This window comes from Pinus tabuliformis, chromosome 1_1, assembly GCF_031772625.1.
Source record: "Pinus tabuliformis cultivar Carrire ecotype Pingquan chromosome 1_1, CPIR1, whole genome shotgun sequence".
In the NCBI taxonomy this organism is placed as follows: domain Eukaryota; kingdom Viridiplantae; phylum Streptophyta; class Pinopsida; order Pinales; family Pinaceae; genus Pinus; species Pinus tabuliformis.
In genome coordinates, this window is record NC_142297.1 from 209,331,139 (window position 1) to 209,403,227 (window position 72,089).

Sequence of the window (72,089 nt, forward strand, 5' to 3'; positions counted from 1 at the left end):
AAAGGATATGATGATGCTCCTTCTACAGAGGCCAAAACCACCTCAGATGAAGGTGGGGATGTGTACTTGGCTTCTTCAAGTACACATGGAGATCATGAGGCATGGTTGATTGACTCAAGTGCATCCTTCCACTTCACTCCCCATAGAGAGTGGTTTTGTGAGTATGAGAAATACGATGGTGGTGATGTCTTCTTAGGGGATGATAGGAAGGCTAGAATCGTTGGTTGCGGAAAAGTAAAGTTGAAGTTGCAAGGTGGAAGGGTTAGAACACTTCCAGGTGTTCTGCATATTCCTACATTAGAAAGAAATCTGATTTCTGTAAGCAAGTTGGATGATGCAGGTGTAAAAACAGTGTTCGAGAAGGATACCTGCAGGATGGTTCGGGGATCACTGGTATTGATGCGGGGAGTTCAGACTGGAACTTTATACAAGCTACAAGTTAGCACTATTATTGATGGGTGCAACAACTCTGTGGTTCCTGAAAGTGGAGCAGAAAATTTAGTGGTCTCTGGAGAGAAGACCATGCTATGGCATCAAAGGCGTGGACATATTAGAGAGAAGGGCCTTTGAATAATTCATGGTAAAGGTATGGTAGAGGGTATGAGTATTAGCTCTCTGGATTTTAATTTCTATGAAAATTATGTATATGGGAAGCAGAATCGAGTGAGTTTCCCCTTTGGTGGTAAGAGAGTGAAACAGATATTAGAGCTTGTGCATAGTGATGTGTTTGGACCCTTGAAGGTTCCACCGCTGGGTAAGTTTGTATACTATGTATCCTTTATAGGTGACTTCTCAAGGAATACATGGATATATTTCCTTAAGAATAAATCTAAAGTGTTTGACAAGTATAAAGAATTTAAGGCTCTGGTGGAAAACCAAACAAAGAAGAAGATAAAGGTGATGAGGATAGATAATGGTGGAGAGTTTTGTAGCAAGGAATTTGAAGAATTCTGTAAGAAGTGTGGTATAGCACGGCATAAGACTACTCCATATACACCTCAGCAAAATGAAGTTGCAGAAAGAATGAATAAGATGTTGATGGAAAGGGAAAGAAGCACGCTCAGTGGTGCTGGGTTAGGATAGGAGTTCTAGGCAGAGGTGGTGGATACTGCATGTTACCTAGTTAACAGGTCACTTTCATCAGCGTTGGAGGATAAGACTCCATAAGAGATATGGACTGGTAAGAAACCCTCTCTTTCACATCTGAGGGTATTTGGATGTGATGCATATGTACATGTTCCAAAGGAGAAATGAACCAAGTTGGATAGTAAATCAGAAAAGTGCATCTTTATTGGGTATAAGGATGGTTTAAAGGGTTATAAGCTTTGGAACCCAACAAGAATGAAGTTTGTGTACAACCGAGATGTGGTGTTTAGAGAGGTGAAAGATGTTATTAAACATGAAGTCCAACCAAAGGAACCTGAGAAGATAGAGTTTGAGCTAAAGGAGGAAGAATCGGACTCTACAGCAGAGGAGGAATCAAAAGATTAAGAGCCACAAACTCCGGGTGTAAGAAGATCAGTTTGAGAAAGAAGGCAGCTAGAAAGGTATAGTCCATCTACTTTCCATTCAAATTTTGCTTTATCTATTACCGGTGATGATCCCAGAACTGTGAAGGAAGCAATAGATTCATAGGATCAAAAACTCTGGAAAGAGGCCATGGTTGTTGAAATGGCATATTTGCACAAAAATGAGGCTTGGGATTTGGTGGAGTTGTCGGCTCGAAGTAAACCCATTGGCAACAAATGGGTGTTCAAGAAGAAGACAAATGCAGAAGGAAAGGTGGAGAAATACAAAGATTGATTGGTAGCAAAAGGTTATTCCTAGGTGCTGAGAATTGATTTTGGTATATTTTTTCTCCTGTTACCAAGGTAACTTCTATTAGGTTACTTTTATCTGTTGTTTTTGCTTTTTATTTTGAGGTAGAACAGATGGATGTGAAGATAGCATTTCTTCACAGGGATCTAGAAGAGGAGATATACATGAAGCAACCTGAAGGCTTTGTGGTGAAGGGTAAGAAAGGACTGGTATGCAAATTAAAGAAGTCTCTGTATGGGTTAAAACAATCACCAAGGATGTGGTATTAGAAATTTGATACATTTATACGGGGACTTGGCTTCACCAGAAGAAAATCAGAACATTGTGTATTTTAAACTAATTGGTGCCCATGTTATTTATCTAGTCTTGTATGTGGATGATATGTTGCTGGTTGGAAATGACAAAGAAATTATCCAGGATTTGAAGACCTAATCCTCCAAATTTGACATGGAAGATCTTGGTGCTGTAAACTATATTTTGGGCATGGAAATTAAAAGAGATCAGGCAAAGAGGAAGCTCTGGTTAAACCAGAGGAAGTATGTCGAGACAATACTGTAGAGGTTTAATATGCAGTATAGCAAACCGGTGAAGGTTCCTATTCCTGTAGGTGTAAATTTATCTACTGAACAGTGTCCCAAGACACAAGAAGAGGAAGAGGATGTGTCTTGTGTTCCATATGCAAGTGTAATCAGTAGCCTGATGTATGAAATGGTTTGTACTAGACCAGACATTGCACATGTAGTGGAAGTATTGAGCAGGTTTATTTCAAAACCAGGAAAGGAGCACTAGACAACAGTGAAGTGGGTTTTCAGGTATTTTCATGGCACTAGTGATTATGGTTTATGCTACCAAGGAAGACCTGGATTGGATAGAGTGTTGGATATTTGTGGCTTTGTTGATGCAGACTGGGCTGGAGATTTGGATTAGAGAAGATCTACAAGTGGGTATGTGTTTAACCTATTTGGAGGTGCAGCTAGTTGGATGAGTAAGAAACAATCTGTAGTGGCACTATCAACTACAAAGGCATAATACATGGCAGCCACTCATGCAAGCAAGGAAGTAACTTGGTTGCAGAGATTGTGTTCAAGTATGGTGTTAGTACAAGGAGCTATAAGGATAGACTGTGACAGCCAAAGTGAAATTTTCTTGGCAAAGAACCCTGCTTATCATTCAAAGACAAAGCACATTGATGTTCAGTATCACTTTGTGAGGGATATTGTAGAAGACAAAAAGGTGTTGCTGGTAAAGGTGGACAATTTGAAGAATACTGCATATGCATTGACAAAATCATTGAGTTCTGAGAAATTCTCTTGGTGTAGAGAAACAATGGGTGTTTTAGGGCTATAAAAATGACTAAGCTCTCCTATGGCCCCCTGCGGAAAGAAAACAACAAGTGGGAGAATGTTGGGTTGTGTTATATTCTTTCCACGACTAACCTACATAGTGATCTGGGGGTTAGAGGGAGGGAAGAGCCCCCCCTTCGTTGTGCTGATTGCACAGTGGGGGGGGGGGGGGGGTAATAGGGGGGGGCAGCAGCCCCCCCTATCCAGGGTGTTTGAGGGGGGTGAGTAGCCCCCCCTCTACGGGGTCCAGGGTAGCACCCCGAGAAAATATTTTTTTGGACCCTATATTAGGTTGGGAAAACCTACCTATGGATTTTGGTCCATGGTTTTGGACGCGATGGTTTTCGGTCCATGGTAGTGGATGCTTTGGAATGTATAAATATGTATTGTAACATTGAAAGGAATATAATGAAAAATCAAGCTAGTAGTCCCGGTTTTGGGATCCAGGGGAAAATCTCTATGTATATGTGTTTTATGTGTTATGCTCTCACATTTTTATTTTATGTGTTTTAGAATTTGTATGCAGGTAATTTCTGTATGGGGTTAAAACCTACAATATTGTAACTTCACAAAATCTATTAACACTTGGGAGAACATGATAGAAAGACTCATGAGACATCAATCTAGAAACTCTAAATCATAACCTAAGAGAATATTATCTATGTCAACAACTACGATATATGCCCATAAGTATACTAACTAAAGTAAGAAACAAAAACATATTAGCATATATTAGCATTGACTCTTCATCTACAACTTTGTTAATCTGTCCAACGATAATTTGAAGGATTGATACTTATATTATAGTATATAAACATTCAATAATCTCACTATTTCATAAAATGACAACAATAAAAATTTTGGCCACATATTTGTAATAATATTCAAATTTATAAGTATTTTATAAATTTTTTGGAAGCTTTTACTAGTTTTTAAAGTAAATCATTTAATCCTATGTAAATTTGGAAAATGATTTTAAAAGAAATGGAAAATGATCATTCATTGGGTCCAAAAAATGAGAATTTAGCAAAAGGGAAAAAAAATAACCCCTATTTTTTCTTAAATTTTCTCTTTGACATAAATGACCAATATTTCTCCAAACTTAGTAGAAAATCAGAAGAGTTGACTAAATAAAGATCTCAACGAAATTCCAAACACTTGTATCGTTGGTTGTGTTTTCCATAAGAAAAATCCTCAAAAGAATTAATAAATAAAAATCCCAGCCCAAATGTTGGTTCCCATACATAATACCTCCCTGCTCCACAAGTATCGAGACCTTTAAGCTATCTCTACAAAAAAAATCCCAACTATTGGGTTTATGAACAAAGGGGCTTCACTCAATGAACATCTAACATATCATGTACGTTTATGACATACTAATCAATACTCTGAATTTGACTACATATTGGAAAATACCTCTAAAAATCACATTATTTAACCCCCTACCAATATGAACCCAATACACCTTTCCAATTTAAAAAAGCCCTACTTTCACTAGATATTGTAGGTATCTATTTTTTCATTAACTGTTTTATACCACTTTATATTTTTTTATTAAGTTTGAGCTTCATCTTTTATATCTACCAATATAAAAATCCTTTACCCCCTATTGTATGCTCAATGTATTATGTCATTTTTTCCTCAATATATATCCCCCAATATGAACACACGTGGTATGGTATTGCTCCTCTAGTGAAGCCCCCGTGTTTATGAGTAACAAAAAAACTTGTACTATTTTCACTTTCTGTTTTGGATAATATATGTGTCTTTATGGATCTAATAATTCTTGTGAAACATCTCCGAAGACAAGGAAGGCTTGTCGTGAAAGAATAATTTCCTTTGGTTTAAATGAACCAAAAAGTAACATCAGAAAAATATTTATGATCCACAAGGCTTACAATCCTTAACCATAATTTTATAAAAAGATTTATGATCCACAAAACTTGCATGCCTAACCATAGTTTCAAGTCATCAACAAGACAATCACCATTCAATTTTCCTAAGACCCTTGCCAAGAATAAGGCTTCCTTCCTAACCACCTTAAGAAAATGGATAGTCCAATAACATGTTTAACATGTGTTTAATGTCCTATGCATAACATACACTCAACCTGTCCTTTTAAAGATCTCCAAGTTAATGCCTTGTAATTTATTTTAGATGGGGCCACATAAACATTCATCCTAACGAGTTGTCTTTAGTAAGACGTTTTGAAGTTTTTCGAGTAGGCTTTTCTGGTCCAATTTCTCTAAAATTCCGCAATAATTTATTGAAATTACAAGTTTGATGGGTAACCCCAGAACAATCGAAATGCCGCAAAGGTCTTTAAGAGTGTTGAATCCATGGATATAGTCAAAAACCAATTTAAATAACACAAATCAAGATTTCACCTTAATTTTTTCCTTGAATTTTGACATCGGAAAATAAAAAAAATTGCACTAAAAACAACTCCAAATTTTAATAGTAACTTTACTTTCCACATAATTATTTTACTTTTAAACTTAATTTTTACTAAAAATAATAATAAAAATAAATAAATCAAAACCAAAATTTACTCAAACTCCATGACCAAAACACTTGTATCATCCTCTTCTTTCATAGATATAAAATTCAACTTCCCTCGATTGATATAAGAAACCATCACCCATTAAGCTGCGTCTTGATGAATCATCTCAACTTATTTTGAACTATTTTGACATAAATTGCCTCTGTCTGGATCAATCATCTCAACTTATTTCGAACTATTTTGACATAAATTGCCCCTATCTTCAATTGCAATCATATTCCTCGCTGGTTAGGATTCTCACATAACAAGCTTATACAACAACCTTCAATTATGAATTTGTTTATGACAAAACATAGCACAATTTCTAAGAAATCAATACCCTTATAACTTATAAGTATCTCCTTGTACGGATGTGATATATTCCTTTTCGAGGTTCCTAATTAACAATTATGATTGGTCAATTTTGGGACGTTGCACAATAAAATCTCCGCCGATTTGAAAATAAGACCTTGGAACGCATCTTCTAGAAATATATGTCATATGTGCCTCGTTCATGCAATATGTCGGCCATCCCTTGCATTTATATAGTCCGTGTAGAGAGTGCTAGACTATGTGTATACTATGGATATATACACACACCACATGTTTGGCTTACAAAACGATCCATACCACATTCCATAAAATAGCGAAGACGGTTACCAGCAATATCAAAAACGGTTGGACATCTGGTGTTTACCGTTACAGACCAAATTCTTCTTGAGCTTTCTCCGCTGCTTTTATACGGTATTTTCTTTAGGCTAGTTGCTTCAAGGAGGGACGAACTACGATTGCTCTGGTGCAGTTAGTACTGCTTTCGTAGGTCGATCCTTCCGCCAAAATCCCAAGGTATGCAAACACTTGATATTTTTCAATTCTCTTATTTTCGCATGGCTAGTACTTTTGTCTAATTCAAGACTTGAAACTTGTATTCTGACGATCGATTTGTAGCAGGTGATTTCCAGCGAAATCGCCATGGCAGCCGCCGAAGAGATACGTACTATGGCTCTTGCACAACAAGAAGCACAAAACGCAACTTCTCCGAGAGCTTTGACGCCTGCACAGTCCCCTTCAAACTTCAACAGCAAGGAACAGATCTTCCAGAAGCAAACCCTAACTGCCTACAAACCCAAGGGCAGCCCTTCGTTAACCAAGTTCGACATTGACGAGCACACTGTGATGAGAACCTTTAACGAATTGAGCGAACATGAGCCAGAGAACAGTATCGTCAGAAGAAGGAGAAGTCTCGGCCTAGGCGCTGTTCGTCCGCCGCGCCTGTCGATCGCTCCGACTCCCGACAAGACTCAGAATTGCAAATTGGCGCCGCTGCCCCCTCTGGCTCCCTCGGTTAGCACACCATCTCCACTCCCTTTCGGGGCGCTCCCGGCGCCCTCTGTGGCTAACGATAGTCCTCACAGTTCGGCTACAAGCCGCTGTAACGTTGCCCCAGAAAAGCGGAGCAGTCTTATTCCGCAAGATTTACTGGCCGAGCGGTCGCCATCGACGCTACGAACTGGTCGACTTCTTGGAAGCAGGCCAAGCACTAACCCTAATTACTTCCTTCTTGTAAAGCCTAGCCGTAACTCTATCGAATGAATTCGCTATGTTATGACCCTGCATTTCTTTAGATTTAAGATATTTTTTCCATGTCTAGCCCATGGACGTTATTGTAAATAATATGTTAATTCGTTTTAGTTATACGCAGACTCTTGTAATTATTCTGTATGTGCAGGAAATCAAAGGGTTTTGTGGTCTTCGCTGTTGTTTTTACATTTAGGGTTTTAGAAGTCGTACAGTAATAATAGATCAGATTTGAACTTGTTAGAAGTTGTATTTTTTCAGGGTTCAAACTTGCAAAATGTTTTGAAAGCTGTGCGTGTGAGTATATGTTGGACTGTGTGAGTGCTTTTCGAATCTGAAATTTTCTCCATCTTCATTTTCATATTGGAACAAAGTGTGCAGTCCAAACGGCTAAGTGGAAATTAAAAGTCACATTAGATTGGCAATTTTTTATAAATATCTTGTTTTATTTAAATTCTATGTGTTGTGTTGTTTTCTTGTGGGAGAGAAATACTTCTTGTTTAGGCGGTGGCTCTCAACATTGAATTTTATAGCGGAACTTTGCTCATAAGCTTGATCATCTCCTTCAATGCATGCCCATGGCCTCCAAGATTAAGTAGGTTCATCTGGCCATAAAATTGACTTATTAATTTTTGTCACAAGCTCGAGACTGAAGTTATGCATTTTCATGATTTATGATCTCTAAAGGCATTTCCAATTGATATTTTGATCTACCATTTGAACTACCATGGATGGATTGTATTGTAATCAAAATTTTGTGTAAGATTTATTGATCTCCCATTTGAACTACCATAGATGGATTGTATTGTAATTAAAACTTTGTGCAAGATTTATTAAAGGAAGTAATATTTTTAAAGGGAACTTACTAAAACTAGTATCCCAAAAACAATATATTTTCAAAAAAAATCTTGTCAAAAAAATATTGATTATTTTATAAAAATGAAGTGGGTGTCTCCCATACTCATGATATTTTAAAAAAATATTCCATATCTCATACTAATGAAATTTAAAAAAAATATCCCATATTATGCCAAATGGGCCAATATGAAAATAATATCAAGTTAAGCCTAATTATTTTCTATGTAGGTGGTAATTAAATGATATATATGTCTTCTTATCCATTCCATAAGGAAATAATTGCCTTAAACTTAATGTGGATATTTTTGTGATAAGTTAGCAATGGCCCCGGTTTTTGGGATGATCCTTGTTGTCTTCTTCAGTGTTTACATTATGACACATGACACTCCAATGCGTTGTCGTCTTTTTAAGTGTTTACATTATAACACTCCAATGTGTTTACATTATAACACTCCAATGCGCAGCTCAGCTGAGTGGTCCATTCTTCTATTGGCTCTCGGGGTATCTCAAAGATAGTTGCTTTTATTGCTTGTAACACGTCATCAACAGTGTAATGATCCTCAAGATATCCCATTCATTCATCCCATGACAGAGCTCTGTCTCTATATACTAGTTCATGGGTAGAACATCTAAGGTATGGCAGAACAAGTGCGCCCACTCAGGTTGTGGCTCTTCCACATAGACCTTTGTCCACTTGGCGAGGTGCGCGCACAGATCATCCCGTCTATCATAGATCATCCCGTCTATCATACTTGTCTGTTAATCGCATCTAAGGCTTCCCAAACCACATGTGCATCATTCGCCTACATTCACGCTAGTCCTCAAAGCTTCCTTGGTGCGTACCCCACCACCTTGCGAGCGTAGTACCCATTTGAAAGCCTTGAAGGATTGTTGTTCTAGCACCTCCCTTTCAAATATGTCCAGGAAGGCATCTACCTTGCTTAACCCATCATACATAGGCAGATACCTTACCTCTATTGATCTGCAGCACAACGATCTCGTCATCATGTTGCAGTTCAACTTGGTTACCTCATGTAACTAGTTTTTCCATCGCTCTATCCCTTCGTCAGAATTTGATGTACAGAAGCTTTCGTGCTTCCATGAGATTCGCTCGTTCGCAGTGGGATTTACCCAGTTTTTCTCTCGCGCGGGTATCTTGTAGATGCAATCCAAGTCATCGTTGCTTTCATAGTCGTGCATGGACTCTATGTAGCGCAATCCTTTTGCAGGGTCCAAAGGTACCACTACGCGCAGAGTCTCTTTCTCAAAAATCATCTTGTGTTTCTTCAGATTTATCACCCCGTTCATGTCAGTGGCCCAATCTATCCCTAAGAGCGTAGGGTAGGGATTGCTGTCATCAACAATCTATATCACTTCAAAATATGCTAGCGCGCTTACTCCTTCAATGTCCACAGTAATTCCTTGCAGTCTTCCCATAGGTAGGATCTTTTTCTGGTTCGCCATTCGCAGTTGGATAGGAGACCATTGCAGCGTAGGCCTTCCCATGCACTCCCATGTTTTCTTCAGTAGAACGTTCTCGTCTGATCCTAGGTCCAGAATCACTTGGTCCATCTCATATTCCCCAACCTGTGCGGTCAATCTCATTTCTCTTCCCATCCTCTTCGCATGCTTTCCAACCTTTCTGACTACGCACGATTCTCCTAGCGTGGTCTCTACACATCTATTTATGTGTTTGTGCAGTCCCTTTACAGCGTTGTTGTCACGCATCAGCTTCATGCATGTTTCCAGGAATGTCGTGAGCATGGAGGGATCCATTTCTGGCTCCCGCCTGTCTTTTCTTCCTGAAGTGGAGGCATTAGCCAAGCTCTTCTTTGCTTCCATGAAGGTTTCCCTAGCATGCTCCAAATAAAACTCAGGCTCTTTCGTCGGAGCCTTGCGAATCTAAGTGCTATCTTTAGGTTGTTTGCCTTTACTATCCCCTGTCGTAATTCCACTTCAGAGCACAATGTTCACAATAGGGTCTTCCTCGCGTGGCTCAGACCTCATCATTTACAGGTTCTAAGTCAGGGGAGGTTGGAGCTCTCCCTTGTTCCTCGCTATCAGTGTGGGACAGTCTTCCATCTCATGATCAAATAATCTACAATGTAGACATGATGGATGCATTGGATTCGTACAATCATGGGGATAATGTCCTGGCCCTCCGCAATGGTAGGATATCAGCTATCTATGACCTCTTCTAGGTCCTCCTCCACCTCGGGCTCGTCCACGCCCCTAAAATTTGGTTCGCGCCACCTGTGCATTCTAGTCAAGGGGTCGCATTTCGGCCTGAACTCTGTAGGTGGGAATCCTATCCTTCATTAGCTCATAACTTCTACAGGTGCACTCATGATGTCCCACTGATTTACAAAAATTACAAAACAACTGTTGTGAATTCTACGTGTACTTCTGCAACAAATGGGAGTTGTCTGTAGCATGCTTTCCACCTATTTGACAAATCACGTACCACAACGCAGGCGCCACGCTAGGTCCTTGTCATGTCCCTGTTCGCGTCTGATCCTAGGTCCAAAATCACTTGGTCCATCTCATATTCCCCAACCTACACGTTCAATCTCATTTCTCTTCCCATCCTCTTCGCATGCTTTCCAACCTTTCTGACTACACACGATTCTCCTAGCGTGGTCTATACACATCTATTTATGTGTTTGTGCAGTCCCTTTACAGCGATGTTGTCACGCATCAGCTTCATGCATGTTTCCAGGAATGTCGTGAGCATGGAGGGATCCATTTCTGGCTCCGGCCTGTCTTTTCTTCTTGAAGTGGAGGCATTAGCCAAGCTCTTCTTTGCTTCCATGAAGGTTTCCCTAGCATGCTCCAAATAAAACTCAGGCTCTTTTGTCGGAGCCTTATGAACCCAAGTGCTATCTTTAGGTTGCTTGCCTTTACTATCCCCTGTCGTAATTCCACTTCAGAGCACAATGTTCACAATAGGGTCTTCCTCGCATGGCTCAGACCTCATCATTTACAGGTTCTAAGTTAGGGGAGGTTGGAGCTCTCCCTTGTTCCTCGCTATTAGTGTGGGACAGTCTTCCATCTCATGATCAAATAATCTACAATGTAGACATGATGGATGCATTGGATTCGTACAATCATGGGGATAATGTCCTGGCCCTCCACAATGGTAGGATATCAGCTATCTATGACCTCTTCTAGGTCCTCCTCCACCTCGGGCTCGTCCGCGCCCCTAAAATTTGGTTCGCGCCACCTGTGCATTCTAGTCAAGGGGTCGCATTTCAGCCTGAACTTTGTAGGTGGGAATCCTATCCTTCATTAGCTCATAACTTCTACAGGTGCTCTCATGATGTCCCATTGATTTACAAAAATTACAAAACAACTGTTGTGAATTCTACGTGTACTTCTCCAACAAATGGCAGTTGTCTGTAGCATGCTTTCCTCCTATTTGACAAATCACGTACCACAACGCAGGCGCCACGCTAGGTCCTACTTGTGCCTCTGGTCTCAATGACATTAGTCCTCCTCCCACGAGGTAATTCGCGAACACCAGGCAGTGGTCCTTGTCATGTCCCTGACCCTTGCATTTAACACACCATACCTCGTCGCGCACCTCTGGGTGAGTTGTCCTGTCCCGTTTCAGACTTTGCATCTCAAAGCACAAGTTCTTCAACTGCGTGTGGATTCGCTGAACTCCCAGGTTAAGATCCTGTATTGGGGTCTCATGCAGTCTCATCGCGATCTCCAAGGCCTCGGCCTGAGTTGTTAGCCTCTGTAGTGATGTTACAAACCATGTGCAATGTTGCCCATTTGTCAAAGTCATAATAGCTTCACGAATTGTACACTTCAGTATCTGATCGAACTCTCAAGGGGTCTCGCATGGTAGCATCACGATCTCCTTGAACCTAATCATCGACTACGCCTATGACTTGGCCTACTAAATTCTTTGTTCAGCACAGTCTGGATATCCGTGATCCTCGCATTCAGGTTGTCATTGGAATGCTTAATGTACCAAGTCAGCGCACAATCCTACAGAGCGTTGACCAACGTTTCTTTCTTTATATTGTCATCCATAAATCCATGTGCTTCCCACACAGATTTTATCACGAACAAAAACTGTTCTGGATCTTCATTTCCTACTCCCTTGAATACCAGCAATTTTAACGTGCTTGCCATATTAACTCGTGGTAGTGGTGGAGGTGGTATGGGCGAAGATGGGGGTGAAGACGATGAAACTGGCGGTGGTGTGGGTGGGGGTGGTATGTGTAGAATCCTCTGCCTCATCATATTGATCGCATTTCTTGGTGAGACCTTTGCGAGCTCTTCTTCGTTTCCTCGCAGAGGTGAAATCAAGGGGCTAGTTTCTAGTTCTATGCTACCTTTGTTTCTCTAAATCCCCTAAACATCAATGTATTTGCATAACCTGCTTTTCACATAGTAGCATTTTAATCCAAGTGTTCAAAGACTTAACGTACTTACCTTGTATTCCTTTAAGGAATCGTCACTCTACCTCGCTATAGCTGACTGAAGTATCTACCGCGAACTCAGTGATGAATCCTCCTATAATTCGATCGAGCCAGTGATCAACAGCACGCACGATTTGATCCTCCGATGCTTCCAATCTACACACCAAGTCTGGAGTCCACACAATAGGACTGTTGAGTTTGCACCTTCCTTGGCTATCTGCAAACTTTGTGATCCACTCGTATAGCTCAGCAGAGAAGGATGAAAAGAAAATTTCATGGATTTATGTGTACAGGTAGCAGTCTAATCACTCTTCTTTTGATAGTCATGGATTCCTGTTCTCCTGCACTGCTAACTTGTGAGTCTTTTTGTCCAACCAGTCTTCAATTCCTTTCTTATTTGGATTCCAGTGATATGACATCAGAAATCTTTATGCAGATCTTGGTCCTAGCAACGGAACCATTTGTTCGCTTGTTATGGCCTGACCGAGGTTCAGAGTTAATTAGCCAAACAAATCCCTGTACTACTAGCCCTTTCGGAAATAGTCTATGGAGCACGGACTGAGGTCTCACCCGCAGTAGTATGGGGGGTGCTGGAACTAGGTTTCTGAACCCTTGAGATGTCTGATGGGTTGATTTGGTCCAACTGTTAGTCCCTTTGCACATGTTACTTTGTACACTTCGCTGGCCTTCGTGGCCTGATATATTCGTCTTCGCGTAACCCTAATCAGGGGTTATGGGGCTTCCGTGCTGCTGGAGCAACGATTTGCCCTATTTCCCTAAGTCACACCTGAGATATTACTTATCTTCTAATACCAGTTAGTTATCTTCGCGTAATCGGATGCCTTATGTTATATTTACTTGTTTAGCACATTCATATGAGTTTGCGTAGTAAATAAACAGTAAAATTGCAATTCATACGCAATAATATAGAAAACGGGAAAAGATACACAGAAATATGGTAAAACTTCTCTTTATTAATTTTTCCAACGATTACAGACTCGACCTACCCTGCACACTCAATTGCAGGGGTTCGCGCACTTAGATACGGACTACTAGGGCTCTGCGCACTCCGCTGCAGAGCCTTCTCCTACTCTACGACCCAAAGACATGACTTACACTTCAACCCAATGCTTCTTCAATCCCTTAGACTCATCTTTCTTCCTTCACCATTCCTCTCTACTTAGAGCCTCGCTTTATTTATATAATCCCATGGTCCACGGACCATGGATAGATCTTTCAAACAGACCTTAGATTACAAAAACAAGGGTGGACAACCCTATGACTCTATTATGACTTCGCACTCCGCGCCCACAATTCACAGAGTCTTTACAATGGATTTAGTAAAACTTGGGATTTAAGCCCCAAAACATGCCTTAGGGGGATTCCACGCCCAACAAGCCCCCAACACAAACATCGTGACTCACCCTCGAGTCACTCTGTCAGTGCAGAGATCTTTGCATGGAGACCCTCCAACTCTGCTCGAATAGTTGCAAGGTCGATATTGCACTGAGTGGCTGCTCGTTGAATCTGCTGTACACATTGTTCTGAGACCATGATGTCAAAATTGCTTCCCTGCATCTATTCATGTGTCCCCTACATTTGTTGATAGTCTCGTGCCTTCTTTTAGCTCCGTTAGGTGTGATGACTGTGCTTCTGTCATCTAGTCAGATAGTCGGGCCACCCGTGTAGGGCTTTAGCCGACTGCCATTCACTTTGCCTGGAAGAGGTTCTCCATTTAGCTTGACCACTTGTACCGACCTCTGTCTCTAACTTCCTTGACAACTTACGGGCCGAGCCAATGCATCTGGAACTTCCCTAGGAATTTATCAAACTTACTATCATATAGCAATACAAGATCGTTTACTTTGAAGGTGCACAACTTAATATGTCAATCATGCGAGAAATTTTTGCACTACTTTTGTACCTACTAATGGAAGCCAGCCAGAAACTGTTCCTATTCAAGCTCCTCCAACTGAGCGAGCCTCTCCTCTATGGCTCCATGGTCCGTCATACCTATGAGTGCTACTATGCGCAAACTAGGCACAATATACTCCATTGGAATGACAGCTTCCACTCCATAGACCAACTGGAAAGGTGTTTGTCCTGTTAGTTTCTTACAAGTTGTTCTATAAGCCCATAGTACTGCAGGTACGCGTAGGTCCCAATCATTCCGCTATGCGTTGCATACTTTGGTCAGTGTATTCTCTAGTATATTGTTGAATGCTTCTACTATCCCACTGGCTTGTGGGTGATACAGTGTGCTTTTCTAATGATACACCTGAAACTCTTATGTTATTGCGCTGATTGTTTCATTCAAGAAATGTGTACCTCAATCGCTCATGAAGATCTTCAAACATCCAAATCATGTCAATACATTTTCGAACAGAAACTTCGAAATTGTGGTGGTCGTGCAATATTTTACTGGTTGCGCTTCTGTCCAACGAGTCAGGTACTCTATCGCAGTGATAATGTATTGCACACCTGTCTTTTCCTAAGGTTTGATAGGGCCTACAAAGTCAATCAACCACTTTTCGAAGGGCTGCAATGTCATTTGTGGATTCAAAGGTATCTCAACCCTCTGCAATGGTTTATTGGTTCTTTGACAGACATCACAGAACTTGCAATGTGCTTTTGAATCTTGAAAAGGGTTGGCCACCACAACCCCACGCGGAGGATCTTTTGCTCGGTTGCTTGCCCCGCATAGTTTCCTCCCGCAGCACCCCCATGTGTGTCCATGAGGATTTGACTCTGTTCAAATTCAGGTACGTATCTTCGTAGTATCTCATCATTGCCCATCTTATATAGGTGCCCTGCGATGACATAAAAATTTTCCGCACGCACCACCAGTTCCTCCTTCTGCTGGATGGAGTACACTTTCAGCGCAGTTCCAGTTGTGAGAAAGTGGATTATGTATTCGAAGTGTCCATTCGCTACGTGCACAACAAAGAGCTATGAGTTAGGTAATCCTTCCTCCAAACTAGTAGGTTCCTCTCCCATCTAAATTCGCAACAAGTGATCCGGTCTCACGTTCAGGCATCTAGGCTTCACAACGACCTCAAAATCATATTCTTGGAACAATAAGAGCTACCTGCATATTCGCCCTCTCAACACAGGCTTATTGACCAATTATTTCAACGCGAAGTGATCTATATACTTCTTGAAGTGGCCCCCTAGCAAATAATGTCGATATTTTTGGAGCGCATACACCATAGCCAATCCCTCATGTTCAGTTGTGGAATAGTTATTTTATGATTTAGACAACTTGTGACTTGCGAACGTGATAGGGTGATCTAAACCCTCTCCACCCTCCTGCGTTAGTACCGTTCCCAGCGCTATACATGATGCATCAACATGGACATGAAACTCCTCATCCCATTTTGAGAAGACCAGGATTAACACAGAGGCCAATTTTTCTTTTAGTACATCCAGGTTCTTCATGCAATCATCATTCCAGCAAAACATGACATCTTTTTTCAACAGTTTCTCCATCGACACAGTGATCTGGGCATAGCTTTTGATGAACTTCCTATAATACCCCGTATGTCCTAGGGTCATGCGCAGTTGTTTGACACTTCGTGGCGCTTCCAAATTCAGAATTACCACAATCTTCACAGGGTATACCATTAGTCCCTGTTTGCAAATCACATGTTCCAACAAATTCCTGAAGGGAACGATGAACATGCACTTCTTAAGGTTTAGCACAATTTGGTGTTGTCGAAAGGTATCCAACATCAAGCGTAAGCTTGCTACATGGTATTTAACCAATCAAATGCAGTCCAATCATCAAGATAAACCTCCAAGAAATTTTGGATATATTCTTTGAATCCTACAACAATTATGCGTGAAAAGATGGTCGGTGCGTTCTTTAACCCAAAGGGCATAACGATGTATTAAAAGCAGCCCCATTTAGTCGTGAAGGTTGTCTTACTCCTATCTTCCTGCATGATTTTGATCTAGTGGTACCCTGAGAATCCATCAGTGAAAGAATATGCTTTGTGGCCCCTGACATTTTCCAGTACTTCATCTGTGACCGGAGTTGGGAATGGGTCATGCACATATGCGTCATTCAATTCTCTGAGGTCCACACATATTCTTATCTTGCCCTTCTACTTCTTTTCCTGCACTACCATAGGGCTTACCCAATCAGATTCTTACACCGACTCAATTATTCCAGCTGCAAGCATCTTGTCTAGTTCTATGCGGACCTTCTCCTTGTACTTTGGATTCAAGCAGTAAGGCCTCTGCTTAATTGGATTCGTGTTGGGTTTTAATGTGATCTTCATTGTCCCCAAATTGCCAACGATTCCCTTTAAGCCTGTGATCTTGGTAGGGAATAGGTCCTAGTACTCGCGGATTAACTCAGCGACCGTATCCACTATCACGTCATCCCAGTAGTCACCCAGCATTACATACTTAGGTTTGGCTTCCGTACCAATGTTCACCTGCTTTGTTCTTACCAATGCGGTTATGTCGGGGTCTTCAATCAGTGGTCCTTGAACCTCGTGATGACCCTCAGTCTATGGGATGTTAACTTTTCACAGATCCTCGTCATCTTCTTCAATGTTTACATTATAACACTCCAACACGCAGCTCAGCCGAGTGGCCCATTCAGGTTGAATAAATTCTATTGGCTCTTGGGGTATCTTAAAGATAGCTTCTTTTACTGCTTGTAGCATGTCATCAACAGTGTAAAGATCCTCAAACGTGAAGGTTAACAAGAACCCTTCACACAAGATATCCCATTCTTTCATCCCATGATAGAGCTCCATCTCTATATACCAATTCATGGGTATAAAATTTAAGGTATGGCAGAATAGGTTCACCCACTCAGGTTGTGGCTCTTCCACATAGACCTTTGTTCACTTGGCGAGATGCGCACATGGATCATCCCATCAATCATACTTGTCTATTAATTTCATTTGAGGTGTACCAAACCACATGCACATCATTCACCTACATTCACGCCAGTCGTCAAAGCTTCCTTGGTGTGTACCCCACCACCTCGCAGGTGTAGCAAATCAAAGGGTTTTGTGGTCTTCGCTATTGTTTTTACATTTAGGGTTTTAGAAGTCGTACACTAATAATAGAACAGATTTGAACTTGTTAGAAGTTGTAGTTTTCAGAGTTCGAACTTGCAAAATGTTTTGAAAGCTGTACGTGTGAGTATATGTTGGACTATGTGAGTGCTTTTCGAATCTGAAATTTTCTCCATCTCAATTTTCACATTGGAACAAAGTGTGTAGTCTAAACGGCTAAGTGGAAATTAAAAGTCACATTAAATTGGCAATTTTTTATAAATATCTAGTTTTATTTAAATTCTATGTGGTGTATTGTTTTCTTGCAGGAGAGAAATACGTTAGGCGGTGGCTCTCAACATTGAATTTTATAACGGAACTTTGCTCATAATCTTGATCATCTCTTTCAATGCATGCCCATGGCCTCCAAGATTAAGTAGGTTCATCTGGCCATAAAATTGACTTATTAATTTTTGTCACAAGCTCGAGACTGAAATTTTCATGATTTATGATCTCTAAAGGCATTTCCAATTGATATTTTGATCTACCATTTGAACTACCATGGATGGATTGTATTGTAAACAAAATTTTGTGCAAGATTTATTGATCTTGCATTTGAACTACCATAGATGGATTGTATTGTAATTAAAATTTTGTGCAAGATTTATTAAAGGAAGTAACATTTTTAAAGGGAACTTACTAAAACTAGTATCCCAATAACAATATATTTTCAAAAAAAATCTTGTCAAAAAAATATTGACTATTTTATAAAAATGAAGTGGGTGTGTCCCATACTCATGATATTTTAAAAGAATATTCCATATCTCATACAAATGAAATTTTAAAAAAATATCACATACTATGCCAAATGGGCCAATATGAAAATAATATCAAGTTAAGCCTAATTATTTTTTATGTAGGTGGTAATTCAATGATATATATGTCTTCTTATCGATTCCATAAGGAAATAATTGCCTTAAACTTAATGTGGATATTTTTGTGATAAGTTAGCAATGACCCTCAGTTTTTGGGATGATCCTTGTCGTCTTCTTCAGTGTTTACATTATAACACTCCAATGCGTTGTCGTCTTCTTAAGTGTTTACATTATAACACTCCAATGTGCAGCTCAGCTGAGTGGTCCACTCCAATACGCAGCTCAACTGAGTGGTCCATTCAGGTTGAATCAATTCTATTAGCTCTCGGGGTATCTCAAAGATAGTTGCTTTTATTGCTTGTAACACGTCATCAACAGTGTAACGATCCTCAAGATATCCCATTCATTCATCCCATGGCAGAGCTCTGTCTCTATATACTAGTTCATGGGTAGAACATCTAAGGTATGGCAGAACAGGTGCGCCCACTCAGGTTGTGGCTCTTCCACATAGACCTTTGTCCACTTGGCAAGGTGCACGCACATATTATCCCGTCTATCATACTTGTATGTTAATCACATCTAAGGCTTCCCAAACCACATGTGCATCATTCGCCTACATTCACGCTAGTCCTCAAAGCTTCCTTGGTGCGTACCCCACCACCTCGCGAGCGTAGTACCCATTTGAAAGCCTTGAAGGATTGTTTTTTTGGCACCTCCCTTTCAAATCTGTCCAGGAAGGCATCTACCTTACCTCTGTTGATCTGCAGCACAACGATCTCGTCATCATGTTGCAGTTCAACTTGGTTACCTCATGTAACTAGTTTTTCCATCGCTCTATCCCTTCGTCAGAATTTGATGTACAGAAGATTTCACGCTCCCATGAGATTCGCTCGCTCACATTGGGATTTACCCAGTTTTTCTCTCGCGCGGGTATCTTGTAGATGTAGTCCAAGTCATCGTTGCTTTCATAGTCGTGCATGGACTCTATGTAGCGCAATCCTTCTGCAGGGTCCAAAGGTACCACTAAGCACAGAGTCTCTTTCTCAAAAATCATCTTGCGTTTCTTCAGATTTATCACCTCGTTCATGTCAGTGGCCCAATCTATCCCTAAGAGCGCAGGGTAGGGATTGTTGTTATCAACAATCTATATGACTTCAAAATATGCTACCGCGCTTACTCCTTCAATGTCCACAGTAATTCCTTGCAGTCTTCCCATAGGTAGGATCTTTTTCTGGTTCACCATTCACAGTTGGATAGGAGACCATTGCAGCGTAGGCCTTCCCATGCACTCCCATGTTTTCTTCAGTAGAATGTTCGCGTCTGATCCTAGGTCCAAAATCACTTGGTCCATCTCATATTCCCCAACCTACACATTCAATCTCATTTCTCTTCCCATCCTCTTCGCATGCTTTCCAACCTTTCTAACTACGCACGATTCTCCTAGCGTGGTCTATACACATCTATTTATGTGTTTTTGCAGTCCCTTTACAGCGTTGTTGTCACGCATCAGCTTCATGCATGTTTCCAGGAATGTCGTGAGCATGGAGGGATCCATTTCTGGCTCTGGACTGTCTTTTCTTCCTGAAGTGGAGGCATTAGCCAAGCTCTTCTTTGCTTCCATGAAGGTTTCCCTAGCATGCTCCAAATAAAACTCAAGCTCTTTTGTCGGAGCATTATGAACCCAAGTGCTATCTTTAGGTTGCTTGCCTTTACTATCCCCTGTTGTAATTCCACTTCAGAGCACAATGTTCACAATAGGGTCTTCCTCGCGTGGCTCAGACCTCATCATTTACAGGTTCTAAGTCAGGGGAGGTTGGAGCTCTCCCTTGTTCCTCGCTATCAGTGTGGGATAGTCTTCCATCTCATGATCAAATAATCTACAATGTAGACATGATGGATGCATTGGATTCGTACAATCATGGGGATAATGTCCTGGCCCTCCACAATGGTAGGATATCAGCTATCTATAACCTCTTCTAGGTCCTCCTCCACCTCGGGCTCGTTCGCGCCCCTAAAATTTGGTTCGCGCCACCTGTGCATTCTAGTCAAGGGGTCGCATTTCAGCCTGAACTTTGTAGGTGGGAATCCTATCCTTCATTAGCTCATAACTTCTACAGGTGCTCTCATGATGTCCCATTGATTTACAGAAATTACAAAACAACTGTTGTGAATTCTACGTGTACTTCTCCAACAAATGGCAGTTGTCTGTAGCATGCTTTCCTCCTATTTGACAAATCACGTACCACAACGCAGGCGCCACGCTAGGTCCTACTTGTGCCTCTGGTCTCAATGACATTAGTCCTCCTCCCACGAGGTAATTCGCGAACACCAGGCAGTGGTCCTTGTCATGTCCCTGACCCTTGCATTTAACACACCATACCTCGTCGCGCACCTCTGGGTGAGTTGTCCTGTCTTGTTTCAGACTTTGCATCTCAAAGCACAAGTTCTTCAACTGCGTGTGGATTCGCTGAACTCCCAGGTTAGGATCCTGTATTGGGGTCTCATGCAGTCTCATCGCGATCTCCAAGGCCTCGGCCTGAGTTGTTAGCCTCTGTAGTGATGTTACAAACCATGTGCAATGTTGCCCATTTGTCAAAGTCATATTAGCTTCACGAATTGTACACTTTAGTATCTGATCGAACTATCAAGGGGTCTCGCATGGTAGCATCACGATCTCCTTGAACCTAATCATCGACTACGCCTCTGACTTGGCCTGCTAAATTCTTTGTTCAGCACAGTCTGGATATCCGTGATCCTCGCATTCAGATTGTCATTAGAATGCTTAATGTACCAGGTCAGTGCACGATCCTACAGAGCGTTGACCAACGTTTCTTTCTTTATATTGTCATCCATAAATCCATGTGCTTCCCACACAGATTTTATCACGAACAAAAACTGGTCTGGATCTTCATTTCCTACTCCCTTGAATACCAGCAATTTTAACGTGCTTGCCATATTAACTCGTGGTAGTGGTGGAGGTGGTATGGGCGAAGATGGGGGTGAAGACGATGAAACTGGCGGTGGTGTGGGTGGGGGTGGTATGCGTAGAATCCTCTGCCTCATCATATTGATCGCATTTCTTGGTGAGACCTTCGCGAGCTCTTCTTCGTTTCCTCACGGAGGTGAAATCAAGGGGCTAGTTTCTAGTTCTACGCTACCTTTGTTTCTCTAAATCCCCTAAACATCAATGTATTTGCATAACTTGTTTTTCACATAGTAGCATTTTAATCCAAGTGTTCAAAGACTTAACGTACTTACCTTGTAGTCCTTTAAGGAATCGTCACTCTACCTTGCTATAGCTGACTGAAGTATCTACCGCGAACTCAGTGATGAATCCTCTTGTAATTCGATCGAGCCAGTGATCAACAGCACGCACGATTTGATCCTCCGATGCTTCCAATCTACACACCAAGTCTGGAGTCCACACAATAGGACTGTTGAGTTTGCACCTTCCTTGGCTATCTACTAACTTTGTGATCCATTCGTATAGCTCAGCAGAGAAGGATGAAAAGAAAATTTCATGGATTTCTGTGTACAGGTAGTAGTCTAATCACTCTTCTTTTGATAGTCATGGATTCCTGTTCTCCTGCACCGCTAACTTGTGATTCTTTTTGTCCAACCAGTCTTCAATTCCTTTCTTAGTTGGATTCCAGTGATATGACATCAGACATCTTTATGCAGATCCTGGTCCGAGCAATGGAACCATTTGTTCGCTTGTTATGGCCTGACCCAGGTTCAAAGATAATTAGCCAAACAAATCCCTGTACTGCTGGCCCTTTCGGCAATAGTCTATGGAGCACGGACTGAGGTCTCACCCGCAGTAGTATGGGGGGTGCTGGAACCAGGTTTCCGAACCCTTGAGATGTCTGATGGGTTGATTTGGTCCAACTTTTAGTCCCTTTGCACATGTTACTTTGTACACTTCTCTGGCCTTCGCGGCCTGATATATTCATCTTCGCGTAACCCTAATCAGGGGTTATGGGGCTTCTGTGTTGTTGGAGCAACGATTTGCCCTGTTTCCCTAATTCACACCTGAGATATTACTTATCTTCTTATACCAGTTAGTTATCTTCGCGTAATCGGATGCCTTATGTTATATTTACTTGTTTAGCACATTCATATGAGTTTGCGCGGTAAATAAACAGTAAAATTGAAATTCATACCCAATAATATATAAAATGGGAAAAGATACACAGAAATATGGTAAAACTTCTCTTTATTAATTTTTCCAATGATTATAGACTCGACCTACCCTGCGCACTCAATTGCAGGGGTTCGCGCACTTAGCTACGGACTACTAGGGCTCTGTGCACTCCGCTGCAGAGCCTTCTCCTACTCTACGACCTAAAGACATGACTTACACTTTAACCCAATGCTTCTTCAATCCCTTAGACTCATCTTTCTACCTTCACCATTCCTCTCTACTTAGAGCCTCGCTTTATTTATACAATCCCATGGTCCACGGACCATGGATAGATCTTTCAAACAGACCTTACATTACAAAAACAAGGGTTGACAACCCTATGACTCTATTATGACTTCGCACTCCGCGCCCACAATTGGCAGAGTCTTTACAATGGATTTAGTAAAACTTGGGCTTTAAGCCCCAAAACATGCCTTAGGGGGATTCCACGCCCAACAATCCCCCAACACAAACATCGTGACTCACCCTCGAGTCACTCTATCAGTGCAGAGATCTTTGCACGGAGACCCTCCAACTCTGCTCGAACAGTTGCAAGGTCGATATTGCACTGAGTGGCTGCTTGTTGAATCTTCTGTACACATTGTTCTGAGACCACGATGTCAAAATTGCTTCCCTGCATCTATTCCTGTGTCCCCTACATTTGTTGATAGTCTCGTGCCTTCTTTTAGCTCCGTTAGGTGTGATGATTGTGCTTCTGTCAGCTAGTCAGATAGTCCAGCCACCCGTGTAGGGCTTTAGCCGACTGCCATTAACTTTGCCTGGAAGAGGTTCTCCATTTAGCTTGACCACCTGTACCGCACCTCCGTCTCTGACTTCTTTAACAACTTACGGGCCCAGCCAATGCATCTGGAACTTCCCTATGAATTTATCAAACTTACTATCATATAGTAATACAAGATCGTTTACTTTGAAGGTGCAAAACGTAATATGTCAATCATGCCAGGAATTTTTGCACTACTTTTGTACCTACTAATGGAAGCCAGCCAGAAACTGTTCCTCTTCAAGCTCCTCCAACTGAGCGAGCCTTTCCTCCATGGCTCCATGGTCCGTCATACCTATGAGCGCTACTATGCGCAAACTAGGCACAATATACTCCATTGGAATGACAGCTTCCACTCCATAGACCAACTGGAAAGGTGTCTATCCTATTAGTTTATTACAAGTTGTTCTATAAGCCCATAGTACTGCAGGTACTCGTAGGTCCCAATCATTCCGCTATGCGTTGCATACTTTGGTCAGTGTAGTCTCTAGTATTTTGTTGAATGCTTCTACTATCCCATTGGCTTGTGGGTGATACAGTGTGCTTTTCTGATGATACACCTAAAACTCTTATGTTAGTGCGCCGATTGTTTCATTCAAGAAATGTGTACCTCAATCACTCATGAAGATATTCAAACATCCAAATCATGTCAATAGATTTTCGAACAGAAACTTCGAAACTGTGGTGGTCGTGCAATATTTTACCGGTTGCGCTTCTGTCCAATGAGTCAGGTACTCTGTCGCAGTGATAATGTATTGCATACCTATCTTTTCCTAAGGTTTGATAGGGCCTACAAAGTCAATCAACCACTTTTCGAAGGGCTGCAATGTCATTTGTGGATTCAAAGGCATCTCAACCCTCCACAATGGTTTATTAGTTCTTTGACCTACATCACAGAACTTGCAGTGTGCTTTTGAATCTTGAAAAGGGTTGGCCACCACAACCCTACGCGGAGGATCTTTTGTGCGGTTGCTTGCCCCGCATAGTGTCCTCCCGCAACACCCCCATGTGTGTCCATGAGGATTTGACTCTATTCAAATTCAGGTATGTATCTTCGTAGTATCTCATCATTGCCCATCTTATATAGGTGCCCTGCGATGACATAAAAATTTTACGCACGCACCACCAGTTCCTTCTTCTGCTGGATGGAGTACACTTTCAGCGCAGTTCCAGTTGTGAGAAAGTGGATTATGTATTCGAAGTGTCCATTCGCTACATGCACAACAAAGAGCTATGAGTTAGGTAATCCTTCCCCCAAAATAGTAGGTTCCTATCCCATCTAAATTCGCAACAAGTAATTCGGTCTCACGTTCAGGCATCTAGGCTTCACAACGACCTCAAAATCATATTCTTGGAACAATAAGAGCTACTTGCATATTCGCCCTCCCAACACAGGCTTATTGACCAATTATTTCAACGTGAAGTGATCTATATACATCTTGAAGTGGCCCCCTAGCAAATATTGTCGATATTTTTGGAGCGCATACACCATAGCCAATCCCTCATGTTCAGTTGTGGAATAATTATTTTATGATTTAGACAACCTGTGACTCGCGAACGTGATAGGGCGATCCAAACCCTCTCCACCCTCCTGCGTTAGTACCGTTCCCAGCGCTATACATGATGCATCAACATGGACATGAAACTCCTCATCCCATTTTGAGAAGACCAAGATTGACACAGAGGCCAATTTTTCTTTTAGTACATCTAGGTTCTTCATGCAATCATCATTCCAGTAGAACGTGACATCTTTTTTCAACAGTTTCTCCATCGACACAGTGATCTGGGCATAGCTTTTGATGAACTTCCCATAATACCCTATATTTCCTAGGGTCGCGCGCAGTTGTTTGACACTTCGCGGTGCTTCCAAATTTAGAATTACCACAATCTTCGCGGGGTCTACCATTAGTCCCTGTTTGCAAATCACATGTTCCAACAAATTCCTGAAGGGAACGATGAACATGCACTTCTTAAGGTTCAGCACAATTTGGTGTTGTCGGAAGGTATCCAACATCAAGCGTAAGCTTGCTACATGGTATTTAACCAATCCAAATACAGTGCAATCATCAAGATAAACCTCCAAGAAATTGTGGATATATTCTTTGAATGCTGCAACAATTATGTGTGAAAAGATGGTCGGTGTGTTCTTTAACCCAAAGGGCATAACAATGTATTGAAAGCAGCCCCATTTAGTCATGAAGGTTGTCTTACTCCTATCTTCCGGCATGATTTTGATCTCGTGGTACCCTGAACCTAACCCCCTTATTTATGTAATGGGATCACGTCATAGTCAAGAGTCAATAAAGCCCATATTAATAATTGTAAGTGGTTAATTCGCAATTAATAACAGAACCACAGTTAGTTGCAAATGGGTCGTAGTATTAGATAGATGGTATTAATAAAACCCACGGTATTGGCCCATGGTATTGCATGTATGAGTCATATATAAAGGATAGAGACTCCCTGCGAGGAGCATCGTGTCTTATTTTGTAGTCGAGCTCTGCTCTATTGGAGGTGCCCCCTCGAAGAGGCAAGTGAACATTACTCTCCGAATAATAAAATCATTGCTATTTTGTGTTCTGGGTATCTTTTCTTCGCATATTCTGTATTTGGGTATCATTTTGCAGGTTAAGAGCATAACAAGTGGTATCAGAGCACTTTCCAGGGCCGGTGGGATCTCCATTTCTTAGCAAAAAAAAATTTTTGGCTAGAGACGTGTTTCGGCATCTTTAAACCACGGGATCTGTCTTTGAGCGCATAAACCTGCGGATTTGGGGAGGCATGCACGCAGGAAATACAAGAGGTGGTCACGTCTGTTGGACTCCCTTGTAACCCCTGTGGGTGCCCTTTCGAGTAGTAGCGCATTAGACAGAACCGCGCACAGATTGTCTTCCACATACCCTTTGGGTATATCGGAAGCCCCCTAGGCTCCCTTGAAACCTCGCCATAGATAAACCGTTGGCCATCTTGCGGCTACAGTACACCGAGAACAGCACTCGGGGAGATTACTCGCCCGTACGATAGGGTAGTCGGGTTGTACGGCTAAGGGTACGGTTGATCCTCCTTAGTTAGAGCCCTCAAACATTGGGTCGAGTACTACTCCCAAACCCTTATGTATATTGTGATCTGTAGCACCTGAGTCTAGGATCTTTCGGGGTGCTTATTGGTGATCTAGCCCATCAGAATCAGGACGATGAGCTAAGCACGGTGGTACCATTCACTTCTTAGTGAAAAAAAAATTTAAGCGGTCCCAATTTTCAACAAACCCGGTTGGTGTATGGTAGAAACTAGATCTCAAGCGATGGCCAATGAAAGGATGGACAAATTTGAAGAATCAATGCACAACCTCCACCTTCAGCTTACTAGACTATGCAACATGGTCGGGAAAATAGTCCCGAAGGGCAAGGAGCCAACCCACGAGGAGGAGTATAATGGCACTGAACACAATGAGGGTGAGTCTAGCCACTCTCCTCACGTCTTGCACACCCACCCACCACCCAGTCAACGACCTCCCAAGTTGGATATGCATAAATTTGATGGCCCTCACCCGTCGGCATGGATAGCACAAATGGAGCAGTATTTCAAACTGAATCGCATCTTCGATGATGAGACTCAGCTTATGTTGGGGAGCATGTACTTGGACAATGAGAGGTGGCAATGGTGGGAATGGCATCAACTTTGCATTGGACCTTTTAAGACTTGGACCAAATTCACCAAAGCTCTTCAAGACCGCTTTGACCAAGAATCATCTTTTTTGGGTCGTCTTACTAAGCTCCGACAGACTGGTACAGTGGATGAATATATTACCGCTTTTGACGCCTTAGCCTTCCACACTTGGGGTCTCTCAGATGTGTTCTACACGGAATGTTTTATCAGCGGTCTTAAAGAAGCTATTAAAGCCCAAGTCCTACTGCACCACCCTCCCACATGGACGGAGGCTTGCAAGGTCGCTCGTAACGTGGAATGTGCATTAGCAGCCCAATACAGTCGCCCAAATTTCTCCGCTAAAGGTCACCCCCCACAGGCTCACAACACGACTCAAACACTTAAGGTCCAAAAGGTGTCACCTGCGGAAATGGTCGAAAGAAGAAAGCAAGGCCTATGTTACTACTGTGATGAAAAATACTCCCCAGGTCATAAATGCAAGGAGCCCAAATTTTTTCAAATTGATGCCACTGACTACAACTCAACAGAGGAAGATCCACCACTGGAGGAACATGAGCCGCTAGAAGAAGACAACCACAAGGACAATGTCTCTGATGAACCAGTTATTTCATTGCATGCTTTGGCAGGGATTTCTTCCCCTCAAACTCTCAAAATCAGAGGTTTTATTAAACATCACCCAGTAGTAGTCTTGATTGATAGTGGAAGTACACATAATTTCATCCATCAAAAAGTCGCAGAAGCAGTGCATTGTTTTGTACGAGCAGTTTCTAACTTCCAAGTTCAAATTGCGGATGGAGGCACAATGAAATGTGAAGGCCGTTGTGAAAATGTCAAACTTCAAATGGGAGATTATTAGTTGAAAACTCACATGTTTGCCATACACATGGGGGGTTGCGACATTGTCCTCGGCGTTGAATGGCTCCGCACTCTTGGGCCAATCACAATGGATTTCCAGGAGTTATATATGAGTTTTAAGCATAACAACTACACACATACCCTTCGTGGATTCCAGGCGGGAGCCCCCTTTGTCATCAGCTCGCATAGGATGGAAAAATTGTTTAAAAAGGGCAATCATGGAGTTGTAGCTCAATTTAATGCCATCCAGGCAGTTGAAACCAAGCCTCTACGAATTTATCCTGAGATGCAACAGATTTTAAATAACCATCTACCGGTCTTTGACAAGCCTCATGAGCTTCCACCCTCGCGAGGGGAACATGATCATAGCATCACCTTGGTTCCAGGGGCCCAACCCCCAAATGTGCGCCCATACAGATATCCGTTCACCCAAAAGAATGAAATAGAAAAAATCATCAAGGAACTTTTGGAAGCAGGTGTCATTCGTCCCAGCATTAGTCCTTATTCATCCCCAGTGGTCATGGTGCTCAAGAAAGATGGGGAGTGGCGGATGTGTCCCGACTTCAGGGCCCTCAATAAGTTGACAGTCAAAGATAAATTTCCCATCCCGGTGGTTGATGATTTGCTGGATGAACTCAATGGTGCTCAATTCTTCACTAAGCTAGATCTTCGCTCAGGCTACCACCAAATTCGCATGAAGGAAGTCGATATCCCCAAGACTGCTTTCCGAACTCATGAAGGCCATTATGAATTCCTGGTCATGCCATTTGGTCTTTGTAATGCCCCCTCTACTTTTCAGAGCCTTATGAACCACATTCTCAAACCATATCTCAGGAAATTTGTCATTGTCTTCTTCGATGACATCCTCATCTATAGTTGCACTTGGATCGCACATCTTCAGCATGTAGATCTACTCTTGCAACTGCTCCGCAAGCATAAATTATTTGTCAATATGTCCAAGTGTTCGTTTGGCATGGCAGAAGTAGAGTATTTGGGCCACATTGTGGGGCATGAAGGTGTCAAGGTGGACCCCAAAAAGATCCAGGCAATGCAGGAATGGCCTCAACCTAAGACCTTGAAGAGCTTGAGAGGATTTTTGGGTCTCACAAGCTATTATCATAAATTTGTCCGCAACTATGGTCGCATAGCGAAGCCCCTCACCCAACTCCTAAAGAAAAATTCATTCTTCTGGAATGAGGAAGCACAACAGGCCTTTAAAGCTTTAAAAAATGCCATGTGTTCCACTCCAGTCTTAGCACTACCTGACTTCACCAAATCTTTTGTCATTGAATGTGATGCTTCGGGTGCAGGTATTGGGGCGTCTTAATGCAGGAAGGGCAACCGTTGGCCTTCACAAGCCAACAACTTAGTGGGAGGAATCTGGGCCAATCTACCTACGAGAAGGAAATGATGGCCATCTTACATGCAGTCGAGACCTGGCGACCTTACTTATTGGGGCGACGTTTCCAAATCCGCACAGATCATCACAGTCTTAAATATTTTTTGGAGCAACGCCTATCCTCCCCACAACAAAATAAATGGCTAGCCAAAATGCTGGGATATGATTATGAGATCATTTACAAGAAATGGAAAGACAATAGTGTAGCATATGCATTATCTCGCCAATTTGAGGAGGAAAGTACTCTGCTAGCAATTTCCCTCCCCATTCCAGAATGGATTGAAGAGGCTTGCAGGGAATGGTTTTCACACCCCGAGCTCTCCCAACTCATTTCTCAATTTCAGGTAGATCCAAATTCCACCAAGGGCTACTCATGGCAGGATGATATTCTTCGCTACAAGGACAGAGTCATAATATCACCAACATCCACCCTCAAAAGTCGCATTTTGGCAGAATTGCACTCATCTCCCATTGCAGGACATTCAGGCTTTCAGAAGACGTATGCTCGCACCAGAAGATCATTTTTTTGGACAGGCATGAAAAAGGACATCCTTACTTTCGTAGCATAATGTGATGTCTGTCAATGCCACAAAGGGGAAACCGTCAACACACCAGGCACATTACAACCATTGCCCATTCCGACATCAATTTGGACGGAGGTTTCTATGGATTTCATTACAGGTCTTCCAAAGTCAGGGAAGAAGTCAGTCATCATGGTGGTTGTGGACTGACTGTCGAAGTATGCTCATTTCTGTGCCCTACCTCACCCATTTACACCAACTTTGGTTGCTCAATCTTTCATGGATCAGATCTTCAAATTGCATGGCATGCCCACTTCTATTATGTCCGACCGCGACCCGATCTTCACCAGTAATTTTTGGCAGGAACTCTTCAGAATACAAGGCACTCAACTAAAACTCAATACTTCCTATCATCCGCAAACAGATGGTCAAACCGAAGCCATCAACAAATGTCTAGAAACCTACCTTAGGTGTTTCACTTCAGAAAAGCAACACCTTTGGGTACAATGGCTACCTCTGGCTGAATGGTGGTATAACACCAACTATCATGCCACCACCAAAATGACTCCTTATGAAGCAGTATATGGTCAACTCCCGCCTTCACTTACTTCGTATCTCAAGGGATGCTCAAAAGTACAAGCAGTGGATCAACTCCTACAACACTGCGCAACCATGCTCGCCCATCTTTGAGAGAATCTTCATCAAGCTCAGAACCGCATGAAGCAACAGGTAGACCAGCATCGCTCAGAGCGCCAATTTCAAGAAGGGGATCAGGTCTTTTTACGGCTCCAACCATATAAGCAAACATCACTCAAAGACAAGGGGTGTCAGAAACTCTCTCCCAAATTCTACGGACCATATCAAGTACTTCAGCGCATTGGAGAAGTGGTCTACAAGTTGGCCTTGCCACCTACTGCAAAAATCCATCCAGTTTTCCATGTCTCATGCCTCAAGAAAGTGATTGGGAACAATTGCAGAATTCAGACCAGTCTACCTGAACTGGATGAAGAAGGGTCCATCTAGCTTCAACCCGAACAGGTCCTAGACACACGAGACAAGCAACTGCGTGGCCGCATGATTAAGGAAGTCCTCGTCCAATGGAAAGACACCTCTCCGGAAGATGCAACTTGGGAACCAGCCACTATTCTTCAGCAGTTTCCGCAGCTTCAGCCTTGAGGACAAGGCTAGTCTTAAGGGGGAGGGCATGTTAGGGTCCCACCCTAATCCCCTTATTTATGTAATGGGATCACGTCATAGTCAAGAGTCAATAAAGCCCATATTAATAATTGTAAGTGGTTAATCCCCAATTAATAACGGAACCATAGTTAGTTGCAAATGGGCCGTAGTATTAGATAGATGGTATTAATAAAACCCACGGTATTGGCCCGTGGTATTGCATGTATGAGTCATATATAAAGGATAGAGACTCCCTGTGAGGAGCATCATGTCTTATTTTGTAGTCGAGCTCTGCTCTATTGGAGGTTGCCCCCTCGAAGAGGCAAGTGAACATTACTCTCTGAATAATAAAATCATTGCTATTCTATGTTCTGGGTATCTTTTCTTTGCATATTATGTATTTGGGTATCATTTTGCAGGTTAAGAGCATAACATGGTACCCTGAGAATCAATCAGTGAAAGAGTATGCTTTGTGGCCCCTGAAATTTTCCAATACTTCATCTGTGACCGAAGTTGGGAATGGGTCATGCACATATGCGTCATTCAATTCTTTGAGGTCCACACATATTCTTATCTTGCCGTTCTACTTCTTTTCCTGCACTACCATAGGGCTTGCCCAATCATATTCTTCCACCAACTTAATTATTCTAGCTGCAAGCATCTTGTCTAGTTCTATGTGGACCTTCTCCTTGTACTTCGGATTCAAGCAGTAAGGCCTCTGCTTAATTGGATTCATGTTGGGTTTTAATGTGATCTTCATTGTCCCCAAATTGCCGACAATTCCCTTTAAGTCTGTGATCTTGGTCGGGAATAGGTCCTACTACTCGCGTATTAACTCAGCGACCTTATCCACTATCACGTCATCCCAGTAGTCACCCAGTGTTGCATACTTAGGTTCGGCTTCCGTACCAATGTTCACCTGCTTTGTTTTTACCAGTGCAGTTGTGTCGGGGTCTTCAATCAGTGGTCCTTGAACCTCGTGATGACCCTCAGTTTATGGGATGTTAACTTTTCACAGATCCTCGTTGTCTTCTTCAGTGTTTACATTATAACACTCCAATGCGCAGCTCAGCTGAGTGGCCCATTCAAGTTGAATCAATTCTATTGACTCCTGGGGTATCTTAAAGATAACTTCTTTTACTGCTTGTAGCATGTCATCAACAGTGTAACTATCCTCAAACGTGAAGGTTAACAGGAACCCTTCACGCAAGATATCCCATTCTTTCATCCCATGATAGAGCTCCATCTCTATATACCAGTTCATGGGTATAAAATTTAAGGTATGGCAGAACATGTTCACCCACTCAGGTTGTGGCTCTTCCACATATACCTTTGTTCACTTGGCGAGATGCGCGCATGGATCATCCCATCAGTCATACTTGTCTATTAATTGCATTTGAGGCATCCCAAACCACATGCACATCATTCACCTATATTCACGCCAGTCGTCAAAGCTTCCTTGGTGTGTACCCCACCACCTCGCAGGTGTAGCATGCCATACCCATTTCAAAAACTTGAAGCATTGCTATTCCGACACCTCCCTTTCGAATATGTTCAGGAAGGCACCTACCTCACTTAACCCATCATACGTAGGAAGATACCTTACCTTTGTTGATATGCAACACAACGATCTCTTCATGATGTTGCAGTTCAGCTTGGTTACCTCATGTAACCAGTCTTTCCATCGCTCTATCTCTTTGTTAGAATCTGATGTATAGGAGCTTTCGCACTCCCATGAGATTTGCCCATCCGCGGTGGGATTTACCCAGTATTTCTCTCACATGGTTATCTTGTATATGCAGTCCAAGTCATTGTTGATTTCATAGTCATGCACAGGCTCTGTGTAGCACGATCCTTCTGCAGGGTCCAAACATACCACTACGCGTAGAGTCTCTTTCTAAAAAATCATCTTGAGTTTCTTTAGATTTATCACCCTGTTCATGTCAGTGGCCCAATCTATCCCTAAGAGTGCAGGGTAGGATTGTTGTCATCAACAATTATATCACTTCAAAATATGCCAGCGCGTTTACTCCTTCAATGTCCACGGTAATTCCCTACAGTCTTCCCATAGGTAGTACCTTTTTCTAGTTCATCATTCGCAGTTAGATAGGAGATGCATAATCAACATACACACAACATGTATGCGCACATGATACATACAAACACCGTCATGCACAACCAATCCATAACCGACCTATACTTGTGATAAACACATCCAACAACACACCATCAACTTCCACATGGCGACATAAACATAACCATGACCAACAACATGCATACACAAAAATTACATAGACCACAAGTATGAGAAACACATATGTCACCAACAAGAATGCATGACCAACACACCTTCCATGCAGTCCAAGGGGTGAACCATGCTCTGATACCACTATGTAACACCCTCATCCCACATTTACCCAAGTTAACCGGTTTGTTGAGGTAAAAAAGTGACGAGGGGCTACTACAATATGATTCAATTCCCCATGTACATTTAAGGAAGTGGAACCAACACAACACAACCAACCTGAACTTTTGCACATGTCATAGAACCTACAGGAGTCAACCAACCCTTCTAGGTGATCAACCCCTAAGACAACTTGAGACTTCACTTCCCTAGAGCCTCAGTCACTCCCATGACATGGGCATGCATGTGATTGGGGCCCTCTAGTCACTCTCATAGCATGGACATGCAAGCGACTAAGGTCGTTTCTAGCTAGTTATGAGCTTGTGACCTCGAATTTTGTGCCACCATTTTAGGGCCAGGAATTAGGCCACTGCCCAGAACTCCATGAAAATTTCAAGAATGAAAAGTAACAACGACACAATAATACAAATGCAAATATTTCAGCAAGGACTTGACTGGACCCCTATTAGCCATGAGAGGCATTTCGTCAAACATGTCATGAATATGCAATCTACAGGTCATAACAACATATTTGAGCATATGGGTCTCATAATTATCTGAGAATCGCTAAGAATCATTTATGCCTTATCACATAACTTTAATTATCATTTATTAGGTCATATATTCAGTGTTCATTCATTTACAAATCAAAACATGATGAAATCCATACATCATTACGGTCATAAAACATACTCATAACCAATATATAAACAACAGAAATAATAGGGATACATCAACCATATATTTCGAATATGAACCAATACGTTTGTCATAAAATACCAAGGAAATGAACTCTTATTAATGGATGCACAAGCCAATTGGGTATGGGACTTCCACAAACCACACAACCATAGATTGGCTGAACCAAAAATTTCTTTAAGCCAATCACCCTGGTGCCATATTCCAATCATGAATGTGGGACTCATAACCAAAACTCAACTAGGGCTTCTCAAGGCTACACCACCTCAACCTCATCAATAGAGCCAGGATTTACTGCAATCCTTACCGAATCACTAGGCTAGAACAAGCATGGATGCCACCAAAGTTTCTCTACCTACACTGTGAGGAATTTTCCTGTCTCCTAGTCTTTAGGCTTTACCACAATTCACAATCTGATTTAGGGATCACTAGGCCATAATCGAGACACCAATCTCTGGGATTTTTCATAGATACCATATTGGGGTACCTAGGCCCAATTGAGACTCCGCCCTCCAGGCTTTACCGTATACCCCATCCTGAGATTCCTAGGCTTGATGGAGAGCAGCTACCTCTAGGATTTACCATGTGTCCCGCCATTCACTGGTTGAGGATTCCTAGGCCCACCGAGGTAACAAAAAATATGGTTTTACTACAACCCATAGTCTAGCTCAGAGGTCACTAGGCCATGTGTTTCTTCTTTTAGAGGTCCACCTGACTCAGTTTTGAATCCATCCAGTAATCTAGCCCAACAAAAAACATGAGAACCCATCACACCATGGCTAACTGGATATGGCAAGGCAAGGCTGAAGAACACTGTCACACCTGGCAAAACCCATGCCCATGACAAAAATAGAACTAAAAACACACATGCATAACCACACATGTCAAAAACTAGCAATGAATTCACACATGAAAATCGATACCTGCAAATCATCTCGTTGTAGCTACTTGATTTTGCTCTTCCTTGCTTGATGTTTACTTCCTCTTGATTTCTTTACTTTCCTTGCTCCAATGCTAAAGTGCTCCACAAAAACTCTAAGTGTCCAAGAATGTGAGAGAGATAGAATAGAGGGAGAGCTCCACATTGAACTCATGAAAGGTTGCTAACTGATCCTCAGAAGCCTTCTTATCAATGAGGCCTTTATTTTCTTCAAATTTCCATTATTTTCCTTCATTTTCCTCCTCACGTGCAACTTGTGACCTTTCACATTCCTTTTATCCTAATTTCCTTTATTTTCATAAATAAAATGCCAATTAATGCCTCATGCCTTTCCAAAGCCTTAGCCTTTATCATTGCCTTTTCGAGTGTCCTTACCCATAATAAACCAAATGAACACCCACTAGGAAGTTTTTTCCCAACATTCAACTTGGAATAAGTGTCCCATAATCGTGTTTATTATTTTTCCATTATTAACTTTTATTACATTGAATTTTCACTAGGGTTGTTACATATTATATATAATTTATGTAGAAAGAAAAAGGAGAATATTATTTTTCAAGCATGGGTTTCATGCTCAAGTCAAATTGTTTTCTAGGTCAAGCATATTCTTCATGCTTCTAGGGTTTTTTGAGTTTAAATATTGTTTTTTCATGAGACAAAGTTACTTTTGGGAAAATTGTAATGTAGATAAAATATTATTTGAGTCTAGAAGAGCCTTTGTGACTGCCAAGACCAAGTCGGCCATAGAAGAAGAAGTTGACCTAGAGATTCCTAATTTGACCGCATGAAAGACTATATAAAGAGAGATACTTCATTCTCATTTACACATCAGGAAAAATTTCAATCTCTAAGCAAGAAAGAAAGAAGAAAAAGTGTGAAGGAAAAATAATAAACACAAGGAAGGAACAAAATTTTTTATTTTTGTCTTGATCCAGTCCAAAAGTGCAAGTTTCTGGGGCAACCATACGAACTGTGGGATCGGAAATTGCAGGGCCAAGTTTCTTATCTAGGTTGCAGGGCCAAAAATATGAATTGCAAGGCCGAAATTCTGAGTTGGAGCAGATTTCACTATTGTTGACTTTGTTGACATTAAGTATCTTGAAGAAGGTTCTAAAGGAGGGTTGAATTGGTGCTTGAGGAGGTCTTGATCTTGGTCTTTGGGTCTTCGATGTCTCTCTTTGATCTGATTATATAAGGAGAAATTATTTCTAGGTTTTCCCCTTGGAGGGATTTTGCCCTAGCTTGGAGCCCATATCTTGTGTTTTTTGTTCTCTTGTGATCTTCATGCATTTTATGTTTTTGGTTATTGCTTCATGAAGAAGATGTAATATAGTAAAAGTCCAACAAATCTCACAAGTAATTATCAATTAAGAGGAATCAACCCTAATCTACAACATTGATTCCTCAACAAATCATGCTCAAACTATTCCCATTACTCATGATATCAAAAGTTTCATCAATATGTCAAATAATCAAGTGTTACAATCAAAGACCAAGCACATCCCCATCAAATATCACTGTCTTACAGAACAAGTAGTTTATTAGAATTTTAAGTTAGAATATATGTCTTCAAAAGAATAGTTTATAGATATCTTTACCAAAGAACCACCTAGAGAATCTTTTGAGTACCTTCGAGAGAGGATAGGCATGACCTTTCATTCTTTTCTCAATAAAAGGAGCAATATCTAACTGCAATTTACAAGGTGCGCTGCAAAATACAAAAGTGTTGTTCATATACAACACAATCACAAAGGGAGCGGTCTCATACTCATAAAAGAAGAAATGTTTCATGTAGAAGAGCACAATCTTGATAGGGGAGCCTAACTTCTGACAAATAAGAAGTAATCAATTAGAATAGGTAATCATTTTGTTGTTAATATCTCAAAAGGGGGGAATATGCATAAAAAACAAGGGAAGTAGTTGCAATCACTAACAAAAGTAGCATACATAAGTATATTTATTGGTAAGAAGATGAGTAAGTTTAGGAGGATCATCCCTTTTCCATTGATGTCAAAGGAGGAGAAGTTGCAGGCATAAGGATAATTGCAGATAGGGGGAGTTATATAATATTATTGCATAATTGACTAAGGGTTGCCATCAATGAAAATGGGGGAGATTGTTGGAATTATCGTTGTCATTAATGTCAAATACATGGGGATACTAAGTGCGCCCAAGATAAACATTAGAAAATGAAGATTGTTGGAAATATTATTTTTGTTCTTTGGATGCCCTAATTGGATACCCTATCTTTGAAGGAACTTTAACTCTAATACCTAGCTCGAATGGGAGCATAAGATATATGGTTGGAAATCTTATTCTGATATATTTCCAACACGATATGGAACTGTCTATAATTCCATAGGAATGAGGAGATATGAAATATTTTTTCAAGAGGACCCAAACAAAGTACAAGCAAGCCCCATTTGGATACCCTATCTTTGAATAAATTTTTACTCCAATTAGCTAGCTCAAATGGGAGCATAGGATCTATCGTTAGACAACTTATTTTGATACTTTTCCAATTGTATATGGAACTCCTTCTAATCCCATAAGAATGAGAAGATACAAAAATATTTTGTCAAGGTGGCCCAACCAAAGTACAAGCAAGCTAATGACAACCTATTTTACAAGCCATCCACATAAATGAACATAAAAAACACTATAAATAAAGTGCATATATAGGTTCATGTTAACATAAATTAAATTGAAGAAGGGATCTGAGGTCACATGAGGAGTTGATGAATAACTTTTTGGGTGATTCTTGGAGTCTAAAGGTGCAAGCAAAAACATGATTTATGGAGTGAACGAGTCATCCTAGAATTTTCACTATATCTTTTGTCTATGATGGTCCAAACCATGAAACTTGGAGGATACAGATGAAATATCTTCATGTACCTCTAATTTAAATTTTATACCTTGATTCACTATAATTTTTGAGTTACAATCAAATGAATTTAGGTTTCTTGAATGCTTTTGAAATTTTCTTCAAATAAGTTAGATTTGTATTTTCTATATCTTTGTTTTTATGATGTTTCAAAATATGAAATTTGGAGAATACAAAGGAGAGATCTCAAGGTGTCAATGGTAGAAATTTCAAATGTTATCTCGCTATAATTCCATAGATATGATTCGAGGAAGTTAGTGTCCCTAAATGCTCATGAAACATGCTTCAAACATGTTAGCTTTTCATTTTTCTTATAAACCTTTTTCTAATATGTTTAAGATTGTGAAATTTAGATGAGATAGAAAAGAGATCTCTAGGTACACGTGGTATAAATTTCATAGCCAAATTTGTAAAATTGGGTATTTGGCATGTTGTGCAATTTCATTCTTGAGAAGAAGAAAAAAGAAACAAGTTTTAGAGTAAGTATATTTGGTGAAGAAAGAAGCAACAAGTAGACTTGGTGAAGGTATAAGCAACTAACATGGTTGGTGAAGACAGAAGCAACAAGCAGACTTGGTGAAACCAAAAGCAACTGAAAAACATTGTGAAAAAACGGGCAAGTAGGTTGGTGCCTACGGAGATTTATAGCAGAGGCGATTAATGTCTCTTGTAGGTTTGTGCCTACAAAGTAGCAGAGGGGATTGGTGTCTACAAAGAAGTAGAGGGGATTTATTTCTCTTGTCTATTGTGTCTATAAACTATCTGGAGGTATTGATGTAATAACAGGTTGGTGTCTACAAAATACTTCAAATAAATAAATTTTGTGGTTTTCTCCCATAAGGTTAACCACCTGTTCAATTCATGGGATTGATGTTTCATGATGTTTGACTGGATTTACAAGAGAAAAAAGAGTCATTATACTAATTCATTCCCACCACTCTTAGTATAGGAATTCCGACAAATGGAGTTGGATGGCTTCATTTGAGGCAAATGGTGGAAAATAAATGACATGGTCAAAACATAGTAATAAAGGTTTTTCTTTCTTATATGCCCGCTTTCCTCTTCCCCTCTAGTGAAATCATAGCCCTTATTGTGTTATCTATTGACATCTAACCATTACATATTATATTCCAACATAATTTTTTACTTAGGTTGAGGTCGTTATTGTAATCCTACCACATGGTCCACATAAGTATATTTACTTCATTTATTTACCTATCCATTCAAAAGTTAGGTCTCGGCCTTGAGATATACTATCCATTTTAGCATGTCTATATCACACACATGACCATTTTTTTTAAGGTCACATGGCTCCTATCATTATGATAATGTCTTTGCATCTTATACATAATCTTATCCAATATATTCCTAGGGTCAAAATTGCCTCTTTTAGCCCCAACCCCCAACTAGAAATTACATTGACCTCGGTGCCACTCGAGATCACAACAAAAATGTTAATGCACCTTCATGACATCCTCTATGTCCAATGCAACATTATCAAGTCCAATACACCTCAACTGCACCTTTATCGTTCCAATAGATTGGATTTAGAGCAATGCTTTTTTTTTTAGTTAAGGAAGTGGGACTAGCCATCTATTTTGAACCAGTGACTTTAGCATCAAAGAGTGTCTTAACAATACACTCAATCATTGTATATTTGAAACATCATGCATGGGCCATTTCAAAACAATGTTACTTTAAGTGATTTCATAATTTTTATATGTAACTTGTTTGTATTACATAAAAACAATTTAATTATATACCACTAGGACCATATCAATTCATGTAGAAGTAGGTTAACTCTATTTTTTGAAAAGATTAGCTTATAATGATGTTTTTAAGATGGATTTGAAAAATATCAGTTTATAATCATATCTGAAAGATGGATTTGTTTAACTTTTTTGTTTTTATAGATGATTTTAATTTTTTGTAAGATAGATTTGTTTAACTTTTTTTATATATATAATTTTATTTCACAAAATTATATGATTTTAATTTTTTATATTTATTATATGTATTTTTGAGTTATTTTTATTATAAAATTTTAAAAATTAATATTTTAGTTATTTTTTATTTACAATAAAATATATAGTAAATTTAATATTATTTATTTATTTTTCTTTAAATTAATATTTTTTTTATAAATAATATTATTTAAAAGTTACTTAAATTTATTATCACATAAAAATATAATAAATAGCCAAAATAATAACTTACAAAATATTATTCAATAGATCATTATTGTAGTTATGGGAGGTATGGCTCTGACGTGGCGGCAGGACGACAGGAGGCACGCGCATCGCCGAATAGCAAAAGATTAGGATAAAACATTTTTATTGTAGCTAACCGCGACATTTGTTGCATCTGTTTCAACCTTCCCGACTAGTCGCCATCTGGCTCTAGCACTCGCGGTCAACTGTCTCTCCGGCGGTCTCGGTGGCGGTTCTTGACATCATGGACAGTATGGATTTCGAGGAGGAGGTAGACTACTCCCAAGACCCATATCACAGGTAGTCTATCTTCCATAGTCCTAACCCTAACCATACCAGCTTTGAATTGCTACCGCTCTCGGTTCTGGTTTACCCTTCCTCTGCGCCGGTTGTCATTCTGCCTAGTTATTCCTCATCCCCTTTACAATTTGGCTCGCTCTCCCTTGAATCTTCGGGCCTTGACTGCCCTCCGCTATCCCCTGGAACCCTAAATCTACTCACGGTTATTTCACCTCCATCACGAACATTCAATCTGATCCCTTTGATCATTCACCCACCTCCATCTTATACTGATCCCCAAATTCCACCTAACCCTAGCTCCCTCCCCTCAGGCAGTTTCGAAACGCTCGTGATTAAGGTCAAAGCAGCGGCTCTGCAAATGCAAGAAGGCACAGATCCGCTACAAGGACACCCATCTGCTCTGCGAACCGGGAAGAGAAAAGTCAAGTGTGTGAAATCTACCTCAAAGGACCTCACTATCATATTTGGAGAGGACATTCCGATGGGAGAGGTAGTGGACAAGGCCAATATGGTACTGGTTGGGCATGTCAGAGGAAGGGCATACTCAGCGGCAAGATTAACAAGCTGGGTCAAGGAAATTTGGGGCAACACTCTCCAAGAGCTACCAGAGGTTCAGAATCTAGCAAGGGGATGGTTCGCGCTGCATTTCTCCAAGGCAGACTACACAGAGCTAGTTCTTGCGAAATATTGGCACATTGAGATGGCGTTGGTCCTTCTCAAACATTGGAATCCATTATTTGATCCAGAACGGGAGAAAATAGGCGCCGACCCCATATGGGTTCGATTACCAGGGTTACCTCTACAGTATTGGTCTGAAGCAGTCTTTGTAAGGATTGGGAATGCCCTTGGTACATATATGGATTACGACAAGACCTATGTGCAGACCAAGAATAGATCGATGGCTAGAATTCTGGTATATTTAGATACGAGGGAGGGACTGGAAGAGAAAATTACTCTTAAATGGAGACATTACACCAGAGTCTAGATCCTGGACTATGAGGGGGTTCCTTTTCGATGTAGGAGGTGCCACAAGGTAGGGCATATCTACAAGGATTGTCCTCTACTCATGAAATCAGCTGACCCCCATAGCTCACCAACTCCTCAAAAGGGAAAAGCAACAGTTAAATAGGCCAGCACCCCAGTATCGGCTCACAAAGCACATGATCGAGGCGAATCCTCCAAATCCGCGGATGAGCAATTCAGAATGCCATCACCTCCACTGACCCATGCCAGAGCTGCTGTTGCTGCAAAGGCCACAAGAAAAGCGGGTACATCTCTCTTTTCTCCCCCTATCTCTAATATTACTTCTGTCTCATTTGCTTGCAGTGCATCATTAGATACTTCATTTGCATTGTATATGTCACCTGCTATTTCCTGTGCGATCTCCTTGCCTCCGCCCCTCATCTCCACCACCTCCCCATCCCTTCCCTCCCCCCCCCCCTCCCCCCTACCATCAGTTATGAACCATCCTGCTTTGCCCCACACATACAACCTTCGCTCTCGCTTCATCCCAAACACTAGCCACCAGACTAGCCTAGGTCTCACCTTCCCTGGGCCGATCACACAAGCGACTCGGGGCCGTAAATCTAATCTCTCAAAAGCTATTCTGAAGGTCGGGGCAAAAGTAGTCTCTGGTAAACAATCCACTCTGGAAGGGGTTCTTAGAGCAATGAACACCCCTGGGAGGGTTCCACCATGAAATGCCTCTCCTTCAATTGCAGAGGCATGGCTAGTGCCTCCAAAAAACTAGCCCTGCGAAGGTTATTTGATATTGAACCTGTGGATATTATCATGCTGCAAGAAACCCTGGGAAACGCTAAGTCCATCAATCAAACCCTAGCAGCCATTAAACCTGGTTGGAAATTCCTCTCTTTGGATGTTGTGAGTAGATCAAGGGGAATAGCCATCGGATATGATCCTCGCTCCATAAATGTATTTCATTGGATTGGACTTATTCTCGGCCGATCTAGGTATGACAATTAGAGTTATCACTGTGTATGGTCCCTGTCAATAGAGAGATGAATTTTGGCAGCATTTTCTTAATACTGAAATCACAGCAGTTGATCAGGTGATTATAGGGGGTGATCTTAACTTTTCCCTAGGATTTGGGGAATCTTGGGGATCACAAGCCCAAGTTGACCCTATGTCAGATTTCTTCAGGGACATTTTGGATCAGCACAACCTTACTGATGTCCCCATGATCCAGCCCTTGACCACTTGGAGAAACCGAAGAGTTGGGTATGCAGCTCTGGCTAGAAGGCTTGATCGCTTCCTAATTAAAGTGCCTTTGCTTCAGCTGCTAAATAGATACAGACAACGGGTTGGGTCTGGAGGGATATCAGACCACTCACCTATCTATTTGGAAATCCTAGGACCTGAAGCCAAGCCAAAGTCTCCTTTCAAATTTAATCATGGTTGGCTCCAAGATCCGGGATATACCAAGTTGATCTTAGACTATTGGACATCCCATCCCATCTCTAGTCACAAATTTGCCACTGAAGGATTCTGCCACAACCTATTACAGCTAAAACATTTATCCATCACTTGGGCAAAGGAGAAAAAATTAAAGGACGATCAGATCATATCAGCTATTGAAACTATACTGAACGAGCTTTTGGATGACAGCAACAAGGGTTTTGCATCTGCAAATGAGAAATCTCATCTTATTGAGCTCGAAAAACAGAGAGATAAGATCCTGAAGGAAAGAGAAAAAACATGGAGACTGAAGAGTAGAGCAATCTGGTTGCAGGCTGCCGATGATAACACAAAGTTTTTTCAGAAATTTGCTAAAGAAAGGAAGATAGCTAATACGATATGGAAAATGCCTCTCCCAGACGGAGGTGTCACTGACACTTTTAAAAAGCTCTCTCTTTTAGGCGCCTCTCACTTTCAGAATCTATACAAATCTCCACAAGAGGCCAATCTAGCTTATATCATCCAAGTGGCAGGTTATTTCCCTAGATTTGTAGGGGAGGAGGAAGCGCAAGATCTAAATTCACCTGTAACTCTCGTGGAACTTGAGGGGACTTTAAAGTGGTTCAAAAAAGACAAAACCCTAGGACCAGATGGGTGGACTATTGAGTTCTATCTGGATTTCTATGATCTTTTGGCACATGACCTTCTCCAGGTTGCGGAGGAATGCTGGACTACAGGAAAACTGTACAATGCCATAAATTCTACCTTCATCGCCCTCATCCCCAAATCAGATTCCCCTTCATCCTTCAATGACTTACGTCCCATCTCACTCTGCAACTACCTCTATAAAATTATTTCCAAGATCATTGCAAATCGTATTAGACCTATACTATCTCATCACATCTTACCTGAACAGTTTGCCTTCCTAGAGGATCGTCAGATCCACGAAGCTAGGCTTTATATCAAAATGCTTCTTATCCACCTGGGATTCTCGCACCTATTCATCACCTGGATCATGGCCTACATCTCCACGCCAACCTTCAGTATCCTTATTAGTGGCTTTGCCTCTCCTTTTTCCGATGCTGAAAGAGGACTTAGACAAGGATGCCCTCTTCCCCCCCTCCTCTTCCTGATTATCATGGAAGGTCTCAGTAGGTTAATCAATCATGAAAAGAAAAGTGGCAGATTATTCAGGCATAAGATTAATGAACAGTGCTACCTCACTCATCTCCTTTTCGTGGATGATGTTCTGATATTTCTAGATGGTAGCATTTGTGACTCGATAGCTTTCGATAAAATCCTAGCCATCTTCTTTAGGGCCACTGGTATGCTAGCAAATCATGTGAAATCCACAGTCACTTTGGCTCACACTTCTGCACACGAATCCAACTTTGCAACACAACATTTCCCTTATAGCACCCATCCTCTTGATCAGGGCTTTAAATACTTAGGTTTCTGGATCAAGCCCCTGAGCCAAAAGATTGCAAATTAGAATTGGTTGGTAATCAAATTAGAGAAAAGAATTACAAACTGGTGCCATCGCTTCTTGTCCACAGCTGGAAGACTAGTTCTTATCAAATCATGGTATTTTGGATGGCATTGGCATGGATTCCCAGATGTACACTGGCTCGTCTCAAACAGATATGTTGCAGATATCTGTGGAATGGTTGTCAGGACAAAAGAGTTTTTGCATGGGTAAGCTGGAACAAGATTGCATTGGCCAAGAAATGGGGAGGATGGGGACTTAAAGATCTAACCTTATTTGCACAAGCCTTGGCTGCAAAAATGGGTTGGACCCTCCTTACCAAACAAAATCTATGGACATCCGTCTCTTATCATAAATATAATTGGCCACACCAAATAATGGACTGGATAAGGATGTTGCAATGGAAAAGGACCAGCATTTCCTCAGTTTAGAAAGCATTCCTCCACTCTGTCCCTCTCATTCGCAATCACCTGGCATGGAGGATATATGCAGGCGCAAAAGTGCGCATTGGCCAGGATCCCTGGACAGGGGGTGGAGGCAGATGCCAACTCCTAAGAGAGCTCATCCTACAATTAAATCAACAAGATATTAGGGTGATTGCTCAAATCGCAGATCAGGAAAATTCTTCTATTTTCGCTCAAGCATGGAAATCAACATCTTAGCTAAACCTTCCACCTCAATGGCATCATTCTTGGAACAATTATACTTCTGCATTGATTGAGTCACACATCAGTATTAAGGAAGGACCGGATGAACTCATGTGGTGCATGGCAGACTCTGGAATCTACTCACCAAAGGATGGTTATCTGAGTCTACTACAAGACAAAAAACCTAAACACATGCAAAGATGGTGGCAAATCATATGGAAACTGAAATCCCCTCCCTAAACCAGACTCTTCTTCTAGTGCATTCTCTGTAACAAAGTACCCATCGGGGACTCACTTACTCACAGATCCATTAATGGACCTCATTGGTGCATTCTGTGTAAACAAAACACAGAATCGACTGAGCACCTGTTCCTAAATTGCGATACAACTAAAAATATATGGAGATCTGTAGCTGCTGAGATTCGTTTCACTGGCGAATGGAAAGGAGACAGTGTCTTAGTAGCTTGGGAAGCCTAGAACAGCTTGCACGCAGGATCAAATCTTCCATGTCTACCTTTGATTATCTGCTAGGCTATTTGGTTGAGACGAAACAAAATGACATTTGAGGACAACGTGATCAGGTGGCAGAGCATTACAACAAAAATTGTTTCCTCTTACCTTGAACTGCCTGAATATACTTCGCCGCGACCGTGCAGACCTCTTGCTCCCGATCCGATCGACCATTCCACTCCATGGGCTTTCTTTGATGGAGCAGCCCAACAACATGGGTGTGGGGGAGGTTTCCTTCTTTACCTCACTGATCATCATTTCTTCAGAGTCAAGTTGGGCTTGGGTGAAGGAACGAATAATTTTTCTGAACTGATCACTCTTCGTCATCTATTACATTTTGCACTTAGCCATGATTGTAGAGATATTCAGATATTTGGAGACTCCAAAACTATTATTAACTGGTTCAACAGTATCACAAGATGCCATGCACACACACTTGTAAACATTCTGGATGAAGTGAAGCATTTCAAATCACATTTTAACTCCATTATTTGTCATCATATTTACAGGGAACATAACGATAGTGCTAACGGCCTTTCCAAGGAGGTCACGTTCCTGCCAAGAGGAAAGTGGATAATTCATGAGCAGAGGGATACTACACAGTACCAATACTATCATAGACCATACATAAATCAGATATATCATCGGGTGGATGGCACCTAAATTTTTTATGACTTCCGGCTACATATGATGATGTATATATCATAGTTTTATTTAGCCAGGTGTATATATTTCAGAACACAATTTTATGAACTTATATCCAGTTTCACCCTGCGTGGTGAATTTTTGTTTTTTGTTACAGTGATTCCCAGAAATAGGATTGTTGATATTCTGGATATACTCCAAAAAGACAAGTAATACATATATTGTCAAGCATATACTATATGTAATTTTTCAATATTAATAAAAAGTTACGATTTTCTTTGGGAAAAAAATAATAAATAGCTATAGTAATTGTACACACTGATTTCACTTGTTTTATTAATATCATAACGCAAATTAAACCCAAAAAATTAATACTTCTGCATCAAATGGAGCTATGACATTTTGTCTCTTATATAGTGTGGAAACCCATAAGGTTTTGTTGTTTAAAATATTGTAATGAGGAACATGTAAGTGGGTGAGTTACAGCGATTGTTCGCTGTTTAAGTGCTAATCACTTTCGTGCAATGAGCATCTGTCATTCAGTGGCGGTGTGTGACGGTGTCCTTTTTAACCTTCAGGGACAGCTCTACATCCGGTGAGCATCTATTTGACTGATGTCCATTCCATTATTTTTTTCATTGGTACAGAGATCAGCGATGACCACTTTTGTCATTTCAATGGATGTATTTTAGCTCTCCTCCATATGCATTGCATCGCTGTGCAGGTTGACAGCTTTTGCCAAAGCACTTTTGTTGTAGATGCTATTTGGAGTGCATGTCAACCTGCGGGCAATGCACAGTTGAATTTGCAAATACAATGTGTTTAGATTTCACACAAAGAAAAGAAAGACAAGGTTGAAGGATCTGTGTGTTTCCTATAAATATCTGCTTTAGAATCTTTAATGCAATGGAGACTTAACCTTTCCAAAACATAAAGATTCAAAGGTATCTTTTATACACTGGTAAATCTTAATCAAATTATTGATTACAAAATGGAGTTGTCTATAATGTGATTTTTTGGAAATTCCGGTGACTGAACCCGGCGGAAGAAATTGAGGTTAAATCTTGATTTGTTGGAGTTAAAAGGGTTTTTTTAACCGCATATTTGGACTCAGCACCCTGAAAAACCCCTGGGAAGCCTTGATTGTGCAAAAACTAGCTATCAAACTTGCCGTTCCAATAAATTGCTACCCAGTTTTGACCAGAAAAACTCACTCAAAAAACTTCCAAAAAATCTCATTACAGACAACTGATTACCAAATTCCGAACTAAAAACTCTTTCACTTAAATAACGCAAACAAATCTAAATCAGGTTAATTGCGGACTAGACTTGCCTGGCGGATAGACTTGGCACGCTTCTTGAATGGCCCCCTTTACAACTGGCCTGAACAGATACGGTTGGCTTTGTTATTGGTCGGCCACTACCTAACGAGAAAACGCGTGCAAACACGACTGACAGTGAAGGCGCAGGAACATTTTATTTTATTGGAAGCGCGCTTTAGAGGGTTTACATACCCTCGCTTATTAATCATTTATTGCAATCTTCTACTGAATTTCAGAAGGGTTGAATGTTTATACAGAGCTCTGCAAACCATCTCCTCTTTTCACTGCAACTTCCCTGCGATTTGTCAGAGCTTTTCTGATCATATCTTCCATTGCAATTGCGTCCATAGCATCGACCATCCTTCTAATCACCCCATACCGAATTCTATTTTCTATCTACCAGTTGACAATGGCCGCATCCTCTTCCACCGCTGCTCAGCCTAACAACAATCAGTGGTTTGATGTGTTTATAAACCATCGCGGCCCTGATGTCAAGGAAACCTTCGCGAGGTCTCTCTACCTTCGCCTTCTATCACTTGGATTGAAAGCCTTTCTTGATAAACAGGAGATGCAGCCGGGATACAATTTTTCTTCTCAAATAGAACACGCTATTAGAACCGCATCGGTTCATATAGCGATCTTCTCTCCCAGATACGCTGAATCTAGCTGGTGCCTAAATGAACTCCTATTGATGTTGGAGTCAAAGGCTCCCATTATTCCGGTGTTTTACCAGGTCACACCAGCAGAGGTTCGGTGGACGCAGGGCAACGACGGAAATTATGCTCGAGCCCTACAACAGCTAGCAAAGAAGAAATCTAAGGATCCTCAAACCCATAAAATGAAACGGCGATACGACGCCAGCACTATTGAAAACTGGAGAAATGCTCTTTCTCGTGTAGCAGACAATAGCGGTTTCGAGCTGGAGGTGCTCAATGGGTAAGACCTCAAACGTTCCCTCTCCATATGTTAGTATCTTATGTCGGATAAATGTAGGTAGACTTTTGTTTCTCACAAATGCAGTCTATTTTTCTTTTCAATGACTAGTGACGAATTGGAGCTGGACCTGCTCGATAAGCTTGTTCAATGTCTGTCGAAAATGGTTAAAAGGGCAGAATTGGTCGTGGCAAAATATCCAACAGGTTTGGATGAGAAGCTGAAAGATTTTGAAGATACAGTCCTATTGCAGCAACAGCAGAGTGGGAAACCTCAGATCTTGGGGATCGTGGGGTTAGGTGGCGTAGGAAAGACAACTTTAGCAAAAGAATTCTTCAATAGGAAGAATTCAGACTATCAAAAAACCTGCTTTGTATCTGACATTAGAGATAATGCAGTTAAAGGCTCTTTAACTTCGTTACAGAGGAAACTTTTAAAGGACTTGTCTCAATATGACAGGCCAATAGACAGTGTTGATGAAGGTAAAGGTATACTCATAGAGCCTCTCAAATCTTCTAACGCCTTAATAATCTTAGACGATGTGAATCAGGTCGATGCACTTTTGCCAGTTCAAAATCATGATCTCCGCTCAGGTAGCTTAATATTGATTACATCTAGAGATAAACATGTTCTGAGGAGCTCCAGAGTTGAAAATTCATCAATATATAGGCTAACTGGGCTTAAAAAGAAACACTCCCTAGAGCTCTTCTGCTCCCATGCCTTCAGCCAACTCTCTCCACTTCCAGGATTTGAAGGTCTGGTAGATAAGTTCTTAGAAGCTTGTAATGGGTTACCGTTATCTTTGAAAGTATTTGGGGCTCTTCTTTATGGAAGAGACAGATCAGACTGGGAAGATGAATTGGGGAGTCTTCAACAAATACTTCCCACTGAGATAAAGGAAAGGCTTAAAACCAGCTATGACTCCCTCAATAAAGAAGAGAAACAAATATTCTTAGACATTGTATGTTTTTTTATAGGACAAAACAGAGATACCGCCATCAGAATCTGGGACGGATCGGGCTGGAGGGGAAGGCGGGGGTTTCAAACTCTAGAGAACAGGAGCCTTGTAGAAGTGGACAGTTTAAATAAGATACATATGCATGACCAAGTTAGAGATATGGGCAGAGATATTGCAGAGGATTCAAGATTGCCGCGTCGTCTTTGGCATTGGACAGAAAACGTCATCGATGATTTGTTGCAGCGATCATCAGTAAGTAGTCGATCCATTCATTAGCTTATAGATTATTCAATAGTAGCCTTGGTTAAATTTTGAAAAATAGAAATCTGAGTTCATTGTTTTAGTTCATTGATTTTGCAAGAGTGAACAGTTCCGAACTTCTCTTTTCCAAAAATGGACAGGGAATAACCGTGCGCGGAATTAGGATGGTTCTTAATGACTATGTCGATGATGTATATAGCGCTGCTTGTATAAGAAGGTTGCAACTTCTTGACATTGAAGATGATGTCTTGGAACGCATTTTGAGAAGAGTAGAGTTCCCAAATCTCATATGGCTCCACTGGAACAAGTGTCCCAGCTCCTCCTTGCCTTCTTCGATTCCATTGAAAAATTTAAGGGTTCTACAAGTGTCTGGTTACCAATTAGAAACATTGTGGCAAGATGAATCACAGGTAAAATTTGTTTCCTCACCTTTTGCATGTTTATTTTCCATATTAATATCACACTACATTGTTATTGTTTTTAATTTAAAGTTCTAGGTTGAAGTCCAGAGATTAGACAATGTAGATTTTTATAAATGATTTTTTCAAATGGTTGGACAGAAGAGGATCCTTTTGGTCACAAACAAAGATGTCTGGATTTGATGTTCCATGCTTTGATTTGTGATTTGATTATACATCAATTTAAAATCCAAATGAGAAAAAATTATGATTATATCATATATCTCTTTGCAGGTACCTTTACAGTTGCGTGAGCTAGAGATTTTTGCACCCGGCCTCTTCAATATTCCAAAGTCCATAGGGCAGCTGAAGTATCTTGAACGGATCGTGATCGATGGCTATAATTACTTAAATCGATATACTTACCCATGGTATGCCAATATGCCGATGACAAAATTGCCAGAAGAATTCTGTGGTCTGCAATCGTTGAAGGATTTCGTGTTGAGGAACTGCACAGATATGATGTTATTGCCAGATTCCTTTGGTGATTTATCAAACCTCCAATATATTGATCTGACTGGCTGCATGGAATTGGCCAGACTTCCAAAGTCCTTCGGAAAGTTAACGAAGCTGAAATATCTTGATTTGAATGGTTGCAATAAATTAACTCTCCCGAGCGAAGCACTTGGTAAAATAAGCACGCTCGAGTACATAAATCTTTCCGGCTGTGAGAAAATTGAAATATTGCCTCAGCAGGTGGCACATCAGAAGTCCCTGGTAACACTAAAGTTGAGGCGTACAAACTTAAAAGAATTGCCAAGTGCAATTGGAGAGCTACGCAATTTGGAAGTCTTGGAGCTAGGAAGTCCTTTCCTGGACAGGTTGCCGCCTTCTTTGGGCGACTTAAGGAACCTGATGGTATTGAGTATTTGCTACTCTAAGGAGTTGAAATGTTTACCGCCTGTTCTGGGCGACTTAAGGCACTTGAAGGAATTGACTATAGATCAATGCGGGGAATTGAAATGTTTACCGTCTTCCATGGGTGGCTTAAGGAACTTGAAGAAATTGTCAATCAGTTCTTGCAGGGAACTGAGAAGTTTACCGGCTTCTGTTGGACGGTTAACTCAGTTGACTGAGTTGTACGTATATGGATGTCCCTTACGCGAATTGCCCTTTGAAAAGGCTAATGAAGCAGAGGGGGAATCATCACCAACATTGCCTCGGCTCCGGGAGTTATCACTGGGAAGCACAAAAATATCAGAGATAAGGTTCGCTGAAGGGGTTTGCCCCAACCTTGAAATTCTTCAGGTATCAGACAGCGATGATCTTGTGAAAGTTGGAACATTGCCGAATACACTCCAACAATTATCTTTTCAGGGGTGTTCTAATTTGAGGAAAATAAAACGGCATGGGTGTCTTGAAACGCTACTTATTGGTCAGTGCCCAAAACTGGAGACGCTGCCACGCATGGAAATGTTTGTATCTTTGAAGGGCCTGTATGTAATCTGGTGTAAGAAGCAGAAGAGCATACGAGGGTTGGCGCAATTAAGCAATCTCATAAGATTGTATGTTGTAGACTGCTCTGAGTTGGAAGAGTTGGAAGGCCTTGAACACTGTATGTCGTTAAAGGAGGTTACGATAAGCGGTTGTCCCAAACTGCAATGGGATAAGGAAATATTGAAGCAGATGCGCCAACGAGTGAAGAATTGCCAGATCTCATGGGCAGAAGAAATACGAGAATTGTTGGCGAGCAACGTGGGGATTAGCGGGATTTACTAGCTTGACATATGGAAAGGCAATTAAAAACGGTTTCTTCAATTCTCGTTGGCCAATGAAGGTATATTTTTCAATTATTTCAATTCTGGATGGCCAATTTGATTACAAGATTCTGCTACATAAATATGTTTGTTTTGAGGGTTTTGTAATAGGAAGATTAAAGAATTATTTCAACTTTTGGAATTTTCTTTTTCAAAATAAAAAATATTTGATATTTATATTTAATTTTAGGTATAAAAACGAATAAAACAATATTTTTTATAATTTAAAAATGAAAATATATTTATATATAATTTTTTGTAAAATCCATTAAGAATAAAGTATGAAGAAATATTGAGTCAGCATTACCATAGTATAGAATGAGCGACAAGCCACTTAAATATAAAATTGGGAGTATCTCATTCTGTCAATTAAGCTAAAGAAAAATTGCTATTATATTATTTTTTAATATTTTAAATAATTAGTAAATATTTTTATTTTTTATTTTTATTTAATAAGTTAATTATTATTTGTAAGTTTTTGGGATGGTAAACGTAGATTACAGATGGAAATAGTGGATTAAGTTTCAGATTCAATTTCTTCAATTTAATTATTATAGTTTTTATGGGTAGATTAAAAGGTGTATTATTAAAATATTTTTTCCAGACTTAATTTTTTATTTAATTATTATGATTTTTATGGGTGTAAATTAAAAAGTGTATTATTAAAATATTTTTCGTGATGTTGTTAGATTATATGTAGTGTATGAGATTTACTTGAAAATTACAATGACATGAATCAAGATGTACTATAGTGAAATTGTTTTTCTAAATAAATAATAATAATAATTTAATTAAGGAATTTAGACTTCTGTGATCCATAGCATTGTTCAGAAACTCTTCAACAAAATCACATAACAAATCTTTGTTATGTGATTTTGCCGAAAAGTTTCTGAACAATAATTTAATTATCAACGATAATAAATATTATTATTGATAACTAAAAAAAATACATGTAATTGACAATTAAAAGAAATAAATTATACACAAATAAAATATATTTATGAAAAATATTCTTATAATTATTAATTTTTTTTTCTAAATTATGTGGATCTATTATCACTATAAATTAAATTTTCATTCAATTTGAAATGATCCTAAAACTCAAGAGAAAAATTATGTCCATGGAATTCCCTCAAAATTTAGTTGGATTCGACTTATGTGATTCATGAAAATAGGTTGGTTTGTACACACTTAATCTTTCTCTATTTTTAGATTTAACTCGCATATTTTGCAATAAGGGTGTAAGGGTGTAGTGGGATGAAATGATATTTTTTCATGGAATGTGCATCTTAATAAAGGATTCTGCATTAAATGAAAACAGTTTAAATGTTGACAACATGCAGTATCTATTTGCTGAAGATAAGTTCAACTTGATTGTTTGTCTTCTAGTGAAGACTATAGCAAAAGATTGGACATTGGACATCTAAAAGAGTATGAAAATGAACTAGAGTTATTATCCTCTTTTCCCTTAGGTTGTTTAGCCTTGTAAATACCATTAAAATCAGTCAATTACTATTAGCTCTGAAAAATTAATGTCAATAATTTATCTTAACATTATAGGTTTTAGAGTTTTTGTTGTGAAAAAATTTAATGAAATTTTAAACTTTATTATTTAAATTCAATTTTTAATTCCACATATAAATTCAGCGTTTTAAAAAACTTTTAAAACCTTCTGGTTGTAGAAAATTATCCTTTGCAGTAAACCCTACGGAATTAAACAAAAAAATATGCTGAATAAACTACCAAAAAGGTTTTCATTACTCTAACTCTGTAGAGTTGATATCGATGACTTTTTTTTCAGAGGAAAAATCACGATGTAAATTATATTAAGGAAATATAATAAGCTGCATACAGCTGCATACATAAGAGGAAATAACAGAGCAGCCCATAGAACAATAGGCGCTACCTATGAGCCTAATAAAAAAAGAAGCTGTTACCAAGTTCGATCAACAGATCATGAGCAAATGCATAATATCCTTCCGGTATTGAACCAAAAAGTAGAGGTCCCCATAGCTATGTGCGGAAAGCAAAATAAAGAGAAAAACATATCAGCCCAAAGCCAGCAGTGCAGTTATGGAATCCATCACCGAATCAATAGGAGCATTAGAGTCCTGGAAAATACGAGCATTTCTCCACTTCCAGAGAAACCAGCAAGTGAGGATAAAAATCGATCGCCAAGCTGGATTCTGATTACTCCACCACCTGAAAGCCTCCTGAACAGAGGAGAAAAGTTGATGAGGAAAACCATGTGATAATGAAAGATCATACCATATTTTGGCCGATACAGGGCATTGAAAAAACATATGGGAGTTTGTTTCCAGTGCTTGGCAGCACATGACGCATCTGCCAGGACCCGTCCAGCCTTTTTTTTGCAATACCTCCCAAGTAAGATTCCTATTGGAAAAAACCAACCAGGAAAATAATGTAGCTTTGAGCGAGCATGATGATTTCCAGAACTTCATGGGGAACAAAGGCATGTGGAGCGGCTGTAGAGACAACGAAGCAGCGGCGTAGAGGTCTTTGACAGTGACTGGCATTGTAGATTTCGACTTCGACCAAACCAATACGTCATTGATCCCAGATTGCTTTATTCCTTTCCCATCGAAACTCATAACCGCTGATGCCCATGGCTGATAAAGGGAAGGAGGCAGATGAAGGTCGTCGACAGTCTTCCAGATAGGAGTCGATGAGGACCAATGTAGAATGAGCTTGTTCCATGTAAATAGACCCTGAGAGTGCAAAAAAGAAATGAGAACAGGGGAGAGGGATTCTTCCAGTCCAAGAACAGTCGGTTCGAGGCCAATAAGTATATTAGAGCCAGTGTTAAAACGCCATCGAAGGAAATCAAAGAAGAGCAGCTGAATCTTTCTGAATCCATGCCATATAGCTTTGATATCGATGACTTAACAAGGGGTGGAGCTCTGCAAAGTCTGGAAAAAAAAGTTCATGTCAATGATTTGACAAACAGAGGAGGAAATGGCTACACGTGACATCATTATCTTCTATCACACATTTTTTTGTACATTGCTTTCTATCATGTCACTGTGTAGTTTAACAAGGCGGTGAAATTGCCCAAAAAATTATAAAAATTCAGGTGGAGTGGGAATGCCGCAAGAAATCTGACTCTCAAATCCTTTTCCCAATCATGAAGACGATGTCTAAGTGCTCGACAAATTTCTCCGTTCTCGTACAAAATATAACTGCCATCCACTTCTCCATGATGAAGACAATTTCTAAACCTCTCAGTCCTCCCGACTCGTTGGATGAATGCAAGTCCACGGAGCGGGCAACGAATGATTTTATAGAGTTAAGTCGTTAATTTGTGTAAATGAAGGAATCATAGAGATCCTCTAGAATAACATATACTTCATATGTATTTTGTGAAATTGTAATATTTTTTGAAGTCGCTTAGAGGTATTTTAGAAATAATCAAAGGGCTGTATTAACAGATATTCAGAAGGAATAACCCATATTCATGAGGAATTATAGGTAGAATATATGATATAAAAACAATATATGTAAGTAGAATTTTGTTTTATGTTTATATGAATAGTAATTTTTTGACAAAATTCTTTTTAAGAGGAAATATAACTTAAATTAGTTATTGTAATTATTTTTATTTAATGTAATTAAATTTATTTAATGAAAAGATGATGTTTTTTGGAGTTCTAAAAAGGTGACCTGCTCCTTTGTTTTTTTTCTTCGGGTGACTTCTTTTATAAGTAAAATATGGTATATGAGAAGTAGAATTTTGTTTTATGTTTTATATGAAGATACACCGATGTAAATTCCTTGTTTTTCTTTTTGTCATGATTTTTTTAATAAGTTAAATATAGTTTAAATATGGGATATGAAAAACAATATATGTAAGTAGTATTTTGTTTTATAAAATTTTGTTTTTGTTTTTTTTTTTTTAAAGAAAAATCGTAATTTTATTAATGAAAACAAAATTATATGTTGTAGATGTGAGACCAAGTCAAAGCGTGTTGATCATATGTTTATAGAAAGCAAAAAAATAATGTACAAATGGAGAGAAAAGTCATGCTTTTCTCCTTTTTTTCTTCTCAACCTTGAGCCACTCCCCTTGAGTCAGCATCATTGATACAAGTGCAAGCGAGTGTCATCCTCATGTTGAAGGTTGTCCTAATCAGAATTAGAATTGTGTGATGTATATAGTCTCTTAGATCCACTGGTATCCATTGTATCTTAGATCCACTGGTATCCATTGTATCTGGTATCTTTGGTATCCATTGTCTCTGGTATCTTTGATCTTTGCCCGTTGTGAGTCCATCGGATCTTGTGGATTTGTTACGTGTACTTCTGGCTCTTTGTCCATCTGGTTGTTCTCATTGGATATGGGATGTTCCACCTCAGCTTCCTCCTCCTCATCTGACAATGGTGGGGGAAATTGTCATCCCTTGAATTGATTCCCTGTTTTTTTCTTTATTGGGGTATCTTTTTTGGCTTCAAGACACGTATTTTGTAGGTGTCCTATTTGCCAGCAGATTTTGCATCTAAATGTTGTATTTTCATAATCTAGTATCTGTGTCCAGCACCTATGTTTGTGTTTCAATTGTATGCAGTCTGGCAGGCTTTTGCTGAGATCTACTTCCACACAAACTTGTGCAAAAGTGAAAATTCTTTCCTCCAGTGTTTGTGAGTCCATTTTAATGTATCTCCCAATGGTGTTTCCAACACCTGCAAGGACTTGTTGGTTCCAAAGATGTAATCTGAGATTGTGTAAATGGACCCATACAGGGATCCTGGATACAACCATAGTATTTGCATCAAATTATGGAAACCATGGTGTGACGAAGAGGCTCGTGGAGCCCCAGAACCATGGTCCCTCTCCTCCTATAGAATAATGTCTCTAGCCTTTGTTGAAGGGAAATTTACAATGAAGAAGCCTTTGAACAGAGATGAATTTCACACGGAGTAGTCCAGTTTGTGAAAATCCATTAGAAGAGCTCAACAGGGTTTGACCAATTTTCTAGTCATCTGTTTCTGACATATCTATGGTTAATTACGAGATATAATTCAATTGCTCCACAATATATGGGCTGGGTATACATTGATAGTAAATTATGACGAAACTGTTTTTCTAGGAGGAAGCATAACCTAAACAAGTTATTGTCATCACTTTTATTTAATGAAAAGATGATGTTTTTTCGGAGTCGCTCCTTTGTTTTTCTTTCTTCGGCTGATTTCCTTCAAATGTGTAAGTTCTAAATCGGTATTTGGCAGCTCTCTTTGCCCTCTGCATCTTTCTAATTAAAATTAAGGCTTTTGCAAATATCATTTGTTTGTGATCTCTGTCAGTCAGACTGTTTGCCTTTGCAATTGGAGGTTAGCGCCTTAATTGGTCCATCAAACCACTTGCTACATAACGAGACTCCTACTGTGTGGCCTTTTTTATACTAGACTGCTGCTTTTGGAGTAGGTTTCTTTCCCTACTTTAAAAAGCTCTATAATGCTTGTGTTGCAGAAAAAGGGGATGACACTGAACCTGATTCTATTTCACCATTCATATTATTTACTGTGTGGCCTTTTTTATACTAGACTGCTGCTTTTGGTGTAGGTTTCTTTCCCTACTTTAAAAAGCTCTATAATGCTTATGTTGCAGAAAAAGGGGATGACACTGAACCTGATTCTATTTCACCATTCATATTATTTTCTTGAGGAGCTCAGAGCTGGTAAAAAATACTTCAGTCCCTATAATATTGTGTCCGAAAGTGGAGACAAGGCTCCCAACATGGTCTTTAAGTGAAGGATGGAAACAATCGGTGGAGTGCAGAGAAAAAAGTTTCCAAAAATAGATTTGGCCTGATGCCAAACAGTTTGAGGTATATTCCATTCCACATGCTGAAATATCTTATTTCTCAGCATCTGATTTCTTTTTGAGGTAGTTTGATGCATTCCGTTTTCTTTGGGAATTTTTTCAATTAGTCATCACCATCCCTTTTAGGTATTGCATTAGTAGGAGGCTGCTATTGTGCACAAATCTTGATCAATCTCGATGCCCCGTGTTGTTCTGCTCTTCCTTTCTATCATCGACCAGGACATCATGCCTCCATAATCTCCTCAACCGCTACAGCGTTAAGCAGCTCGGCATCAACGTCAATACAGCCATGGAGCTGCCTGCTGTGTGTGGCGAGAATGTTAGCACCAGCCAATGCTGCAGAGTAAGTATTTCCCCTCACACCATTTTTTGCTCGTTTAGTTTTTATTCTTATGCCTCTTTCTTTCAACAGCGACCGCGGGGAGTTCTACTGTCGGCAAAACTCCACCTTCATCTTCAGGTCAGAGCTCCTCCTTTTTCTTGGTCAAAACTTCATCTTCAGGTCAAAACTCCACCTTCATCGATCGCCATTTCCTTCCGTTGAGAGACAATATTATTCAGAAGTAATGAGAACGAGGATTTTGTGGTAAGCAGCTTCTTCCACCACAACCACCAAAAGAGCAACTCAAACGCAGCGGCGTCTGTGTCTGTGAAAAGGTTGTCGATGGCTGCTTTGGTTTCTATGACAGTGATAGCCACTGTAGGATTAAGAAGGCGATGAGGGTCCTGCTTCTCTTGAACAATCAACAAGATAACTGTGCATAGGGTTCAACAAAGAAAATGAAAATTAGTTGAACTCATACTGTAAAAGAAAATGGTTAGTTCATCAAGTTTATGATGGGGTTCCATCCTTTCCATTAGCCCATGTTTTATGTATCTCATGTTGCGACTGGAGAATTGTATACCAGTTGTGCATTGCATTGCTCTGCCTCCCAGTGTTTATTAGGGTTTTCATAAGATATGACTTTGCTTATGTGCTATTCATTGAAGTTCCAGGCCTTCACTCGATTAGGGATTTTGACGGCCATAAAATCAATCGTTGATTTTCTACTTGGACTAATAAATTGAATAAATAATCGCGTTTTAAAGATGGCTGGAGGTTTACTTACACCTTCTATTACATATTCTCTATTTAAACATCTTTTTCAAAAATATTATAAGGATTTCACTACTAGACGCCTTAGATTAAAAATTCAACATCTTTTTCAAAAATATTATCAGGATTTCATTAGTACCAGCATAGATTAAAAATTCAACATCTTTTTCAAAAATATTATGAGGATTTCATTAGTAGATTCAAGAGGTTATTTTGAAAACTAGTCCTAAATAGTCTGTATAGGGTAGCTTAAGTGGTTATTTTGAAAACTAGTCCTAAATAGTCTGTATGGGGTAGCTCAAGTGGCAATGGCTGTGGAAATGAAGTCTCACCGAACCGGAGATCATGGGTTCGATTCTTGTGCTACCTTCTCTGGAAATGGGATGAATAACAAACATGTAAAAAAATTAAAAATGAGAAAGTCTTACCAAAACTTAAAAAAAAACCAGTCCTAAATAATAGGTTCAACAAAAATGTGAGAAGAGCTATTTGTCACGCGCAGTGATGGTTATCTTTTATTTGTTGATATTTTGGACGGCGTTACAGTGAGCACTGCCACTCGTGTTTGTGGTGTATAGATAATAGACCACCCACAACATCACTCACCTCTGTTTTTTCAAGCCCCTCACCTTAAAAAAAAGTAGTTGGTTTTTCTCACCATAAAAGGAATTACACCCCTCTTTATATATATATAATTCAATTCATAATATATATATATATATATAAAATAATGTTAAAATAGTTTATTTAATATAGGTATTTAAATATTTTATTTATAGTTTATGTTGATGTCTTTTTGTTATTAATATTATTGGGAATGTGATGTGTTAATTTTATACTAATTGTTGAACAAATTATACATTTTTCTTTTAGTGGAAAGTAAAAGATTGTTATAATAATTTTTATTTTAAATTATTTTACTTTTTTATGATTATAATGTTGATTAATGTTCATTAAGATTGATATGGACTTTAAGAAGGTGAAGGATTATGCATTAAGAGAAATGTTTCAAGATCACCATAATTTTGTTGACATAAAAGGCCAAAAAGATTTATAGTGTGACAAATTTTAAAAATTGAAATCAATATGATTATCAGATACACAATCTAAGAGAAAGTGCATTCAACTTCAACCTTTTAGTGTTGAATGATAACAAATTCTTTCATCTCATGTCCTAGTTCTAGTTTTACCGAGAATTTGACTTAATGTTCATTTTTTCTTAATATTAGTCAATATAGAGAGATGCTTTAATGTTCATTTTTTCTTAATATTAGTCAATATAGAGATGCTTTAGATTTTCTAGATTAGGTTTGATCACCTCATTATAGTTGATATAAAATTATATGATGTAAGTGTTCATTAAAATATTTTATTTATAAACAACACAAAAATATTTTTTTATTAATATCTTTTTTAAATGCCATGATGTTAATGACACATCTGCTCACACTAAATTGTAAAAAGCTTTTTTCTTTGTAATAAAAACTCCATTAAAAATTTACATAATTAAATATTTTGAATCCTAACTTTTATTAATAACCTAATATTATAACTTTAATATATATATATATATATATATATATATATATATATATATATATATATATATTAATTAATTAATTTTTAAAAAATATTTTTTGCATTAATATTAAAATAATAATATTATTAAATTAATGAATAGTAATTTGACGTGGGTCAGTAGGTCAATATTAGCCGTTGGTCAATTTAGCCGTTGGAGTCTCTGCTCAGACTATTTAACATGCTAAGTTGGATCTGTTTCTCCAACTTGTCCTGACGATGAACCACACTGGTTGGCGAAACGCGTCAACAAATGATTTATCTTGTGATTTTCGTAGAAGATCTTCTCTTAAATTTTTATATTTATATTTATCTTATTTATTAATTGGTTAATTAATAGTGCTAAATAATAATAATAATCTATAGTTTATTAATAAAATTAATAAAATTAATTAAAATATTAATAATTTGTGGATATTTTAATTTTCTTCCTAGTTTCTTTAAGCATAATTTTTTTATTATTTTCGCATAAATTGGAATATATTTTACTGTTTGTGGTAAGGAATATGAATACAAGCATTCATTAATTCATCTCACATATCATAATCGAATGGTATTAATTGTTGCTCTACATTCAATTGTTTCTATGTAGAGTGTTGATTTACTAGACTATAAGAAGTTTGTTTTATTTTTGTATCATCTATTATTGCATTGGGAATTTCTTCCTCTTTTTCTACCATGATAATAGGTGAATGTCATTTAGAACTATAAAATTTTGTAACTCAATGTCGCAAGTGGGCTTAGCTACTTTATTATTTGGATTTGGAATGGGTTATGCTGGTAGTTGAGTATGTCTCTAAGGAGTTTGGATAGAAGGAAAATGTAAAGGTGGGCTAGAGGGTAATTGTAACTATTGTGGTTGTAGATTTTGTGATTATAGAGGAGGTTTAATTGGATAAGATTGTTGAGGTTCAGTAAAATATTTAGAACAATATTGGGGGTATTTTAGATACTGGGGATATTATTGTGGATAATGATGAAATTTTATCATACCTCCATGAGTGGTCCCTCACTATTCATGTTGCAAGGCTAGTTTTAGGTTTGTGGTGGCCATGTTTGCCAAGGTAAAGGTGTATTCTAACTATGTTGTGGATATTTTTTTATAAGGATTGTATTGTTGTGTGGGAACTTGAGTAATTCATAGTTGTCAAGGTTTCCATGGTCTTCTTGGTGTGACATGTTGAAATTTGATGACTAAAATAGTTTCTGACAATCCCAATCTAGTTATAGTTTCACCTTATCACTCCATTTTAGTTAAATTCCCTTTCCCATAAACATACATTCAACATATAGAATTCTGGAAATGAAATTTTCAGATTAAAACACATGGGACTGTCAACACATGCTGAAAATAAATATGGACATAACCATACCAGCGACACACATAAAAATACACACGGATTTTTGGTCAACTTAGACCCAAGCAAAACCCCTTCAATCTTCTCCGAGGAAAATGTCTTAGAGAGATCTTCAAATTTATTTATCTTTCAAGTTTAGGAAAAATACATTTGTAGACAAAACAAAACAACAAATACAACTTATATCTTCAGCTCAAAACTCCTTGAAAACCGTGCCCACTTTGCCTTGATTTTCGTTCCCACTTGAAGTTGAAAATATGTACTATATGGATATGAATGTACGGACTATCCCATACATACTGTACTAACTATACGGATTTTCGTTCTGTTGTACGGACTGTACAGATTTTTTTCATTTTTTTCAAAAACTTCTCTCGAACGACGTGCAGCTCACAACATTCAATGATGTTCGTACTGTACCTTTTGTTGTCTTCTAACCCTTGATTTCCATGCCCAGCTTTTCCCAGAAATCACTCATTCAGCTTGCTGCAACAAATTTCTCCTTCAGAACTTTTCTCTAGCTCTGAGCCTCCTTTCTCCAATCTGTTCATGAAGAATGAATGCAGTCTCTCTTTTCTTTTCCCCTTGTGTTTCCCTAAATGACTTTTGTGCAACCCTAATATCTAATGGCTCAGATTCATTTAAATCAAGGGATGAGAATAAATGTGCATTCAATTCTCACTTTCTATTTTTTAACTCACCCATTAAATAAAGTACCCACATTATACTTATGTCTAAAGTCACTTTTCACTTTATAATTTAACAATGACTTTACTACTTATAAAGTCCCTTTCACTTTATAAAGTCACACTTAGGAAAATAATTATTTTGGACACTTTTCCCTAGGTAGAGACTAACCCATGGGAAACCACTTATCCAAGGTACATTAAAAATCAACACTCTCTCTTACCTAGGAAAGTGTTTCTCACCACAACCATTTTGTCTCTGAAATGGACATGCTTGCCTCTTGGCAAGGACTTCGTGAGAACATCGACTACTTTCTCATCTATTGATATATACTCCAGCTTCACTGCCCCCTTCTGAACATAGTCCCTAATGAAATGATATCTGATGTCAATGTGTTTTGACCTAGCATGAAACACTGGATTCTCTGTGATTTTAATGCAACTCTGATTATCACAGTGAATAATCGTCGATCTCAACTCCTGATCAAATAAGACATACAACAACTTGCAAAGAAAAATGGCCTCACAACTAGCCTAGCTAGCAGCCATATACTCAGCCTCAGAAGAGCTCAAAGCAACTAACTTTTTCTTTCGACTGAACCACAACACAACTGTCAAACCCAATCTAAAGAAACACCCTGAAGTGCTTTTCCTGTCAGAAGCACAACCTACCCAATCTGAATCTGTGTAACCTGCCAACCTCACTCCATCTCCCTGCCTATAGTCCAGACCATAATCTGGGGTCTGCTCTTTTTCTATTTTTGTTTGCATGTCCCCAATGAGGTCAGGGTATAAGGAGCTAGGGCTCGATCTGGTTGAAACATTGCAGGATCAGCCTTGCAAAACCCAACGACCTCCCATGGAGAAAGAAAAGAAAGATGAGGGGGCAGGAGATCCTTTCAAAATGTTCCTTCAGGAAGTCCTCAAGCGACAGAGGGACGCAATGATGGATAAATTTGCCCATATCCTTTGACGGCTACCCACAGGTGATGCATCTTCATCCGGCAGCCAGTCTGGAGGTGCTACTCCTTTTAAGGTACAAGTTAACTTCAATATTCCCATATTTGAAGGCCTCATAGATGCAAACGTCGTAGATAATGGTTAAATCTATTGGAAGGATATTTTTCAATTCATGACTTTTCCAATCAGGAAACAATTAATTTTTCACTTCTCAAAGTGCCCCACACGTCAAGGACTGGTGGAAAACCTACTGTGAACAGAAGGACTAGAGCGAACCCTCATTGTTTTTAGCCGCACCCACTTGGAATTATTTCCAAGAAGCCATCAAGGAACAATATTACCCTATAAAGAGCTATGAAGATAAATACAGAAAGTGGACCACGATACGACAGGGATGGGATCAAGATGTGCCAGAGTTCACAAATACTTTCCATACCCTTCGCATGAAGCTGGGTATCAAGGATACTGAGCAGAATTTGGTGCTCACGTGCCACGGTTGTCTACACAAGTACATCCAAGATGAGATGGAGTTCTTGGACATCTCCTCGCTTGGCATGGCGTATTTGTACGCTGTAAAGATTGAGCGAAAGTTTAAAAAGAAGAAGCAAGACTTTGGATCTGCAAATCCAAAGCAAGGAAAAGGTGCCCCCAAACCAAATAACAAAGGACCAAGCCAAGGTGGGGCTACCAAGGAAAGCCCACTGAAGCCACAAGCAAGGAACAACACCATGAAGATGAAGAAGGACACGAGAAAATAGTGTGAGTTCCATAAGAGATCCACTGACAATACAAGTGAGTGCCAGGCCAAGGAGTCATTGGTGGTCGAGCTGAAGGCTTCTGAATCAGATACATGTTTTGACTCTGAATCAAAACCCGATAAGGGAACTGAAAAAAAGAAGCAGATCATTGTTGTGGAGCCTAGTGCCACCGTGGCCACCACCAAGATCCAGAAAATTGAGTCTGAAGATCCAGAGGAGTGGGAACAACTTTTTTTTCCACTCACAGATGTGGGTGAAAGGTTCTCCATTGCAGTTCATTGTCGATAGCGGGAGCCAAAATCACCTCATTTCAGTATAGGTCGTGAAGCAGTTGGGCCTAAAGACTACAACATATCCATAGTCGTACACCATCGAGTGGCTTCACCAAGGACGAGATCTTTGTGTCAGCCAACAGTGTCACCTTCCCTACAGCGTTAAGCCCTTCATGGATGAGGTATTGTGTGACATTGTGCCTCTTGAAGTTTTTGATGTATTGTTAAGACAACCATACTTGTGGAAGCGACATGTTGTATATGAGTCTAGACCTCGTTTTGTGATTATTACTTTGGCTAATAAGTTGTACAGGATATTGGAGGTAGCCCTGCCTACCGTCATCTATTTGATCACTGCAAAGCAATGTAGTAAGATAATTTCCCAAACGAGGAAATTTGTTTTTCTTATAATTCGCCCCCAAGGCAAGAAGAAGTTTGTGGCCACGACTTCCAGGCAGGGCTCCTCTACACAACAATAACAAATGGACAAGGTCATGGAGGAGTACAAGGATTTTTTTGCCTCACCACAGGGGTACCTCTGCACTGTCAAGTCAAGCACTCTATTGATCTGACCCCAGGCGTGTCACTTCCCAATGGACAGATCTATCGACGCTCTGTTTTGGAGAACGATGGGATCAAGAGGCAGATTTAGGAACTACTGTAGAAATGGCACATCAATTCAAACTCATCACCCTGTGGGAGACCGATTGTATTGGTACAGAAGAAGGATGGGACCTGGAGGCTCTGTATTGACTATCGTGCATTGAACAAGATCGCTATTTGAAATAGGTACCCAATCCCATGAATTGATGACCTCCTGGACCAACTCAAGAGGAGAAAATATTTCAGCAAGATTGACTTGAAGTCAGGTTATCACCAGGTGCCTATAAAACCCTCTGATGTGTGGAAGACTACCTTCAAATCCAACGAGGGCCTTTTCGAATGTTTGTTGATGTCGTTCGGATTGACGAACGCCCCTGCGACCTTCATTAGACTTATGGACAACATCTTGAGATCCTTCACCAATGCATTCATGGTGATGTATTTAGATGACATCCTGATCTTCAGCCAGAGTTGGGAAGACCACCTCTACCATATTCGATAGGTCCTTCAAACCCTTTGACGAGACAAGTTGTGTGCTAACTTGGAGAAATGCACCTTTTTCCTTACCGAGGTTCAATATTTGGGGTACATCATTGATGAGCAGGGTGTACATGTGGACCCATCCAAGATACAGGTCATTCGGGATTGGCCAGCCCCAACCACTCTAACAGAGCTCCGCAGCTTTCTGGGTCTTGCCAATTTCTATTGTAGGCTCATGTTGGGGTTCTCTCATATCACTTGGCCTTTAAGTCATGTCACCAAGGGCAGAGCGAAAGAAAAGTTCTTTTGGTTGGAAACCCAACAACGAACATTCTCTGGGTTGAATAATCGCCTTTTTTCTACACCAGTGCTCACATTTTTAGACCTGCAACAACCATTTGAGATTAAGACAAATGCCTCTAACTATGCTATTGGTGCAGTTCTTACTCAGCATGGGCATCCAATGGCTTACCACAGTGAGACACTTTTAGACACAATCCAAAAGTACCCCACTTACGACAAAGAAATGTATTCCATTATGCAAGCATGATGTCAATGGAAGCATTACATTATGGGGAAGGAAACGATCATCCACACAGACCACCGACCTCTACAGTTCATACAGACACAAGGGAAGTTGCAGAACGATCGCCATCAAAAATGGTCCACCTATCTGCAACAATTCCATTTTAACATTAAGTATAAGAATGATAGCACCAATAATGTTTCTAATTTCCTTAGCCAACCACTGATCATGATTCTAATCACTGTGCTCGACTCATGTGGGTACGAGACATTGGGGTGGCCGCATCTTTACAAGAGCAATCCAGAATTCAGAAGAATATACCAAACACTCCTGAAAGGGAAGAAAGTTCCAAATTTTCACCTTCAAGATGCATTGTTATGCCACTTGGGACACATCTATGTTCCTTCAAGTGAGCATACCAAGATGATTTGGGACACGCACTACAGTCAGGTCGGAGTAGAGAAAACAATGGCGATATTGTAGAAGCATTTTTATTGTCCGAAACTTCGTCAGGATGTTGTGAAGTACATTAGATCCTGCAACGCCTGTGCCATTGCCAAACCAACCATCAAGAAGCAAGGCCTGTATACTCCTCTACCTACTCCGAGTCGGCCTTGGGAATCTGTCTCCATGGATTATATGTCAAACCTTCCTTCTACTAAGCACGACAACAATTGCATTTTCGTGGCCGTCAACATATTCTCTAAGATGGCCATCATGGTGGCCTAAAAGAAGAGTATCACAGCAAAGGCCACTTCTAAGCTATTCTTTGAGTGAATGTGGGTACACTTTTGGATCCCACAGTCCATTATCTCAGATCGAGATAGTAGATTCCTGAGTGAATTTTGGTCAAGTCTCTAGTCGATGTTGGATACAAAACTTACTAAGTCCACGACTTTCAATCCCCAAACTGATGGCCAAACAAAGGTTGTCAACAAGATGTTCGTGCGCATGTACAACTCAAAGCAGCTATGCACATGGGATGAAAGTCTCCCCTATTCCAAAACAACTACAACAGAGCTCTCCACAGCTCAATAATCCATAGACCCTTTCAGGTAGGGCTGGGATTTCAGCCGTCATGCCCCATTGATGTGGCCATACCATTTGCAACCACTCACGTAGATTTGGCTCACATGCAGTTTGAAGTTGAAAGGGCTAACAACTTCATTGAGCGCATTCAACACATCCGCCAACAGGTCCATGATATATTGGACAAAGCTAATGCTAAGTATAAACAACGCCATGATCAACATCCACTGTCGTACAAGTTCCAGGTGGGAGACAAAGTTTGGCTACATTTGCAGAAGAAGCGCCATGCTAGACCCCATCACAAGCTTCGCCCACTCCGATATGGGCCATACACCATCACCAAGGTCATCGGTGACAATGCCTTTGAGCTCAACATCCCACCGTTCCTTGCTCTGCACCCAGTGTTCAATGCAGATCGCCTTCGACCATACTTTCCACCATTGTTGGACACATATGACATTGCAGAACAACTCACACCAATAGAGCTCAACCCAGATTACATGGAACAGGCCACAACTGATCAGATCTTGGACACACAAAGCAAGAACACTCGGCAATAGATGATACAGTTATATCAAGTTGTCAAAGTAAGCCAACTCCTTCACCAAGGCAAATGGCTCACCACGAACCAAGTTTAACAAAAGTTTCCTCATCTCATGGAGGAACGCAATGAAATGGGGACCATTGCTTCCTAAGGGTGGAGGCCTGAGCCAGGTGGATATTGGTGGTCACCCGCCTATTCCACTTGGACCCTCACCATTGTTTCTTTTGGTTTTTCAGTTTCCCTAATTGTAGAACAATTTACTAATTTTGGTCGTTTTTCGCGTCCTGGACTTTCAAAGCCGTTTTGAGGCCCTAAACGACATTTTTTTGGCATAACAAATCGCATTGGAATTTGTATTCCTTGGAAATATATTTCCAACGAGGTATCATACACATTAAACAAAGATAATATGACCAAGTTACGACCCCGAGAAGTTGGTTGCCCAACTAACCCCAAAGGGGCCCATAAACTCTTGGTGTTACATCTCCTTGGGTTAGTGTTTTGGTTGTTTAGGGTTTTCTATTATTGTTCAATAATAAAAAGGCCCTTGAGCCTCATTGTAACTCAGTTCAGAGCCATGTAGCCGCCACATCGCTTCTCAGAGATAAGCTACCATCGCACGAGCTATCTTATTTCCATTTTTGTTTGTAAGCATAGTTCAGTATTTTTTCTATTAATGAAATGAAGTGTTTTTCTGTTGCATCTATGTGTTTATGATTATATCTATAAGTTGTAGGGTTCCTGTTTAAGTTCGGTGATCCGGATTTAAGCAGGAACGCAATAGATTACATAGATAACCATAAATACAGAGATGCGATAACCATAAAAACAGATATGCAACAGAAATAATAATATGCGATAACCATAAAAACAGAGATGCCGCGGAAATAATACTTCATTTCATTAATGGAGAATACTGAAATATGCTTGCAAATAGAAATAACCCAGCTAGGGCGATGGTAGCTTATCTCTGAGAAGAGATGTGTCGGCTATATGCCTCTGAACTGTTTTCAATTGTGTTACAATGAGGCTCGAGGGCCTATTTATTGTTGAGAAACAATGGAAAGCCCTTCACATTCCAAAACCTAACCCTAGAAGATGAAACGCCAAATTGTGGGCCCCGTTTTCGGGTAAGTTGGTACATCAACTTCCCGGGGTCGCGAATTGGTCATACTATCTCCATTTGACGTGCATGATAGCCCGTTGGAAAGATCTCTCCGAGGACTACGACGGAAAAGACGATTTTTATCAGAAAAATCGCTCGCTGGTGGATTTCCCAAAAAACGTCGTTTAGGGCCTCAAAACGGCTCCGGAAGTTTAGGACCCGAAAAACTGCGAAAAAAATAGTAAACTTTGCTATAATTAAAAAAACTGATAAAAACTGTAAGAAGCACTAGAGGGGATCCAAGTGGAATTAGAGGGTGGCCACCAATATCCACCTGGATCATTCCTCCCCCCTTAGGAAGCAATGGTCCCCATTGCGTTGAGTTCCTCCATGAGATGAGGGAACTTCTGCTGCACTTGGTCCCTGGTGAGCCACTTGCCCTGGTGAAGGAGTTGTCCTGCTTTGACAACTTGATACAGTTGGATATTCTGCTGGCGAGTGTGCTTGATCTGTGTGTCCATGATCCGATCAGTTGCAACTTGTTCCATGCAAGCTGGATTTAACTCTGTGGGTGTGAGTTGTTCTGCAATGTCGGATGTGTCTAGTAATGGTGGAAAGTATGGCCGAAGGCGGTCGACATTGAACACTGGGTGCAGGCCAAGGAATGGGGGAATGTTGAGCTCAAATGCATTGTCTCCCATAGATTTGGTAATGGTGTAAGGACCATGTCGAAGTGGTCTGAGTTTCTGATGGGTTCTGGTAAGGCGCTCCCTCTGCAGATGTAACCAAACTTTGTCGCCCACCTGAAACTTGTGTGGTACCCCTCCAGGTAATGAGAAGTTGTTCCTGTGTTCTGTCATGACTGTATCCCTCTGTTGCTGCTGCTGTGTGGAGGAACCCTTCGCGGGGGTCATGGATGTAGCAACGATCTTCCCCTTACTTTGGGAACGAACCAGACAGAAAATAAATTTCCTAGTCTGTGAGATGAGCTTGCTGCCTTTCTTAGCAGTGATCAAAGAGGTGGCGGTAGGTGGGGCTACCTCTGGTATCCTGTATAATGAATTATCCAAAGAAATGATGACAGCACGAGGCCTTGACTCATACACAGCATGTCGCCTCCACAAGTATGGCTGGCCTAATAGTACATCACAAACATCCAGAGGTGTAACATCACACAATACCTCGTCTGTGAAGGGCTTGATGCTGTAGGGAAGGCGGCACTGCTGGCGAACTTTGAGATCTCGTCCTTCGTGAAGCCAACCGATACTATACGGCTGTGGGTGTGGTGTAGTTGGTAGGCCCAACCGCTTCACGACCTCTGCTGAAATGAGGTTCTTTTGGCTGCCACTGTCGACAATGAATTGCAGCGGCGAACCCTTCACCCACATCTGTGAGTGGAAAAGACGTTTCCCCTCCTCTAGATCTTCGGGCTCATTTTTCTGGATCTTGGCAGTAGCAACAGTGGCGTTGGGATCCGCATCAATAATCTGCTTCCCTTTGTCATTCCCCTTGTCGGGTTCTGACTCAGAGTCGGAACATGCATCTAATTCGGAAGCCTTCAACTCGGCCACCAGCGACTGTTTGGTCCGACACTCACTTGTGTTATGAGTGGGACTCTTGTGGAACTCACACCACTTTCCTGTGTCCTTCTTCGGCTTCGTGGTGCTGTTCTTTTCTTGCAGCTTCGACGGGTTGTCTTGGGTCACCCCGCCTTGGCTTTGTCCTTTGGGCTTTGGATTTGCAGATCCAAAGTCTCGCTTCTTCTGTTTGAACTTTTGCTCGATTTTGACAGCGTATCGGTATGCTGTGCCGAGTGAGGAGATGTTCAAGAACTCCATCTCTTCCTGGATGTATCTGTGTAGGCAACCGCGGTATTTGAGTACCAGATGCAACTCAGAATCTTTGATACCCAACTGTGTGCGAAGGGTATGAAAAATGTTTGTGAACTCCGGCACATCTTGGTCTCGTCCCTGCCGCAGTGTGGTCCATTTGATGTATTTGTCCTCATAGCTTCCGACGGGGTAATACTGCTCCTTGATGGCATCCCGGAAGTCATTCCAAGTGGGTGCGGTTGAAAATAGTGAGCCTGTACTTTCATCCTTCTGCTCGCAATAGGTTTCCCACCAGTCCTTGACGTGGGGGGCTGCTTTGAGAAGAGTGAAAACAATCTTCTCCCGACTTGAAAATTCGTGAACAGAAAAATACCCATCTAGCAGATTTAACCATTTATCTACGGCATCTGCAACTATTTGGCCCTCGAAGATGGGGATTTCAAAATTAACTTGTACCTTAAACGGTGTGGCGTTTCCAGAGTAGTTGTTGGAAGCCGATGCGTCGCCTCTGGGTAGCCGCTGAAGGATCTGCGCAAAGCTATCCATCATCGCGTTCCTTTGCCACTCGAGCGCTTCTTCGAGCAAGATTTTGATAGGATCTCCTGCCCCCTCGTCTTTCTTCTCATCCGCCATGGGAGGACGTCGAGATTTGCGAGGCTGGTCTTGCAAAGGTTCGACCAGTTCAAGCCCTAACTCCTTATATCCCGACCTCGTTGGGGACATGCAAAGAAAAACAGAGAAAAAGCAGACCGCTCTGATACCACTGATCCGGATTTAAGCAGGAACGCAATAGATTACATAGATAACCATAAATACAGAGATGCGATAACCATAAAAACAGATATGCAACAAAAATAATAATATGCGATAACCATAAAAACAGAGATGTCGCGGAAATAATACTTCATTTCATTAATGGAGAATACTGAAATATGCTTACAAATAGAAATAACCCAGCTAGGGCGATGGTAGCTTATCTCTGAGAAGAGATGTGTCGGCTACATGCCTCTGAACTGTTTTCAACTGTGTTACAATGAGGCTCGAGGGCCTATTTATTGTTGAGAAACAATGGAAAACCCTTCACATTCCAAAACCTAACCCTAGAAGATGAAACGCCAAATTGTGGGCCCCGTTTTCGGGTAAGTTGGTACATCAACTTCCTGGGGTCGCGAATTGGTCATACTATCTCCGTTTGACGTGCATGATAGCCCATTGGAAAGATCTCTCCGAGGACTACGACGGAAAAGACGATTTTTATCAGAAAAATCGCTGGCAGTGGATTTCCCAAAAAACGTCGTTTAGGGCCTCAAAACGGCTCCGGAAGTTTAGGACCCAAAAAACTGCGAAAAAATAGTAAACTGTGCTATAATTAAGGAAACTGATAAAAACTGTAAGAAGCACTAGAGGGGATCCAAGTGGAATTAGAGGGTGGCCACCAATATCCACCTGGATCATTCAGATTAAAATAACACACACCCTTTTCTATGATTGTGCTTTGCCTGCATATTTGTAACCATTCTAACTGATGTTCCCTTATTCTTACCCTAT

At 40.3% G+C, this 72,089-nt stretch overlaps 3 protein-coding genes across 6 annotated transcripts; all 3 read left to right on the forward strand.

The window, feature by feature from the left end:
• Positions 1 to 40,841: 40,841 nt before the first annotated feature.
• Positions 40,842 to 41,468, forward strand: LOC149212269 (uncharacterized). Its single transcript, XM_089388614.1, has one exon. The coding sequence runs from the start codon at positions 40,842 to 40,844 to the stop codon at positions 41,466 to 41,468; it is 627 nt and encodes a 208-aa protein (XP_089244740.1).
• A 6,151-nt stretch (positions 41,469 to 47,619) lies between these two features.
• Positions 47,620 to 51,895, forward strand: LOC149212270 (TMV resistance protein N-like). 2 transcript variants are annotated; one of them, XM_089391793.1, is made up of 4 exons: positions 47,620 to 48,444; positions 48,529 to 49,651; positions 49,801 to 50,070; positions 50,353 to 51,895. In XM_089391793.1, exons 1-4 carry the CDS (start codon positions 47,918 to 47,920, stop codon positions 51,835 to 51,837), a joined length of 3,405 nt encoding a protein of 1,134 aa, XP_089247919.1. In that variant the 5' UTR covers positions 47,620 to 47,917; the 3' UTR covers positions 51,838 to 51,895. The 2 variants fall into 2 exon arrangements, with proteins under 2 accessions (XP_089247919.1, XP_089247920.1); XM_089391794.1 differs by having other exon boundaries at positions 48,553 to 49,651.
• A 5,603-nt stretch (positions 51,896 to 57,498) lies between these two features.
• On the forward strand, positions 57,499 to 58,802 carry LOC149212271 (uncharacterized). Of its 3 annotated transcripts, none has more exons than XM_089391795.1 (4): positions 57,499 to 57,718; positions 57,841 to 58,057; positions 58,127 to 58,174; positions 58,309 to 58,802. In XM_089391795.1, exons 1-4 carry the CDS (start codon positions 57,702 to 57,704, stop codon positions 58,477 to 58,479), a joined length of 453 nt encoding a protein of 150 aa, XP_089247921.1. In that variant the 5' UTR covers positions 57,499 to 57,701; the 3' UTR covers positions 58,480 to 58,802. The 3 variants fall into 3 exon arrangements, with proteins under 3 accessions (XP_089247921.1, XP_089247923.1, XP_089247922.1); XM_089391797.1 differs by having other exon boundaries at positions 57,934 to 58,057; XM_089391796.1 differs by having other exon boundaries at positions 57,934 to 58,174.
• The last annotated feature ends 13,287 nt before the right edge of the window (positions 58,803 to 72,089 follow it).

Coding starts and splice junctions, on each gene's coding strand:
- LOC149212271 (XM_089391795.1), top strand. Junction 58,058..58,126: donor GCACCAGCCAATGCTGCAGA/GTAAGTATTTCC, acceptor TTCTTTCAACAG/CGACCGCGGGGAGTTCTACT. Junction 58,175..58,308: donor AACTCCACCTTCATCTTCAG/GTCAGAGCTCCT, acceptor TGTGGTAAGCAG/CTTCTTCCACCACAACCACC.
- LOC149212269 (XM_089388614.1), top strand. CDS start 40,842: ATGCAAGAAGGCACAGATCCGCTACAAGGACACCCATCTGCTCTGCGA.
- LOC149212270 (XM_089391793.1), top strand. CDS start 47,918: ATGGCCGCATCCTCTTCCACCGCTGCTCAGCCTAACAACAATCAGTGG. Junction 48,445..48,528: donor GAGCTGGAGGTGCTCAATGG/GTAAGACCTCAA, acceptor TCACAAATGCAG/TCTATTTTTCTTTTCAATGA. Junction 49,652..49,800: donor ATTTGTTGCAGCGATCATCA/GTAAGTAGTCGA, acceptor AAAAATGGACAG/GGAATAACCGTGCGCGGAAT.